General features: G+C 36.6%; 3 protein-coding genes and 1 non-coding gene across 10 annotated transcripts; 2 read left to right on the forward strand and 2 right to left on the reverse strand.

Moving 5' to 3' along the window:
- Window positions 1–4,809: 4,809 nt before the first annotated feature.
- LOC130951931 (polycomb group protein EMF2B-like) lies at window positions 4,810–17,554 on the forward strand. 2 transcript variants are annotated; one of them, XM_057880683.1, is made up of 15 exons: window positions 4,810–5,071; window positions 5,179–5,357; window positions 5,655–5,687; window positions 5,903–5,934; window positions 6,495–6,547; window positions 6,651–6,704; window positions 6,796–6,855; window positions 7,408–7,454; window positions 7,560–7,684; window positions 13,413–13,575; window positions 14,155–14,203; window positions 14,647–14,730; window positions 15,504–15,583; window positions 15,699–15,788; window positions 17,291–17,554. In XM_057880683.1, exons 2-15 carry the CDS (start codon window positions 5,260–5,262, stop codon window positions 17,406–17,408), a joined length of 1,086 nt encoding a protein of 361 aa, XP_057736666.1. In that variant the 5' UTR covers window positions 4,810–5,071; window positions 5,179–5,259; the 3' UTR covers window positions 17,409–17,554. The 2 variants fall into 2 exon arrangements, with proteins under 2 accessions (XP_057736666.1, XP_057736667.1); XM_057880684.1 differs by having other exon boundaries at window positions 13,422–13,575.
- Window positions 17,555–25,484: 7,930 nt separating this feature from the next.
- Window positions 25,485–25,592, forward strand: LOC130952803 (small nucleolar RNA R71). Its single transcript, XR_009074978.1, has one exon. It is a non-coding gene; the product is annotated as a small nucleolar RNA R71 (small nucleolar RNA).
- Window positions 25,593–39,665: 14,073 nt separating this feature from the next.
- LOC130951431 (glycerol-3-phosphate acyltransferase RAM2-like) lies at window positions 39,666–41,953 on the reverse strand. The gene is made up of 2 exons (XM_057880078.1): window positions 41,178–41,953; window positions 39,666–40,712 (listed from the first exon to the last, which is right to left on the reverse strand). Exons 1-2 carry the CDS (start codon window positions 41,805–41,807, stop codon window positions 39,804–39,806), a joined length of 1,539 nt encoding a protein of 512 aa, XP_057736061.1. The 5' UTR covers window positions 41,808–41,953; the 3' UTR covers window positions 39,666–39,803.
- Window positions 41,954–45,097: 3,144 nt separating this feature from the next.
- Window positions 45,098–59,423, reverse strand: LOC130947773 (ubiquitin C-terminal hydrolase 13-like). 6 transcript variants are annotated; one of them, XM_057876480.1, is made up of 32 exons: window positions 59,168–59,423; window positions 58,772–58,847; window positions 57,807–57,948; window positions 57,533–57,690; window positions 56,735–57,000; window positions 56,440–56,658; window positions 56,203–56,311; window positions 56,003–56,118; window positions 55,482–55,580; window positions 54,647–54,756; window positions 54,143–54,217; window positions 53,348–53,426; window positions 53,030–53,176; window positions 52,863–52,943; window positions 52,643–52,762; window positions 51,782–51,904; window positions 51,464–51,541; window positions 51,238–51,326; window positions 51,003–51,111; window positions 50,840–50,908; window positions 49,578–49,688; window positions 49,399–49,454; window positions 48,984–49,161; window positions 48,744–48,845; window positions 48,585–48,656; window positions 48,348–48,416; window positions 47,697–47,762; window positions 47,312–47,395; window positions 47,038–47,154; window positions 46,758–46,832; window positions 46,539–46,625; window positions 45,098–45,608 (listed from the first exon to the last, which is right to left on the reverse strand). In XM_057876480.1, exons 1-32 carry the CDS (start codon window positions 59,186–59,188, stop codon window positions 45,552–45,554), a joined length of 3,360 nt encoding a protein of 1,119 aa, XP_057732463.1. In that variant the 5' UTR covers window positions 59,189–59,423; the 3' UTR covers window positions 45,098–45,551. The 6 variants fall into 6 exon arrangements, with proteins under 6 accessions (XP_057732463.1, XP_057732464.1, XP_057732466.1 ...); XM_057876481.1 differs by having other exon boundaries at window positions 57,807–57,939; window positions 58,772–58,850; XM_057876483.1 differs by having other exon boundaries at window positions 45,098–45,593; window positions 48,348–48,413; window positions 58,772–58,850.
- Window positions 59,424–72,089: the final 12,666 nt, after the last annotated feature.

The raw sequence follows: 72,089 nt of genomic DNA on the forward strand, positions 1-72,089 counted from the left end.
ACTTATTTTTCTTCTCAGAACCAGCTATGTTAACATTTTATCCATTTTGGGTTTTTTTGAAACCTTTTTGGTCTTAAAATCAATCTAAGAGTGGTTTAGCAAATATTAATGTGGATAATCAATTTCTTTTGCTCCTTGTCTGGTTGGAATCTTATGGTGGCCTCTCTCTTACATTGGCATACATTTAGGAGGTAATCCTCAAGCTTTATGCTTCTGGAATCTAGTGGCTTATAATGATATTGATAAAAAAAATTAATCAAATAAAAGTAAAGGTGTGATAAACATCATTCTTAATGAATTTAATATATATGAAGTTTGAAATAACACACACAATGAATGACTTATTTGCATTTAAAAGAGAATTTTATCATATTTATCGTGTCATGTTATTCTACTTGAATGAAATTGATTTAATTGGAAACAATATAATATTTCTCTTACACGTGCGTTAGATCATAATCTTATTTTATTACATTTTTTAATAATTTAATTAGTCCTTATCTCAACCATATCGAATATGAGGTTATATATACCGAGAGTTCTCGATTTCATCGCCGCAACTCACAAACCCTAGTCCTCAAAAGTCACACGAAATCCACTTGAAATCCTTTTGAATACTACGGAGATTTTTAGTGATCGAATCATATCAGGTAATTCTACTTTCTAATCCTAGTGATGATTAAAATTGTATCATTTGCACTTAATTCCTTAGAAGATCGGGATTTCGTATGGTTTATGTGAAAAAAAATGATAATTATCGGATCCTAAATTTTTGTTCAGTAGCAATAAACCATAGAAAACATTCAATTTCAAATAGGATAGATGACTTTATGGATAATAAATTTGCAGGTTAAATATTTGTTCGATTTTCCTTAATTATAGAAAAGGAGTATGTAACCTATTACACAGTTTTGATGATATCTTGCAGCAGTTTCAGTTGCAGGTTTGTTGTTTGAGAAAGTTTTACAAATTCATAGGTTCAGATAAGTGTTATATATCTGATACTTCTCTAACGATGCCAGGCTTTCCTGCTACAACTTGTGAAACATCGTATGTTCTCTTATGACCATTTTTGATGTTCTCTTGGTTGTTTCTTGTTCTCGAGAAACAAATGCAGTTTTCTTTTCAGAAAAGTGATGTAACTTAGTCAATGTTTATATCTGTCAATCTGTGCAGATATTTCAGAAACATAAATCAAATATACTATATAAATGCTCAAGGGCATTTATCTGCTGAAGAGGAGCTTTCTGCAGAAGAGAGTTTTGCAGTTTATTGCAAGCCTGTGGAATTCTACAACATTCTTCGGCGACGTGCTTTACGAAATGTACTGCATATGATTGGTTAAAATTATCTGTTATTGATAATTATATTGTGACTATTCATATTTTTTCATGGGACATATTATATGAGCATAGGGTGTATTTTATTCTAAGTAGCATTATTGTTTATGTTCCTATTGTTTTAGAAGGATTTCTTGTATTTTATGTTTACTTGCCTTGTCACTTGCTTACCTCTACTTGGTTATTTCATTCTCTTCTTATTAAATTATTTCTTGTTTTGTGAAAAAAATTGAAAAAATATCCTGTTGGGTTCCTCATGTTATGTTGATGTGTGACAATGACATTGCGTGTTTTATTCTAACAATATACTTTTCTATTTTGTAGCCTACATTTCTTCAGAGATGTTTGGACTATAAGATAGAGGCCAGGAAAAAGAAGAGGTAAGAGTTACCAAAGATAATCTTCTTTCTCCTACTTGCACCATTTCTTTCACGATTTATGTCATTTCATGCCACATGCCTACAGGGTGGATGTGCTACATTCATTTTAAAGTTTAAATAAAAATTTTTGCGAAGCTTAGGAGCCATTTATTGGTTTTGGGTGGCTATAAATTTGATCATTTGAACTTGTTTTGATTTAATATGAACCGGCGAATATTCATGTTTGTCAGCCTATGATCACCATTTAGCTACAAGTAACATCAGAACATAACCTTGTCTAATCTATACAAAGATCTAAAATCCAGTGTTGGTTAAACGCCAAACCTCACAATTCGTGACCAAGTCTTATGTAAAATGGGATGAAGATTGTCCAACCGTATTTAACTAGTGCTTGCAAACATATGACATGCTTCCTAAGAGTAATTAATAATCTTTTCTATTATAAGATTCTGTTTAAAGATCAATGAAATATACATTATGTACACCTTGTGATACCATTTTTAACCTTTATATTCAGCTGTGGATATGTACCCGTTAATACATTTAATTGAATATGACGTAGTTTGTAAAGGTTTCATTTAAGGCATAATTTTGCTCTTTTTTCTCTCCTAATTTTTCTTTCATTTTACCTATGTAAAGTATCTTATATGTGATACTAATGAATTATATTTCAATGATTAGGATACAATTGACAGCTTTGCTGGGTGATATAGATGAAACTCAAGCTTTGTTTCCCTTGTATATTTGTCTAGCAAGGGTGGCTTCTAAAGATGAGGATGCCAAGGTAGGAATTGCGCATGTTATTATAAGCTAATTAATATTACTCATGCCGATTGGGTTCTTACTACATATATTTTATCTAATAAACGTTTCTGCTTCTTGATGTTTTAACTACAAAAACAAAGAAGTATTCTGCTTTATATCGCATTGGTCGGGTTTTCATCTTTCAAGATCCTTCTGAAGTTGATGGTGATACTCAACAAAAAGCAAACTTTTTGCTCCCTGACATTCATAGACTAGCTCTGACAGCTAAATCCGGGTCATTTGTTCTCTTATTTTTCACCGCCGGTATGCATGTATGTACACACACATGACACATGCAATATAATATAATATAATTCTTGCTAAATTCTTTTTTACTTGCAGTGGAGAACCCAAATTTCTCATCCGGGGTCAATGTAAGCCTAGTGCCTTTAGATCCGAATTCATCTGAATGTGAGATATGCTTTTATTGCTTATATATGAAATGTAAAATTTGGTTGCAAATGACCATATTATTGTTACCTTGCTGTTAGTTGAACCAAAGTTGTGTGAACCGAACCAGTCAACTAATCAGTAAAGTCATTAGTTTAATGATTTACTGGTTCGACCGAAATTCAACCGATTTAATTAAATCTTAAATAAAATTATTAAAAAACTTATATAAAATTTTAAATATATAAATTTAATAAATGGTTTTGGTGCTTCCAAATTTGGTTTTGGTGGTGCCATCAAATAATTGTGGAAGCAGCGTGTGGGGGCTGCGTGTTCTTTGTTCTTTCAATTTCAAACTTTCACTTCAGATTCAGAGAGGAAAGGAGGGAGAGGAGTGGGAGTGGGAGTGGGGGACTGGGTTGCGTTAGAGATTTAGGGTTTTTCCTTTTTTTAGAAGGTGAAAACCGCACTATTTTGGAGTGGTTTATCGAACCGAAAATCCTTCAATAAATCGACTAGTTCTATCGGTTTATCGGTTAACTGCCGATTTGACCAGTTCTGTAATTGGTTTTTTGTCAGGAGATTAATGAGGCTAATCGAATCGGTTTGGTGACTGGTTTTCGATTAGCCCAATTGAATTCGATTTTTAGAACTATTAGTTGTTGAACCACATGTACACATGAACATATGTTCACAGACACGATGACACTCTTCGAATCCCGATTGAATACTAACCTGCTCAATTAAGTGTTCAAAAATTTACTTTGAGGCTTGATGTGTGTAAGAGATCATAAGCAATTCATATATGTTGCAACTAAAAGCATAAGCTTTTATTTTGGTTCTTAACAAGAATAGTATCTTTACAAAGTTTCTCTTCTAGATATGTCGAGAGACTGTTCACCTTTGCTATATTGATCATATATTTTCCTTCTTTTTACCCTCCTAACTCTTATGTAATTAGATTTTCTGTGATTTTATTTTAGAAAAGAAGCTGATGTTTCAAGGTCTAGTAAGTAGTAACAGGTTTACACCCGCGCCCCCCCCCCCTTTCCCTTGTGTTGATTTTAATGGAATGGGTAATTTCTATGGTTCTGAGAACTGGATTGAACCGGTAGTTTGATCAGGTTAAACTAGAAACCGGTATCCGGTGTGGTTGATACATAATCTGTCTGCCACAAATCGGTAAAATACCTTTTGAATCGGTAAAAAACCGGCAAACCAATTGAACCATTTCCAGTTTGGCCGGTCTAGTAGGTTTTTTGGAAAAAGATATTGCAGAGCCATAGAGTTAGAGACTCTACCTCCAAACTAGGGTCTCCATTTCTGCTCTTCCTTTTCTCTTCTATTCGTTGATTAGTGCTTTGTGAGCGTCGTGCGGTTTCTTCAATCATCTTCCTTCTGCCGGTTAGCCAGTTCGAGCTCCTTTCCAAAGGTGCCGATGCGAGGAGAAGGAGGATGGAGATTGGAGAGAGTAAAAAGGAGAAGTATTGAGAAGACCTTTACAAGTGAGAATAATGAAAAAAAATCCTTGAGGGGTGAATAATGGAATTTGGGAGAAAGAGACAGATGCCATTTATTAGGGTAAATTTTGGTTACAATGTAAAATTGGATTGTGATCTAAAAGCCTAAAAAAATTGTCAAATTAGTTTGTTGCTAAAGGCCAAAAAAATATGATAATCAATAATCATTGTTATTTTTTTTATTTGGGAAAATGTTAGCATCTTTTGATTATAAATAGTAATGATAATTAATTATTGCTTAAAAGGAAAAAATAATAATAATATTATAACACAATGATAAATAAACAAAAATGTATATTTTATAATAACTGAATAATTTGTATTATATATTTATATATTTTTATAAATAAAATATCTTTCTTGTTTAACCCCAGTTGAACCGTTAGACAGGTTCATTTCGAGTTTTAGAACCTTGGTAGTTTCACTAATTTGTGAACTTAATCACTCTTCAGTGCTAGAATTCATCTTTTCATTTCATTTCATTCTGTGCTTGATAGCAAGAGATGCAAACTACTGCTTATGTGGGAAGGTATCTCTCGAAAAAAAATTTCAGTCCTGGGATGAATCTTCAAATTTAAGATTGGGACTTCAAGCTGAGGCTGTGTCAACTGTTGATCTTCATCCTTGTATACTAAAGGTAATTAATATTGTCTTCGCTGTTCTTTCTTTAGCGATAATTTCAAACATTTTTCTCCATTCCAAATAAGATAGATGTGCCACCTTATAAATTTCTTTATGCTGCAGTATGGTGCTCGAGATAAGGAGCAAAACATCTCAGTTCAAGCACCAAATAATTTTGAGAATGGGTTTCCAAAGAGTAAATCAATGCAATTGCAAATCAAAATGTATGCCCAACAGATTGGGGCAAAGGAAAAATCTTCCCATGATACAAACATAACTGCACATGCATCGCGTATGACCCGGTAGTTACCATTTTCTCCTAATATTTCTTTTGCAATGAATAATTTGGGTAGGAGGGGTTCATTTTGTTTTTGTCAATTTAGGGTTTAGGACTTAGGGTTTACCTGCTAAATGCAAAGTAGATATTTTAATTGGTAACTGTGAAGTAGTGTAGTTTCCAAACCAATCTTTTAAATATGAAAGCTTTTCTTCTCTAAATTTAGATGTATTTTCGTCTTATTTGGCTTGAATTATCATGTACTTCATATTAAATAAATTGTGGTCTTCAGTCTAACTTCTTCTCAACTTGTATGATTCAGGTTGAAGGAGGGAAACCTGAAATTTAATTTCAGGTATTACATTTTATTTTCTTTATGATAGTATCTCTGGTTCTTTTTTGGGATTATATTGACTGTCTATTAATGGGTGCAAATACGCAGTGGTACTGAAAACCTCATTTGTTCTTATGTTTTCTGCATCTCTTGCATATTTCATGTTACTTGCTTTTAGAAGAAATGTCGAAATTTTGCTACTTATTATTCTTCTGTTTTATCAAATTATATTACAGGTATTACTATGATAAGTTGCAGAGAACTGAAGGTAATATAGTGCTCCTTTCATGTTCTTTTGGGTTTTTTTTTTTGTGTGTTGGGGGGGGGGGGGGGGGGTGTTAATAATCAGTGTAGTTTGATCCATGTAGCTGACTAAACATTTATGGTTGTGTAGTATAGTTGTTTGTGGGTTCTATTTCATAATTAATATAGTGACTTTTGGATTTGATCTCCACAAAGTTTTTGGTTTAGTTTCAATCCACATATTTTCAAAATGTTGTGTTTTGATCTCTATTCTGTTAGTGTAGTTATCGAGTGGTAATATTTATAAGAAGCAAAAGTAAATTGTTAATATTTATATTCACCAAACAAAAAATATGAAGGACCAGAATTTAGTACAATAGTGTTTGAAACGAAACATGTTAAAATCATTGAGATCAAATCAAACTAAAAGTTTGGAAGAGATTGAAGCCGAAATTGACCATATTTTTAGCAACCAAAAACATATCTAAGCTTAGATTTCTTATTTTACATTGTTATCTCTTTCCTTGTTAATATCAATGCATCCTGGCAATCAGATTATATAGTAACAGAAAGTTTTAATTGCAGTCACCGAGGATTTCTCCTGTCCATTATGTTTGGTTAGATGTGCAAGCTACAAGGTTAGCACTGCTTTTGAGTTCTGACTGATAATTTAAACATTTAATTTTTAATGTGATAATTATAAACTTATTTTTTAATTTTTCTGACATGTTCTGTTTGTAGGGTATAAAATATCACATGCTTGCATCACATGATCTTTTCAACTATGAATTTTTGGTCAGTCTTCTTCAGATCTCTGGCAAACTTTACATTCTTTGAGGCTTGAGCTGTATTAAACTGTTAGTTTCAATTATAAATCATTTTGCAGGCATGGGAGGACTGTCCGACAATAAACATATCTGCGAAAACTGATAACTGGAAATCTGAGGTCTGAACAGTTTGATGTCAAGTTCTTTTTTTTAAATTTAAGTTTGTCTAGTTTTATTATATTTCTTCTTACAACAGAATTGAATGTAATGTGTGATGCCTCTTTAGTGTTCAGATCCGGCTTATTTTTGTCAGATTCACATTTGCAATTTTCACCCAGTATAATTTCGGGTTGGGTTTAGGATGACCCACCGCTGACGTTATATACTTCTTTAAAGTATACCTTTTATTAAAATTAGTGATAAGTTGTTAGACTTTTATACTTCAACTATTACTTTTTTTATTACATTATGCTATTTTTGTATTGAATTTTTTATTTTGGTATAAGTATTGTCTAATATCTTGTGGATTTCATCTCTATCTTTTAAGATTTCATTACTTTGCTATATATAATGTCTAAAATTATACATGTTGGTTGTTTTACCCTTTAGAGAAGATGTGGTTCCTAGAAACATGCAAGTTAAGCATGACAAAACTGTCTGAGCTTTTATAGCATGAGTTCATTTGAAATTATTTGTTCACTTTAATAACTTGTTAATTAATTTCCCTCCAGATTTTCGCAAAAATTGTTGATCCCAAGTTGCGCGGTATTAACTTTTGGTAAGCTATTCTCGTTTTTGCACTGGTCTGAGATTTACTTGGCTACAGATACGTTCATATAGATGCATTTTATTTAGTAAACTGGTCATCTAAAACCTATTTCAGTGCCAAACCATTTAAGCGCATACGGCCAGAGGATGAACCTTCTGAAAGAGCAAAGGATGCAGCTCCACTTGCCTTACGATACGAAATTCCAACTGGAGAGGGTGATCTTTTGGAGAAAGCTGATGGTATGTATTACAATTATTTCAAGTATTTTAGTAAGTGATGTTGACAGAGAGATGTCTACTACTAACGGGTTTGGGCTGTGTTACAAAAGGAGAGGTAAGTAGCGGTTAAGTGACAGTTTTAGGAGTTGTTGGCATGTTTCAGCTGGCTGATAGGTTGTTAGACTCTATTACTTACTGCCTATAAATAGCTAGGTTATAGTTAGTTTAGTTTTATGCGTATTTTCTGTTATGAATTCTGTTAGAAACTGGAGAGAATCCCTCTCCCTGAGTTGGTAGTTCCAACTCTGTAGAACCTTCTAGGGAGTGCTAATTGGCCATCCGGGTGCAACAATAAAGCTTACCCGTTCTGCTATTGCTGGTTCTATCAACTGGTATCTGAGCTTGAGGATCCCGACGCTGAATGGTGCAATCGGGATCGAGGAAAATGGAGACATGATTTGACACAATCGAGTCGTGCATGGAGGAGATGTTCCGATCAATGTAGGAGATGCTGCAGTACTTCGATTCCAGAATGGATTTTTGTTCAAAAATCGCGCGCCTAATCGGAACGAGCGTGGTTTACCGGGATCGCACCTGGCCGCAGGCTTGTCGGCCGGAAACCGCAGCGCACCGGAGCAATGTCGGAAGTTGGAACTTCCGATCTTCTGCGGTGATGATGCGGTGGTCTGGATTGAACGCATGGAGGAATGGCTCACGGTCGCCACCTTTGCAATGGAAGGGGGTGTTCACGTGGTTCAGGTGGTGGGAGGCGACGGCGCCAGTGCTTCAGTGGCGGTTCCTCAGTGCGGCGCTGCTACGGTATTTTCAACCGGAACGGCTGCAAAGGCTGTATCAAACACTACTGAAGCTGAAATAGACGAACTCGGTCCGGGACTACGTTGGTCAGTTCGTGCTTCACACGCTGCCTCTCCGCGGAATTGCGCTGGAACTGCTAATGGACCTCTTCTTGAACGGGCTGAAACTGGAAGTGGGTGAAGAATGTAAATTGTTTCCATACCAGTCAGTGGATGAGTTGATGGAACTGGTACAGAGGGTAGAAAACCGCAACGCTGCCTTGCGAGGAGTATCCGGACGTAGTAAACCACCGTCTTCCAAGTTCGTCGTTGCCAATTCAACTGCCACCAAAGCTGTGCATCCTGCTATAGCGTCCAATTTTGCAGCAAGCAAGGGCGCGGAGTCGACGACGGATCCCTTGCGACGGCGCGGATTGAGATATCTCAGCAACGAGGAGTATAGGGTGAAGCGCGCCAAGGGGGAATGCTTCCTTTGTGATGAACCGTACACCGAGGATCATGTTTGCACAAATAGGGAGTTTGAGCTTTTGATCATGGGGCCAGACTTTGAAGCGGATATGTTACAGCATGAGGCGGTTCCGGAAAGAGGGTAGCAGGGACAATTGGAACTCAAATTCATGAGCTTGAGTGGACATCACAAGTCAATCAAAGCCTGGGCAGAGATAAATGGCTGCCGTGTATGCGTTCTCATAGATTGTAGAGCTTCAGACAACTTCGCGACACCAGAGATCGTCACCGAGTTGGGCCTAAGGATTGACAACGCCCCTAAGTTCCAGGTCAGGGTAGCGGACAGCAGCAATAAAGGGGGACAAGGAAGGTGTTTGGGTGTAACTCTCCAATTCAAGGAATTGACGATCAAGGAAGGCTTCTTCATTTTCCCAACTGACGAAGTCGAGTTTGTCTTGGGGCTGGCGTGGCTAGATAAGTTGGGAGACGTCATCACAAACTTCAAAAAATCACGCCTTCGATTTTGGAATGGGGACAACATGGTTACTTTGTAGGGGGGACCCGGAGGCAGGAGCTGTGCTATGGAGGCATGCACCTTCAATCTGCAGTTTTGTCCATTCAAGAAGGAGGAGAGGGATTTATGGTCCAGCTGTGGCCCATGACTTTGCATGCTGCTGCTGCATCGCAGGTGCCACAGGTGATACAATCGGTGTTAGCTTCTAATGCTAAGGTGTTTTAGACATTACCAGGGCTGCCACCGCACTGTCGCCATGATCATGCCATTCCATTGAGAGAACGAGCTTCAGCCCCGAATATAAGAACTTATCGTTACCCGCACCATCAGAAATCAGTGATTGAACAAATGGTGAGAGAAATGCTGGCCTCATGGATAATTCGGCCAAGCTCCAGCCCTTATGCTATCCCGATATTGTTGGTGAAGAAAAAGGATGCCAGCTGTAGATTTTGTGTCGATTATAGGGCGTTAAATGGTACTACGGTGCCAGATAAATTTCCTATCCCCATCATTGATGAGCTACTCGATGAATTGGCCGAAGCTATAGTTTTCTCTAAGCTGGATTTAAAATCTGGGTACCACCAAATTTAGATGAGGGATCAAGACATCCACAAGACCGCCTTCCGCACTCATGAGGGCCATTATGAGTTTCTAGTCATTCCCTTCGGGTTGACAACGTCCCTAGCTCCTTCCAAGCCTTGATGAATGACATTCTTAAGTCTCTATTACGGAAATTTGTTTTGTTTTTCAATGATATTCTCATCTATAGTCATGATATGGCGAGACATGCCCTTCACCTCCAACAAGTTTTCCAGATTTTATTGAAGAACTAGTTGGTGTTGAATGAGAAGAAATGCACATTCGCAGTGAGTTCGGTGGAATACTTGGGTCACATTGTCTCGGCACAAGGGGTCTCGACTGATCCTAACAAAACCACAACGATGCTAGAGTGGCCCGTGCCTATTCGTGGGCCTTACCGGATATTATAGGCATTTTGTGCAAGGATATGGGGTTATCGCCAGGTCGTTGACGGAGTTGACAAAGCGAAATGCATTTGAACGGAATGACAAGGCCTAAGAAGCTTTTGAGAGATTGAAGCTGATGGCAGACCTACCGACTTTAGGGTTGCGTTTGTTTACAGAGACAGGACACTGAGACAGGGATACCAGACACAAAATCGTGTTTGACAGAAGAGACATGAACAGAGACACTGGATTAGTGTATTTTGTGTCCATTCTGATAGGAAGGACACAGAAACACTAACAAAGGACACGACTTATTTTTCATTTTTTCTTTTATTATTTTTGTTAATTTTTCATTATTATATTTTTCATTATTATATTTTTCGTTTCAAATTTTTTGAAAGAAAAAAATGAGAATAAATTGGATTTTCATAATTTGTTCTGGTTTATTACCAAATAAAATACAAAAACACAATTTTGTGTCTCTGTCTTTTATGTCTTGTTTTAAGTGTCTTGTCTTGTCCTATTCTCAGAAATAAACGTAGCCTAGCAGTTCCGGATTTCAATAAAGACTTTGTGTTGGAAACTGACGCATCGAGTGAGGGGTTGGGTGTATCCCAGCAGGGCAGACCAATAGCATTCCTAAGCCAAGCACTATCTCCAAGGGCCCGGCAGAAATCTGCATTGAGAGGGAGTTGATGGCCATTGTCTTCACTGTCCAAAAGTGGCAGCATCACTTGTTGGGTTGCCAATTTATTGTTCTCACAGATCAGTGAAGTCTGAAATTCCTCACAGACCAGCAACTCATGGACCTAGCTTACTTGAAGTGGACTACTAAATTGTTAGGCTTGGATTTTGAGATCCAATACCAGCCATGCCTTGAGAATAAGGCGGCAAATGTGTTGTCATGACAAATGATGGCAAGGGCAATCTCGGTAGTACATATGAACCTTTAGGAAACGGTGGAAGAGGAGGTGGCTCTCGACCAAGAGCTACAAAAGATCGTGGTCGCCCTGTAGCAGGGGTTGGATGACTATCCGGGGTGTTTCTTACACAAGGTAGGCTGTTTTATCAAGGGAGAGCAGTTTTGACTGCAAATTCTTCTCAGATCCCACTTTTGCTAGCTGAGTCCCATGATAGTGGGGTAGGAGGACATTCAAGCTTCTTTCGAACCTATAAGCGGTTGGCAGCAGCTGTTCATTGGCGCAGCATGAGGCAAAGGATCAGGGATTATGTTGCGGGTTGCCACACTTGCCAGCAAAACAAGTGTGCCGCGATGAAACCGGCGGGGATGTTGCAACCCCTACCAGTTCCGAAAAGAGTTTGGGAGCATGTTACAATGGATTTTGTGGCGGCATTTCCAAAATCCAAAGGCATGGACACTATCCTGGTAGTGGTCGATCGGTTAACTAAATACACTCACTTCATCCCCCTAGCTCATCCGTTTTCAGCCAAGGAGGTGGCACTAGCCTTTATTAAGGAGGTGGTTAAACTACACGGGTTTCCCAAGTCAATCATATCGGATAGGGATACCGTTCATGAGTAAGTTTTGGTCCGAATTATTCCAAGCTACAGGGACAAAATTGAAGTACAGCACGGCATTTCATCCGCAAACCAATGGCCAAACCGAAGTGGTGAATCGCTGTTTGGAGACTTATTGCGGTGCTTTGTGGGTGGCTACTCGAGGAAATGGTTGGAGTGGCTACCATGGGCTGAGTTTTGGTTTAATACCCCCTACAATGCCTCAGCCCAGACAACACCATTTCAAGAACTTTATGGTGTGCCAGCACCTGTTCTTTTCCGTGGAGAGACTTTTCCATCGTATGTTGAGGAGGTGGCAGCATTGACCGCAGCCAGGGATGCTGTTTTGGCAGAGCTGATTGGTGCAGGCTCAGCAGCGGATGAAACAAGCAGCAGATGGGCATCAAAGGGATGTGGAGTTAAAGCCTGATGAGTGGGTTTATTTGAAAGTGCAACCTTATCAGATGCGACACTAGCGCGGAAGGTCAATGAAAGATGAGCCCTCGTTACTATGGACCGTTTAGTGATTGAGAAGATAGGGGTGGTGGCATACAGGTCAGCCATGCCTCAAGGGTACAGACTTCACCCAGTCTTCCAGGTTAGCAAGTTGAAAAAGGCCGTCCCGCCGCAGCAGCAGGTGTAGACGCTTCCACCGGGGCTGAGGATGGTGAGCTGGTGATGCACCCGTCTCAGATCGTGGCATCGTGAACCACAGAGGACGGGGTTTTGGAGTATTTAGTGCACTGGGTGGGCCTCTCTCCTTGTGAGGACAGCTGGGAGCGACCGGCAACGTTGTGGGCTACCTTTCCGGAGTTCCACCTTGAGAACAAGGTGGTTGTCCAAGGGGGAGTATTGATAGAGAGACACCTACTACTATCAGGTTTGGGCTGTGTTACAAAAGGAGAGGTAAGTAGCTGTTAAGTGACAGTTTTAGGAGTTGTTGGCATGTTCCAGTTGGCTGATAGGTTGTTAGACTCTATTACTCACTGCCTATAAATAGCTAGGTTATAGTTAGTTTAGTTTATGTGTATTTTCTGTTATGAATTCTGTTAGAAACTGGAGAGAATCCCTCTCCCTGAGTTGGTAGTTCCAACTGTGTAGAACCTTCTAAAGAGTGCTAATTGGCCATCCCTGTGCAGCAATAAAGCTTACCCGTTCTACTATTGCTGGTTTTATCAGATGCACACAATGTTAATTAGCCAAGAAAATCTGACAGTTAATTCAAAAATTTTTATAATTCATAGATGGTTGTTACATAAGTCAAAGTGATCAGAACAACTAGTCATAATTTATTTGATTACAACTTAAAGTTGAAAACTCCCGTCTTTGTTTTTCCCCTTTAGAAATGCTTGTTAACTTATTTCATATGGTCTTTGATAACTTTTTTCCAAATAATCTTGCTGATAAAAAGGGAAAAGGGTAACTTATCTTATGGGATATTTATGGTAGCATCAGTGTTGTAGTGTGATGAATGTGTCATGAAATTCTAGACATTGCAGGGATTTCAACCGCAATTGTACCATTTCAACCTGATCAAGACTGTGTCCCACCTGAACCAGCAACAGATGAGAATGCTCTTTCGAATCCTGCTGTGTTACTGGATGCCATAACATGGAAGTCTACAATTCAGCGTTATAACATTGACCCACAAATGTATGTTCTTTGGCATATGAAAATACATATATGAGCTCTTACATTTTGGGATATTGTTAGATGCATAATTATATTGCGAAACTGTTTGGTTTTATAAATCAAATAATAAATTAAGCTAGTGCTCAAGTTGAGCTAGATATCTTCATTTGCAATTAAAGGCATTGCTAATTGGTAGGAGCTAATTGTATGTGGATTTTGATTATTTATTTGGGTTTTGTTTACTTTTGATTTGTTCATGTTATTTGCAATGCTTTTATGCCTGAACTTCATTTTCCACTTTATTTCCAAGTTCAAAATTACTGTCTTAATATTTTCTGTTACAATCAGGAACCAAAATGTGTGTTTTTTATTTGAAGGACAAATATAATACTATCAGAAGTTTTCAGGTATTGAGATGTAGTTTTTCTCAATATTTACTAAGAGGGAATAAAACTGATCTGCCTAAATGATATTTGGACTGGTATATAGGAAGCGTTGAAATAAGGTGTCATGTCATTCTCTACATGTGATCATAAATCTTTTTTCCTGTAAATTACTTGATGTACACAGCTCTGACATAGTTCTTCGAAAACATTTCAGCCTTTCCCAGTTGAGCAAGCGAAAATTCTATCACTCTCGCATATACCAGGTAATAAGTGATTGCCATTTATTTGTTTACTGTTCTGCACTTCAGTTTCCTTGACAAACCACATATAAATCGTCCTGAAAAAACAAGAGCCGAGTACAATGAGAGGCCTATACAGAGTGCTTCCTGTATCTTCCTGTGGAAATTGTTCTATTTCTTGCAATTGGTTGGATAATAAATGTGATTTTAGATCATCAGTTCGATAATGTTGGGGATGCGAATAGAAATTTTCTCCAAAAATATGTTTTTGTCCATCAAATGGAAAGTTCTTAATAGAGTATGCTAGCAATTCTATATTTTAGAAAAATCTCTCTCTCTCTCTCTCTCTCTCTCTCTCTCTCTAAGGACATCAAAATATGTAATTACATGCCCTTTAATGGTTTTTTATGTCGGACAAATATTTTCCTCATTTCCATTTTCATTTATTCATTTATTTGTCCTTCAAGCCAATGGAACTTGAAGAAGTTCTATCAGAAGGAGATAGTGAGGATGAAGTTGATGATGAAGTTGCTGATTTTGAAGAGCTAAGGGTATGCATGATTATATATATGATCCTTGTTTTAAAATTTATAATCTCTTTTACCTTTTTAAATGTAACTCCTGTGATACAAGAATGGTCTGGTAAAGCTTTTGGGTAATGTTGGATGGCCCTGTGGCTATGAGGCTCAGTAGTTCTTTGTCTCTCAAAGGGAGAAAGAAAGAACATAGAAAAGCTGTAGGGAAATATTTTGCCGTTTACCCAAAAACCTACTTAATAGTGTTTACATGTTAGCGATGTCACTAATTACTTAACCCATAAGAGTCTCCTAATTACTTTATATGCCGTTTCTTAACAAATTGTTGTTTGGTTTTACATCAACTGCACTTAAAGGATAAAATATACTCTTTTGTCCCTGAAGTTTTCGAGAAATTTTAAAATTACCCTTAACATTTCAATTTTGTTCCTCTAATTTCAAATATGTTTCAATTATACCCTTCGGGGTTAAGAGACATATTTGAAACAATAGGGACACAATTGAAACAAATTAAACGTCGATATTTTTGAAACTTTTCGAAAACTTCAGGAACAAAAAAAAATACACTTTACCAACACTTAAATTGGATGGCTTAATCGAATTTTAGACCTTGTTAGGAGAGCTTAATTACCATTTGTGATTCTAATATGACAATTAAATTTCTGCTTGATCATTGTATAGGTTTAGTTTGAGGCTTTGGGATGGGAATATGAAATCTATTGCACCTTTTAGTATTTCTTCATACTTTACGTTTTGAAGATTCATTGAAACATTTTGATACCTTGCAGAGGCTTGGTAATTTTGACAATGTGACCAATGCTGAGAAGAAATTCATGCATATGTGGAACTCGTTTATTCGAAAGCAACGGTAAGTTCTTTTCATTTTGACTCCATTCGCTCTCTGTTCGTTGCATCTTCCTTGTTTTGATAGACTTGTTCATTCGATTTTAAACTTTCTAGCATCAATTATTTTCATGTGGCAGGGTGCGGACTAATGGTCATGTTCCATGGGCATGTGAAGCTTTTGTAAAAGTCCATGGCTATGAGCTTCTAGAGTGCTCCAAATTGACTTGGTAACTAGCCTTTCCTTTTTTTTCTTGTATCAGAGTGCTCTCATTTTATATTATGCTAGTGTTGCGTGTCGGGCCACTTTTTAGCTTAGAAAAATCCGCAAGGAGCTATGAAGCACGGACACTTCATTGAGTTGTCGTGTTGGACACATTTCAAACACGACATGCCTTTGAATCTTTTGTCTGATTGTATCTTAATAAAAAATAAAAATACTTCTGCAGAAACGCTTGGACATATCCAAAAATCATCATGTGTCGGTGTGTCTCATATTATTCTTTGTCTATTCTTAAATTAGCTTAGAAAAAATATATAATATTATGAGAAAGTATAAGGATTCAACTTTTAGTTATCAACTTTAATGTTGAGGTTTATAATTTAGTATTTAGAGTTAAATGTTTATGATTTAGTGTCTAAGATTTAAGATAAATAAAATAGTTTTAAATATATTGGCTAATGTTGGTTGAAAAAAAGGTTGGTTACCTAATATTACTCTTATTATTCATTAATACAAACAATTCTTACATGATTTATATAATTAAAAAAGACATTAAAAACATTAGTTTGTGCTTTAATTTTAATAAAATATCAAGATATTGTTACAATTTATTTAAAACATAGTTTATATTTTAATATATATGGCATGTTTTTGTGTCTCTAAAAAAATTGAAATTAGTGTGCCTGCGTGTTCTGTGTCCCATGTCCTTGTCGCTGTTTGTGCTTCATATGTATGGAGTATTACTTGAAGAGACTGGGTTTGACTCTAGTATGCACAATAACCATTTTAAATTTCGGAAAAAGTATATAGTTTGTCTTTAAAGTTTGAAAAAAATTTCAAAAATACTCCTAAATTTTATTTTGTTTCAATTTTTTCTTTGAGGTTTTCATTTTACATCAAATATACCCTTGTCAAATTTTGAGAAGGTTTAGGACCAATCTAGTAATAATGCATGATACTTATCTCTGAGTTGCTTGTGTTGAAAGTTGTTCTTGTGAAATTGTTGCTAAATTCATTCTAATTTTTTTGAAAAAAATTAGCCATCAAGAGTATATTTGATACAAATTGAAAATTTGTTGGACAAAGTTAAAACAAAATAAAATTTAGGAATATTTTCTAAACTTTTAACAAATTTCAAGGACAAAAAATATACTTTACCTTTAAATTTATTTTTTACAAATCGTGAGACAAATGTGAGAGAAACCAAAATTCGAGTAAAATTACGTTGTCTTAGTATATAGATGCATATTGAGAGGAGCTGTTTTATATTAGAGTGAGAGACACAAATCTGGATTTCAAGGAAGAATAATTTGACACTTTGCAATGCATTTATTGGTTTCTCTTTTTTTTTTTTTTTGACAATGACACGCAGCACGCTCTGTATTATATGTTCTTTTATCCTCTTTATGACTTGGTCTTCAATCAAAATGTCATGCTTCATTATCATCATATATATATTTTGGATGTTTCAGGATTTGCAAATAATAACAAGTTTGGTCCTGTTGGCAGGTGTTGGAGATTGCTTTCCATCAAATTATGGAATCATGGTCTTCTAGATGCACGGACCATTAATTCATGCAGCCTTATTCTTCAACAATATGAGGCAGAAATCAGCGCCAATAAATAGTTAAAGATAATTCATTCTCGTTCTATGACGGATCCATAAAATTTTCATAGTGGGGACGAAAATATATTAGAATAAATTTTGTTGAATATTAATGTTTATACTTTATGTAATAGAGAATTAGAGATATAGAAATTAAAAAAGAATTAATGCGCAACTTTTTTTCTAAAAAATACTTTTTATTATATACAATTTCAAAAAATTATTTTTTTTCTTATTTCTAAAATCTGAACTCAAAATCTTAGTTAAATTATAAGCAATTTGTTATCTTATATTCTCAATTAATTGTATTTTTATTATTTTTACATATTTAATAAATAAAAGAACTAATCAATAGGTAAGATATGTCTATTAATATACTAATATTTATAATTTGAAGTTAGAATTATATTAAGTATCAGAAAAACTTAACTGTTGATACCTTCCACTAAATTAGAGAATTCATTTGCTATAATATTTATGGCAAAAAATAACTTTCTTAACAAAAAAAAACAGTTACAAATATGACTATTTAAGAGTTAAAATAAATAATATTAATTAATAGATAGATAAACAGATATGTTTTTTTATATCAAATAATTTTTTAAAACAAAAAAAGACATTGATAATTTTATGTGTTTAGAAGATCAAGTTTTTAGTTTGATAATTAACTAATTGGTTAGTTTTAAAAATATATTATCATTACTTGTTAATTTTTTGATTGAGTTGGTCTATTTATTTTGAGTTTTAATATTAAATCAGATTTAACAAGGTAAATATTGCTACATGTTTTGTTCAATTAAATAAATTACTTTTTAAAGATAAATTTTAAAAAAATTATCTATAATTTATTATGGGAACAAAAAACATTATAATAAGAATAAATATATATAATATATAACTTTTATTTTTATTTTTTTTTTAAATTTCAGTGGGACAAGTATCCTCTCTCTTCGTAAGTTAGGTCTATGTTTCTGCCGACTGAAAAAACCCTTTTAATAAATACAAAAGATAATATGACATATATATGGAAAAAGGACCATTGTTTTCTTCACAAAATATAAAGGTAAAGATTTATATGTAGTGTTTTTTGATGTGAAATTGATAATTGATAACTATAAAATAATTTAATATATTTAATTAAATTATTATATAATATTTTTTAGTTATTAACTTTTTATGAATAAATTTTAACATTATATATAAATTGTGTCACCGAATGTGGGGCATTTTTTTCATTTCAAATTTATACCCTTTTGTATGGTATTTTCAATTCACTACCTAGATTTGTACCATAAATTTTTTTAATACTTTTCATACTCTGACCCAACATTAAGGCACAGGTTCAAATAAGATAAAAAGACCAGTCTATTGTTTGGCCTTCCCGCATAACCGACCTCTTCTAGAGAGGTCGGATTCAACATAGACTTCATTCCCAGGAAGTCGGGATTGAAGGTTAGTTGGCAGATAATACTTATTCAAATAAGTAATTGTCCCTAAAATCTCTCAACCCACTTTCAGGAGCCATATCTCAACTCCCCTAAGATAAAGGGACGGTTATCCCTCTTAAAATGTGGAACTACTCCAACGGTGGTTATTGGTTCACCACTATAAATACACTAACACCCCTTAGGTATCTCTAAGTTCCAATACTCTCTAAACCTGCTTAGGCACTTGCTGATTTAAGCATCGGAGTGTCTTTGCAGGTACCACCCCCCATTTCTTCACGCACGCTAGTCAGACGGACGAAGACTTCCTCCTTCAGACGATTGGGCCAACCTTATCAGTCCAGCCCATTGGTGTGCGAAATTGTGATCACTACTTTTCATAACTCAAATAATCCCTAGTAATGGCCCCAAGAACTTGGTGCTCAATACCATGGCATAAACACAACTTTGCACAACTAACCAGCAAGTGCACTGGGTCGTCCAAGTAATAAACCTTACGCGAGTAAGGGTCGATCCCACGGAGATTGTTGGTATGAAGCAAGCTATGGTCACCTTGTAAATCTTAGTCAGGCAGACTCAAATGGGTATAGATTATGAATAAAACATAAAGATAAAGATAGAGATACTTATGTATATCATTGGTGAGAGCTTCAGATAAGCGTATGAAGATGCTTGTCCCTTCCGTCTCTCTGCTTTCCTACTGTCTTCATCCAATCCTTCTTACTCCTTTCCATGGCAAGCTTATACAAGGGTTTCACCGTTGTCAGTGGCTACCTCCCATCCTCTCAGTGGAAATGTTCAACGCACCCTGTCACGGCACGGCTATCCATCTGTCGGTTCTCGATCAGGCCGGAATAGAATCCAGTGATTCTTTTGCGTTTGTCACTAACGCCCCGCCCTCAGGAGTTTGAAGCACGTCACAGTCATTCAATCATTGAATCCTACTCAGAATACCACAGACAAGGTTAGACCTTCCGGATTCTCTTGAATGCCGCCATCAGTTCTTGCCTATACCACGAAGACTCTGATCTCACGGAATGGCTGGCTCGTTTGTCAGGCGAGCGCTCGGTTGTCAGGCGATCAACCATGCATCGTGTATCAGGAATCCAAGAGATATTCACCCAATCTAAGGTAGAACGGAGGTGGTTGTCAGTCACACGTTCATAGGTGAGAATGATTATGAGTGTCACGGATCATCACATTCATCAAGTTGAAGAACAAGTGATATCTTGGACAAAGAACAAGCGGAATTGAATAGAAGAACAATAGTAATTGCATTAATACTCGAGGTACAGCAGAGCTCCACACCTTAATCTATGGTGTGTAGAAACTCCACCGTTGAAAATACATAAGAACAAGGTCTAGGCATGGCCGAATGGCCAGCCTCCCAAAGTGATCAAAAGATTCAAAGATCTCAAGATGTCAAATACAATAGTAAAAAGTCCTATATATAGAGAACTAGTAGCCTAAGGATTACAAAGATGAGTAAATGACATAAAAATCCACTTCCGGGCCCACTTGGTGTGTGCTTGGGCTGAGCAATGAAGCATTTTTCGTGTAGAGACTCTTCTTGGAGTTAAACGCCAGCTTTTGTGCCAGTTTGGGCGTTTAACTCCCATTTTGGTGCCAGTTCCGGCGTTTAACGCTGGGAAATCTGAAGGTGACTTTGAACGCCGGTTTGGGCCATAAAATCTTGGGCAAAGTATGGACTATCATATATTGCTGGAAAGCCCAGGATGTCTACTTTCCAACGCCGTTGAGAGCGCGCCAATTGGGCTTCTGTAGCTCCAGAAAATCCACTTCGAGTGCAGGGAGGTCAGAATCCAACAGCATCTGCAGTCCTTTTCAGTCTCTGAATCAGATTTTTGCTCAGGTCCCTCAATTTCAGCCAGAAAATACCTGAAATCACAGAAAAACACACAAACTCATAGTAAAGTCCAGAAAAGTGAATTTTAACTAAAAACTAATAAAAATATACTAAAAACTCAACTCAAACTACTAAAATCATACTAAAAACAATGCCAAAAAGCATACAAATTATCCGCTCATCACAACACCAAACTTAAATTGTTGCTTGTCCTCAAGCAACTGAAAATCAAATAAGATAAAAAGAAGAGAATATGCAATGAACTCCAAAAACATCTATGAAGATCAGTATTAATCAGATGAGCGGGGCTTTTAGCATTTTGCCTCTGAACAGTTTTGGCATCTCACTTTATCCTTTGAAATTCAGAATGATTGGCTTCTTTAGGAACTCAGAATCCAGATAGTGTCATTGATTCTCCTAGTTAAGTATGATGATTCTTGAACACAGCTACTTCATGAGTCTTGGCCGTGGCCTAAAGCACTCTGTCTTCCAGTATTACCACCGGATACATACATGCCACAGACACATAATTGGGTAAACCTTTTCAGATTGTGACTCAGCTTTGCTAGAGTCCCCAACTAGAGGTGTCCAGGGTTCTTAAGCACACTCTTTTTGCCTTGGATCACAACTTTATTTCTTTCTTTTTCTTTCTTTTTCTCTTTCTTTTTCGTTTTTTTTTTCGCTTGCTTCTTTTTTTTTTTGTATTCACTGCTTTTTCTTGCTTCAAGAATCATTTTTATGATTTTTCAGATCCTCAGTAACATGTCTCCTTTTTCATCATTCTTTCAAGAGCCAACATTCATGAACCACAAATTCAAAAGACATATGCACTGTTTAAGCATACATTCAGAAAACAAAAGTGTTGCCACCACATCAAAATAATTAAACTGTTATAAAATTCAAAATTCATGCAATTCTTATCTTTTTCAATTAAGAACATTGTTTATTTAAGAAAGGTGATGGATTCATAGGATATTCATAACTTTAAGGCATAGATACTAATGATCACAAGACACAAACATGGATAAACATAAAGCATAATTTTTGAAAAACAGGAAAATAAAGAACAAGGAGATTAAAGAACGGGTCCACCTTAGTGATGGCGGCTTGTTCTTCCTCTTGAAGGTTTTATGGAGTGCTTGAGCTCCTCAATGTCTCTTCCTTGTCTTTGTTGCTCCTCTCTCATGATTCTTTGATCTTCTCTAATTTCATGGAGGAGAATGGAGTGTTCTTGGTGCTCCACCCTTAGTTGTCCCATGTTGGAACTCAATTCTCCTAGGGAGGTGTTCAGTTGCTCCCAATAGTCTTGTGGAGGAAAGTGCATCCCTTGAGGAATCTCAGGGATCTCATGATGAGTGGGGTCTCTTGTTTGCTCCATCCTTTTCTTAGTGATGGGCTTGTCCTCATCAATGGGGGTGTCTCCCTCTATGTCAACTCCAACTGAATAACAGAGGTGACAAATGAGATGAAGAAAGGCTAACCTTGCCAAGGTAGAGGACTTGTCCGCCACCTTATAAAGTTCTTGAGCTATCACCTCATGAACTTCTATTTCTTCTCCAATCATGATGCTATGAATCATGATAGCCCGGTCTATAGTAACTTCGGACCAGTTGCTAGTGGGAATGATTGAGCGTTGGATAAACTCCAACCATCCTCTAGCCACGGGCTTGAGGTCATGCCTTCTCAATTGAACCGGCTTCCCTCTTGAATCTCTCTTCCATTGGGCGCCCTCTTCACAAATGTCAGTGATGACTTGGTCCAACCTTTGATCAAAGTTGACCCTTCTTGTGTAAGGATGTTCATCTCCTTGCAACATAGGCAAGTTGAATGCCAACCTTACATTTTCCGGACTAAAATCCAAGTATTTCCCCCGAACCATAGTAAGCCAATTCTTTGGATCCGGGTTCACACTTTGATCATGGTTCTTGGTGATCCATGCATTGGCATAGAACTCTTGAACCATTAAGATTCCGACTTGTTGAATGAGGTTGGTGAGAACTTCCCAACCTCTTCTTCGGATCTCATGTCGGATCTCCGGATATTCACTCTTTTTGAGTGAAAAAGGGACCTCGGGGATCACCTTCTTCAAGGCCACAACTTCATAGAAGTGGTCTTGATGCACCCTTGAGATGAATCTCTCCATCTCCCATGACTCGGAGGTGGAAGCTTTTGCCTTCCCTTTCCTCTTTCTAGAGGTTCCTTCCGGCCTTAGATGCCATAAATGGTTATGGAAAAACAAAAAGCAATGCTTTTACCACACCAAACTTAAAAGGTTTGCTCGTCCTCGAGCAAAAGAAGAAAGAAGAGAGTAGAAGAAGAAGAAATGAGGGAGAAGGGAATGGCTTTGTGTTCGGCCAAAGAGGGGGAGAAGTGGTGTTTAGGTTGTGTGAAAATGAAGGGGTGAAGAAGGGTTTATATAGGAGAGGGGGGCTCATGGTTCGGTCATGTATGGGTGGGTTTGGGAGGGAAAGTGGTTTGAATTTGAAGGGTGAGGTAGGTGGGGTTTTATGAAGGATGGATGTGAGTGGTGAAGAGAAAGACGGGATTTGATAGGTGAAGGGTTTTTGGGGAAGAGGTGTTGAGGTGATTGGTGAATGGGTGAAGAAGAGAGAGAGTGGTAGGGTTGGTGGGGATCCTGTGGGGTCCACAGATCCTGAGGTGTCAAGGAAAAGTCATCCCTGCACCAAATGGCATGCAAAAACACGTTTTGAGCCAATTCTGGCGTTAAATGCCGGGCTGGTGCCCATTTCTGGCGTTTAACGCCAGGTTCTTGCCCTTTCCTGGCGTTTAACGCCAGTCTGGTGCCCCTTTCTGGCGTTAAACGCCCAGAATGGTGCCAGACTGGGCGTTAAACGCCCATCTGCTAGCCTTACTGGCGTTTAAACGCCAGTAGGTTCTTCCTCCAGGGTGTGCTATTTTTCTTCCTGTTTTTCATTCTATTTTTGCTTTTTCAATTGATTTTGTGACTTCTTATGATCATCAACCTACAAAAAAACATAAAATAACAAAAGAAAATAGATAAAATATAACATTGGGTTGCCTCCCAACAAGCGCTTCTTTAATGTCAGTAGCTTGACAGATGGCTCTCATGGAGCCTCACATTTTCTCAGAGCAATGTTGGAACCTCTCAACACCAAACTTAGAGTTTGAATGTGGGGGTTCAACACCAAACTTAGAGTTTGGTTGTGGCCTTCCAACACCAAACTTAGAGTTTGACTGTGGGGGCTCTGTTTGACTCTGATTTGAGAGAAGCTCTTCATGCTTCCTCTCCATGGTGACAGAGGGACATCCTTGAGCCTTAAACACAAAGGATTCTTCATTCACTTGAATGATTAGTTCACCTCCATCAACATCAATCACAGCCTTTGCTGTGGCTAGGAAGGGTCTGCCAAGGATGATGGTCTCATCCATGCACTTCCCAGTCTCTAGGACTATGAAATCAGCAGGGATGTAATGGTCTTCAATCTTCACCAAAACATCCTCTACAAGTCCATGAGCTTGTTTTCTTGAATTGTCTGCCATCTCTAGTGAGATTCTTGCAGCTTGCACCTCAAAGATCCCTAGCTTCTCCATTACAGAGAGAGGCATGAGATTTACACTTGACCGTAAGTCACACAGAGCCTTCTTGAAGGTCATGGTGCCTATGGTACAAGGTATTGAAAACTTCCCAGGATCTTGTCTCTTTTGAGGTAATTTCTGCCTAGACAAGTCATCCAGTTCTTTGGTGAGCAAAGGGGGTTCATCCTCCCAAGTCTCATTTCTAAATAACTTGTCATTTAGCTTCATGATTGCTCCAAGGTATTTAGCAACTTGCTCTTCAGTGACATACTCATCCTCTTCAGAGGAAGAATACTCATCAGAGCTCATGAAAGGCAGAAGTAAGTCCAATGGAATCTCTATGGTCTCATTTTGAGCCTCAGATTCCCATGGTTCCTCATTGGGGAACTCAGTGGAGGTCAGTGCACGCCCATTGAGGTCTTCCTCAGTGGCGTTCACTTCCTCTCCTTCCTCTCCAAATTCGGCCATGTTGATGGCCTTGCACTCTCCTTTTGGATTTTCTTCTGTGTTGCTTGGAAGAGTACTTGGAGGGAGTTCAGTAACTTTCTTGCTCAGCTGTCCCACTTGTGCCTCCAAATTCCTAATGGAGGACCTTGTTTCAGTCATGAAACTTTGAGTGGTTTTGATTAGATCAGAGACCATGGTTGCTAAGTCAGAGGGGTTCTGCTTAGAATTCTCTGTCTGTTGCTGAGAAGATGATGGAAAAGGCTTGCCATTGCTAAACCTGTTTCTTCCACCATTATTGTTGTTGAAACCTTGTTGAGGTCTCTCTTGATTCTTTCATGAGAAATTTGGGTGATTTCTCCATGAAGAATTATAGGTGTTTCCATAGGGTTCTCCTAGGTAATTCACCTCTTCCATTGAAGGGTTCTCAGGATCATAGGCTTCTTCTTCAGATGAAGCATCCTTAGTACTGCTTGGTGCATTTTGCATTCCAGACAGACTCTGAGAAATCAAATTGACCTGTTGAGTCAATATCTTGTTCTGAGTCAGAATGGCATTCAGAGTATCAATCTCAAGAACTCCTTTCTTCTGACTTGTCCCATTGTTCACAGGATTCCTTTCAGAAGTGTACATGAATTGGTTATTTGCAACCATTTCAATTAGCTCTTGAGCTTCTGTAGGCGTCTTCTTCAGATGAAGAGATCCTCCAGCAGAGCTATCCAAAGACATCTTGGATAGTTCAGAGAGACCATCATAGAAAATACCTATGATGCTCCATTCAGAAAGCATGTCAGAAGGACATTTTCTGATCAATTGTTTGTATCTTTTCCAAGCTTCATAGAGGGATTCTCCATCCTTCTGTCTGAAGGTTTGGACTTCCACTCTAAGCTTACTCAATTTTTGAGGTGGAAAGAACTTTGCCAAGAAGGCATTGACTAGCTTTTCCCATGAGTCCAGGCTTTCTTTAGGTTGTGAGTCCAACCATATCCTAGCTCTGTCTCTTACAGCAAAAGGGAATAGCATAAGTCTGTAGACCTCAGGGTCAACCCCATTAGTCTTGACAGTGTCACAGATTTGCAAGAATTCAGCTAAGAACTGATGAGGATCTTCCAATGGAAGTCCATGGAACTTGCAATTCTGTTGCATTAGAGAAACTAATTGAGGCTTAAGCTCAAAGTTGTTTGCTCCAATGGCAGGGATAGAGATGCTTCTCCCATAGAAATCGGGAGTAGGTGCAGTAAAGTCACCCAGCACCTTCCTTGCATTGTTGGCATTGTTGTTGTTTTCGGCTGCCATGGGTTCTTCTTCTTTGAAGATTTCTGTTAGGTCCTCTACGGAGAGTTGTGCCCTAGCTTCTCTTAGCTTTCGCTTCAAGGTCCTTTCAGGTTCAGGGTCAGCTTCAACAAGAATGCCTTTGTCTTTGTTCCTGCTCATATGAAAGAGAAGAGAACAAGAAAATGTGGAATCCTCTATGTCACAGTATAGAGATTCCTTGAGGTGTCAGAGGAAAAGAAAAATAGAAGGAAGAAGGAGAAGAATTCGAACTTAGTTAGATAGAGTTCGAATTGTGCATTGAGAAAGAGTGGTACTCCATAAATAGAAGGATGTGAAAAGAAAGGAAGAATTTTCGAAAATTAAGTGAAAGATTTTGAAAACATTTTGAAAAACTTTAATTGATTTTCGAAAACCAGGAGCGGGAAAGAAATCAAGTAATTTTTGAAAAAGATTTTGAAATTAGAAATCAAAAAGATATGATTAAAAACTGTTTTGAAAAGGATGTGATTAAAAAGATATGATAAAAAAAATTATGCTTTTAAAAAGATATGATTTGAAAATAATTTAAAAAGATTTGATTTTTTTTTTTAAAATTAATGACTTGCCTAACAAGAAAAGATATGATTCAAACATTAAACCTTTCTCAACAGAAAAGGCAACATACTTGAATTGTTGAATCAAATCATTAATTGTTAACAAGTATCTTTGAAAAAGGAAAGAAATTGATTTTGAAAACATTTGATTGAAAAGATATGATTTGAAAAAGATTTGATTTTGAAAAACTTTGAAAACTTGAAAAAAATTGATTTTGAAAACAAAATCTTCCCTCTTGTGCCATCCTGGCGTTAAACGCCCAGAATGGTGCACATTCTGGCGTTTAACGCCCAATGCACTACCTTTTTGGGCGTTAAACGCCCAACCAGGTACCCTGGCTGGCGTTTAAACGCCAGTCTATCCTTCTTCACTGGGCATTTTGAACGCCCAGCTTTTTCTGTGTTATTCCTCTGCTGCATGTTCTGAATCTTCAGTTCCCTGTACTATTGACTCTAAAATAGAACCAAGATCAAATAAACAATGCATGCAAGACACCAAACTTAAAATTGGACACTAGACTCAAACAAGAAACATAAAATATTTTTGGTTTTTTATGATTTTGAAAATTTTTTTTTTGTACTTTTTCGAAAATTATATGAAAATAGAAAATGAAGGTTTCAGAATTCTCAATTTGAATTCCAGGAATCATTGAATGCTAGTCTAAGACTCCGGTCCAGGAATTAGACATGGCTTCACAGCCAGCCAAGCTTTCAAAGAAAGCTTCGGTCCAAAACACTAGACAAGGCCAATGGCCAGCCAAGCCTTAGCAGATCATTGCTCAATAGCAAGATTGATAAAAATCAACAAGCTCTTGTGATGATAAGTTGAAAACTCGGTCCAATAAGATTAGACATGGCTTCACAGTCAGCCAGATTTCAACAGATCATCATGAAACTCTAGAATTCATTCTTAAGAACTCTGAAGAAAAATACCTAATCTAAGCAACAAGATGAACCGTCAGTTGTCCATACACAAAATAATCCCCGGCAACGGCGCCAAAAACTTGGTGTGCGAAATTGTGATCACTACTTTTCATAACTCAAATAATCCCTAGTAATGGCCCCAAGAACTTGGTGCTCAATACCATGGCATAAACACAACTTTGCACAACTAACCAGCAAGTGCACTGGGTCGTCCAAGTAATAAACCTTACGCGAGTAAGGGTCGATCCCACGGAGATTGTTGGTATGAAGCAAGCTATGGTCACCTTGTAAATCTTAGTCAGGCAGACTCAAATGGGTATAGATGATGAATAAAACATAAAGATAAAGATAGAGATACTTATGTATATCATTGGTGAGAGCTTCAGATAAGCGTATGAAGATGCTTGTCCCTTCCGTCTCTCTGCTTTCCTACTGTCTTCATCCAATCCTTCTTACTCCTTTCCATGGCAAGCTTATGCAAGGGTTTCACCGTTGTCAGTGGCTACCTCCCATCCTCTCAGTGGAAATGTTCAACAAACCCTGTCACGGCACGGCTATCCATCTGTCGGTTCTCGATCAGGCCGGAATAGAATCCAGTGATTCTTTTGCGTCTGTCACTAGCGCCCCGCCCTCAGGAGTTTGAAGCACGTCACAGTCATTCAATCATTGAATCCTACTCAGAATACCACAGACAAGGTTAGACCTTCCGGATTCTCTTGAATGCCGCCATCAGTTCTTGCCTATACCACGAAGACTCTGATCTCACGGAATGGCTGGCTCGTTTGTCAGGCGAGCGCTCGGTTGTCAGGCGATCAACCATGCATCGTGTATCAGGAATCCAAGAGATATTCACCCAATCTAAGGTAGAACGGAGGTGGTTGTCAGTCACACGTTCATAGGTGAGAATGATTATGAGTGTTACGGATCATCACATTCATCAAGTTGAAGAACAAGTGATATCTTGGACAAAGAACAAGCGGAATTGAATAGAAGAACAATAGTAATTGCATTAATACTCGAGGTACAGCAGAGCTCCACACCTTAATCTATGGTGTGTAGAAACTCCACCGTTGAAAATACATAAGAACAAGGTCTAGGCATGGCCGAATGGCCAGCCTCCCAAAGTGATCAAAAGATTCAAAGATCTCAATATGTCAAATACAATAGTAAAAAGTCCTATATATAGAGAACTAGTAGCCTAAGGATTACAAAGATGAGTAAATGACATAAAAATCCACTTCCGGGCCCACTTGGTGTGTGCTTGGGCTGAGCAATGAAGCATTTTTCGTGTAGAGACTCTTCTTGGAGTTAAACGCCAGCTTTTGTGCCAGTTTGGGCGTTTAACTCCCATTTTGGTGCCAGTTCCGGCGTTTAACGCTGGGAAATCTGAAGGTGACTTTGAACGCCGGTTTGGGCCATAAAATCTTGGGCAAAGTATGGACTATCATATATTGCTGGAAATCCCAGGATGTCTACTTTCCAACGCCGTTGAGAGCGCGCCAATTGGGCTTCTGTAGCTCCAGAAAATCCACTTCGAGTGCAGGGAGGTCAGAATCCAACAGCATCTGCAGTCCTTTTCAGTCTCTGAATCAGATTTTTGCTCAGGTCCCTCAATTTCAGCCAGAAAATACCTGAAATCACAGAAAAACACACAAAATCATAGTAAAGTCCAGAAAAGTGAATTTTAACTAAAAACTAATAAAAATATACTAAAAACTCAACTCAAACTACTAAAATCATACTAAAAACAATGCCAAAAAGCGTACAAATTATCCGCTCATCACCCATCAATCTCCGGTTACCCATCGTAACATTGGCGCCGTTGCCGGGGACCCGCGAGATCAACCAGTAATGGCAGACGATTCGCACGAAGATGGCCACACAGCGTCTGATTCTGAGCAAGAGAATCAGGACGCTGGAAACAACGATGCGGACATAGTCACCCACCAAGGGGTAACCAACCAGCATAGAGAAGGCACCTCTAGGTTGAAAGACCCAAAGGCAAACTCTTCTGAAGAGCTCGAATCGGGAAAGGAGGGACAACCCCATGCAGCTGATTTCATGGGATTGTTCCACCGCCATCAAGGGCGCCTGGAGCAGTTAGAACAAGAACTGGAACGACAACGACATGCAGAGAAAAACTTGAGGAACAAGATCGAGTGACGAAAGAAGCTTGAGGAAAAGCTCCTGAAGTTAGAGCCTGCTCTCAAAGGTCGAAGCTCTCGCAGTGACCGAGAAGATTCTTCCCTTGGGGGAACTGATCCGTTCAGTAAGGATATAATGAAGGCAAAAGTTTCAAGAAACTTTAAAAGCCCTGATATGGACCTCTACGATGGAACCACTGATCCAAAGCATCATTTAAGCAACTTCAAAAGTCGGATGTATCTGGCCGACGCTTCTGATGCTACTCGCTGCAAGGCTTTCCCGACCACCTTGACGAAAGCAGCGATGAAGTGGTTCGATAGTCTTCCCCCAAGGTCAGTCACTAGCTTTGACGACCTCTCGTGAAAGTTCCTGATGCGATTCTCCATCCAGAAAGACAAAGTAAAGTACGCATCGAGCCTCCTGGGAGTAAAACAGGAGGTCGGGGAACCTTTGAGGGACTACATGGAAAAGTTCAACAAAGCGTGTTTGGAGATTCAAGACCTGCCCACAGAGGCGGTAATTATGGGCCTAGTAAATGGACTCCGAGAAGGCTCCTTCTCCCATTCCATCTCGAAAAGGCACCCGACCTCTCTCAGCGATGTACAAGAAAGAGAAAGAGAGAGAGCCCAAGAAAAAGGAGGAAGTCGGCTCGGAAAGGCTAAGGAGATATCACTTCTATACTCCTCTGCGAGTTTTCCTAGTAGATGTCTACAGGAAAATTTGTCATACTGAAAGGATAACTCCCCCCAAACCCATCAAAAACAAAAAGAGGGGAATTCATAGCGATTACTGCGAGTACCATAATCAATGGTCACTCAACGAATGAGTGTTACGACCTGAAAAATGTGATAGAAAAGCTGGCCAGAAAAGGTTGGCTGGATAGGTATCTCGTAGAAAGGTTGGATCATCATGTCAAGAGAAAGCGAGACAATGAGGACCGAAGAGATCCACCACCGCAGACCCCGAAAAGACATATACATATGATCTCGGGGGGATTCGATGGAGGCGGCCTCACAAAGTCATCCCGCAAGAGAAATTTGAAGGAAGTCTACCAAGTCGAGGCCGAAGCTCCCGACCTCCCTACCATCTCTTTTACTAAAGAAGATGGGCAAGGAATCATTCCTGGACATGATGATCCAGTTGTGATAACCATGATCCTTGCCAACGCCTATCTTCACAGAACCCTGGTGGATCAGGGGAGTTCAGCCGACATCCTATTCAAACCAGTATTTGATAAGCTGGGACTGGATGAAAAAGAGTTAAGAGCTTATCCCGATACTTTATACGGATTGGGGGATACACCAATAAGGTCACTAGGATTCATACCCCTTCACACAACTTTTGGAAAAGGGGCAAAATCCAAAACTATAAGCATTGACTTCATAGTCGTCGATGTGGGTTCGGTCTATAATGCCCTAATAGGCAGAACTACCCTAAATCAACTTGGAGTAGTGGTGTCTACTCCCCACTTTTGCATGAAATTTTCAATGCCAGAGGGAATAGCAACCATAAGGGGAGATCAGAAAATGGCAAGGAAATGCTACAATAAAAGCCTAAATCTGAGAGGAAAGGGCAAGGAGGTCCACACCATAGAGCTCGGAGGAGTCAGAGCTAAAGAAGAGTTGCAACCACAACCTGGGGGAAAAACTGAGGAGGTGCTGATCGAAAAAGAGGAAGGAAAAAATACCAACATAGGAGCCAGCCTGAAAGAAGATCTGAAACAGGAACTTATAAGGCTCCTACAAGAAAATTATGACCTCTTTGCTTGGAAAGCCTCCGACATGCCAGGAATAGATCCCGAACTCATGTCACATAAGTTTTCAGTATACCCTGGATCGCGGCCTGTTCAGCAAAGAAAACGAAAGCTCGGACCTGAACGGGCTCAAGTGGTGGAAGAGCAAGTACAAGCCCTTCTAGAAGCCGGCTTCATCAAAGAGGTCAAGTATCTGGCGTGGCTCGCAAATGTGGTGCTGGTCAAAAGGCAAAACGGCAAGTGGAAGATGTGTGTCGATTACATCGACCTGAACAAGGCGTGCCCCAAAGACCCATATCCTCTTTCTAATATTGATACCCTAGTAGACTTTAGCTCAGGGTATCAATACTTGTCATTCATGGATGCATACTCGGGATACAACCAAATCCCGATGTATAAACTGGATCAAGAAAAAACATTATTCCTCATGCCTATAGCAAACTATTGCTATATGGTCATGCCCTTTGAGCTAAAAAATGCTGTAGTCACATATCAAAGGCTGATGAATAAGGTGTTCGCACCTCACCTTGGGGGATTAATGGAAGTCTACGTAAACGACATGCTAGTAAAAACCAAGGATGAGGCCGACTTCTTGAACGACCTCTGGCAAGTTTTCAGCACTATAAGGATGCATGGGATGAGGTTAAATCCTGCTAAATGCACCTTCGCGGTGGAGACTAGAAAATTTCTGGGATTCATTCTAACACAAAGGGGAATTGAAGCCAATCCTGACGAGTGCAAAGCAATCCTAGAAATGAAAAGTCTGACTTGTTTGAGAGAAGTCTAACAGTTAAATGGCCGACTCGTAGCTCTCTCCAGGTTCTTGGCTGGATCGGCATTAAGATCTCTACCACTCTTCTCTCTACTAAGAAAAGGATGTCAGTTTGAATGGACTTCTGAATGTGAAGAAGCATTCCAGGAGTTTAAAAATTTTTAAGCCATCATCCCATTCTGACCCGACCTAAAGTTGTGGAAAAACTTGTCCTATATTTGTCCGTGGCTGACAAAGCCGTAGCATCAACTCTAATACGGGAAGATGAGGTCGGACAGCATCCTGTATACTTCACCTACAAGGCCCTGAATTGAGGTACCAAAAACTTGAGAAGTTTGCATATGCCTTAATTGTAGCCTCTCGAAGGTTACGGTCTTATTTTTAAACTCACACAATAAGGGTTCGAACGAACCAACCCATGAAGCAAATTCTTTAGAAGATGGATATTGCGAGTAGAATGGTTCAAGGGGTAATAGAGCTATCCAAGTTCAACTTTAAGTACAAAACTCGGACGACAATCAAAGCCCAAAGCCTCACCGACTTTGTGGCAGAATATGCAGGAGATCAAGAGGAAGCCTCCACTATATGGGAACTATATGTAGATGGATCCTCAAACAAAATCGAAAGCGGTGCAGGCATAATATTAGTCAATCAAGAGGGAACACAAATAGAATTCTCCCTCAAATTCAAATTTCCAGCTTCTAACAATCAGGAAGAATACGAAGCCTTGATTGCAGGGTTAAAACTGGCAGAGGAAGTCGATGCAACCATAGTAGTTGTGTTCAACGACTCCCAGGTGGTGACCTCCCAAATAAATTGAGAATATCAAGCTAAAGACCCCAACATGAAGAGGTACTTAGACAAAACCTTGGAATATCTCAGGTGTTTTGCGAAAACTGAGATCAGACACGTAACTCGGGATCTCAATAGCAGAGCAGACACCCTCTCCAAGCTAGCAAGTACCAAGCCAGCAGGGAATAATAGAGCCTGATTCAAGAAACTCTCCAAAAACCCTCTGTCGCAAAAGCAGAGGTCAAGCAAGATGTCCTTGAAATTTTCGAATTGAACCTCGGATAGATGAACCTACTAATCGAATATATGAAATTTGACATCCTACCCAAAGAGGAGAAAGAGGCCAAGAAAATTCGGAGGGAAGCACAAAACTACACTCTGGTGAAAAATATCCTCTATAAAAGGGGATATCAACACCATTATTGAAGTGCGTCCCGACTTCGAAGACAACGAAAGTACTTGAGGAGGTCCACAATGGTGTTTGTGAGAATCATCTCGGAGCAAGGTCCCTGGCTAGGAAAGCCATCCGAGCCGGGTTCTACTGGCTGACTTTGCAAAAAGATGCCACTGACTTCGTGAGGAAGTGTCAGCCATGCCAAATGCATGCGAACTTCCACGTCGCTCCCCTTGAGGAGCTCATCAGCATAACTTCTCCATGGCCTTTTGCGAAATGGGGATTGGAGCTATTCGGGCCCTTCCCCCAAGCGTCTGGACAAGTAAAATATCTAATAGTGGGAGTAGACTACTTCACGAAGTGGATAGAAGCAGAACCATTAGCCACCATCACAGCCCAAAGAAGTCAGAAATTTCTCTACAAGAATATTATCATAATGTATGGAGTATCCCACTCCATCACCACTGATAATGGCATCCAGTTCACTGACTCTACCTTTAGAAACCTGGTAGCAAGCATGAAGATCAAGCATTAATTCACCTCGGTAGAGCACCCACAAGCGAATGGGCATGCCGAGGCACTAACAAGGTCATACTGGCTGGGTTGAAGACAAGGTTACAAGACGCAAAGGGAGCCTGGGCTGAAGAACTCCCTCAAGTACTATGGGCTTATCAGACCACACCTTAGTCTGCCACAGGGAAAACACCCTTCCAACTTGCTTATGGCATAGAATCCATGATACCAGTAGAGATTAATGAGCAAAGTCCAAGGGTGAGCTTCTACGACGAGGTTAGAAACATACAGGGGCACAAAGAAGAACTCGAGCTACTCCCTGAAGTCTGAGAACAAGCCCAGATTAGAGAAGCAGCGTTGAAACAAAGGATGACAAATATATATAACAAGAAAGTCATTCGAAGAAGCTTCACTCCAGACGACTTGGTCTTTATCAGAAACAACATTAGAGTTAACAAGTCTGGGGAAGGAAAGCTCGCTGCTAATTGAAAAGGGTCATACAAAATTAGTGAGGTCTTAGGAAAGGGCTTCTACAAGGTGACCGACTTGAACGGCATCGAGCTACCTAGGTCGTGGCATGCTTGTAATATGAAAAGGTATTATAGTTAAAAGCGAACTCCACTCACTGATGTACTCTTTTCCCGACTTTTATGGTTTTTTCCCAAAGAAAGGATTTTCCTGAAAGGGGTTTTTAACGAGGCATCAAAGTGGAGGCTAAAAGGCAACAATTTCTAACCCCTTAGTAGCAAAAAGTACCTTTGCAAAATAAATAAAGATCTTTTTTCACATCTCTGTAAATTCTATTAAGATGTTACTATTCTTTCTACAAAACGCACTGAACTTAAGCTAAAAAAAACGTGAAAATCCCATGAACCGACCTAAAAGATCGTCAGGATAAAACGACGAGGCACAAGTTGGTGTAAAGAGGTTATAAAAGCAGATCATGGTAAACTCGGAAATTTATCGACCTACAAGTCGATAAAACCGATAAGAATGAAAATGTATCGCGAAAATAACCTAAGTTACAAGCAATCCAAATTTGAATGAATAAGGAATGTCAAAAAGAGATCAAGGAAAACCATCAAAGGCGAAAAACAGAAGCTGTGTCGAGCCTTTGAAAATCCAAAAAATAGCTTAGGCAAAACACAGCCTGCCCAGATAAGAGGTTTTTCTAAAGAAACAAAGATCAAAGGGTTCTTTTTCATAAACTGTCTAGTGAAGAAAGAATCAGAAAAGCATGCACACACCAAATTAATCTAAAATCCCTTATCCAAAAAAGGGACGACAATTAAAGGATTTTTTTAACGGCCATAAAAGGTCAAGAAAATGTTAGGAACAACCACCACAAAGACAATAAAAAGATAAAAGTGTTCAAAAGGGGCCCACAAGCCGGGTCCCAAATAGCTCAAATCACTTAAAAAATTAAGAGTCACCAGAAGTCGAATCGGCAACAGGGGATGATGGAGCAGGCCCTTCAGGAGTGGAGGTCAGAACACTCGAGGACATCAGCTGAGATCCCTCTTGCGGGCCCTCACAAGGAGGGGATTCTTCAATTCTCTGGCCCCAGGTCTTCAGCTCTGAAGCCATCTCAGGACGAGAAGGAGAAACGATGGCCCCATCTACCACGATCTTGTTAGGGTCAAGGCGAGAAAGGTCTAAGTCGGGAGCAATAACTCCAATCTGCTCCTTAAAGACCCTCTAAGCCTCCTCTGAATCTTCGGCCACCGAATCCTCCAAGTCCTAGAAAGCCTCCTGACATCCTGCCAACTCCTTTTCCAAATCAAGGTTCTCCTCAAAGAGCCTGACGTAATTCTGCTCCGCCTTCTCTTTGAGGCCCTCCGCCATGGCACACTGGCCCATCAATTTCTTCTCCCTCTCCTTAAGCTAAGTCCTCTCCTCCATCAACTCAGCGACATCCCCCTTCAGCCTTTTCTCCTCCTATTGATAAAGGAAGATCCTCCCCTCTAGCTTCTCAACCTTTTGGGTAGAACCCAAAGAGCTAAGGAGAGTCTTCTCCAAAATATCAAGGAGCTTCGTACATACCCCCGCCGCACGAACACTCCCTTAAACTAAGTAATTAAGATGGTTTCGAACGGAAGCATCATCCATATTAATTCGAGTATAAGGATAGATATGATTCCGAACAAACTTAGGGCCATCAAAATTAGCTTTCCCAGAAAAAGAACCAGACTCTGAAGTCTTGCGCTTCTTCTTCTCAGGTTTAGGAGAAGATCGGGACGGAGGAGAAGGAAAATAAGAAGCAGAAGAGGAAGATACCATAATGGGACGAGATGAGGTCCCCAAGTTGCGAGGAGGAGGAAGGGGAGGAGGCAAAAGAGTGTCAACAGCCCTGGCGGCGTCAACTCAGGCCCGAGACCTCTTCTTGGCATCTTGGACCTTCTGGTAGGAGGAACCGGAACTTTTCTTCACCATCTCTGAAAAAGAAAGTAGAAAGTTAAATTACAAAGTCAGAAGATAGCAACTCAGAATGCTATAGGTCGGAAATAATCAAAATCAATAATAAAGCTACCTAATTGGGTCCGCACATAACTCGGGGATCCCTGAAGAAACCTTTTAGTATCCAAATAGGGGGCCCTTCCCCAAACTTCTCGGAAGAACTCCACAACAGCCTCCTTAACTTCATCGAGGTCATCCAGACCATACTTATCGACAGAAGAGGCCTCTAACCAACAAAAGGGACAGCGGAGAGAAGAATTTGAGTCCAGAAAAAAGGGATGATGACCCTCTATAGCTTGAATTTTGAAGAAAAAATTTTTAAAGTCATTAAAAGATTCATCAAAAAGGTTGAGAACTTTCCGACCTTGAATGGTCCGGAAAGAAATCCACTGTTGCTTATTATTTTGCCCACTAAAGGATTTGGTCATGTGAAAAAGAAGAAAGAAAATCCTCAAAGAAGTCGGAAAGTCTAATTCTCGACTGACAAACTGATAAATTTTCATAAAACCCCAAGAATTGGGGTGGAGCTGAGTTGGAGCAACTCGGCAATGGTTCAAAACCTCTATCTCAAAATCAGTAAAAGGCAGAAAAATTCCCAGCCGAGTAAAGAGACTCTCATACATAAAAAAGAAATGAGGGTCAGCATCAGAAGCCCTCCCAAAGCAAACCCGGTCTTCAAGACCCGGAGCAATCAATTTGTATTTGGGCTCATCTGCCTCTAAAAAACAAACCCTATGATGAGCACGAAGCTCAAAGAGGTAGTTGGTATCCACTTAAGGTTCCTCCCCGAAAACAGTGTCATCCACCCATAGCGAAAGGGACTCAATGGAAGACATCTTCTACAGTAGGTAAAAAGACAATGAAACCTACAAAAAAAAATGGAAAGGATCAATAACAGGGTGCCTAAAAGGCCAGAACAGTCTACCCAATAACACAATGTCACTAGACCTACAGACGGACTCACAGGAACTCTTCCAGAATACGAGACAAGGCATATATTCTCTAAAATACAGTATGAATATAATAAGGAAAGAGGATAGGAAAGAACTAACCTTCATCTACAAGAAGTGGAAGAAAATCAAGCGCAGCAACAACCAAAACACTCGAAGGAAGAAGGCCAAAAGGTCTCTCTTTCAACGTGAGCAAGAAATTTTCTCTTTCAGAAAAAAAATAAGGCAAGAAAAGGGAAAAGTATTTATAAACACGCTAGGGGCATAGTGGTAAATCGACGCGATCATTAAAGAAACGCATCATTACCAATGTAACTGCCACCCCACGTGTAAATGCAAAAAACTCTAACAGACGCGACGTTTGATTAGACGCGACTGTTGAAAATTCTTAAAAATCACGTCGGTTCCCACCTCATGTCGTCTACAAGCCCAAGTTCACATACTCAAATCCAACTCATGATTAAAAGATATCGGACTCGAGTACGGGCACTGTTCATACCCTGACCCAACACTAAGGCACAAGTCCAAATAAGATAAAAAGGCCTAGTCCATAGCTTGGCCTCCCCGCATAACCGACCTTCTCCAGAGAGGTCAGATTCAACACAGACTTCACTCCCAGGAAGTCGGGATCGAAGGTTAGCTGGCAGATAATACTTATTCAAATAAGTAACTGTCCCTAAAATCTCTCAACCTACTTCCAGGAGCCATATCTCAACTCCTCTAAGATAAAAGGACGGTTATCCCCCTTAAAAGGTGGAACTACTCCAACGGTGGTTATTGGTTCACCACTATAAATACATTGACACTCCTCAGGTATCTCTAAGTTCCAATACTCTCTAAACCTGCTTAGACCCTTGCTGACTTAAATATCGGAGTGTCTTTGCAGGTACCACTCCCCATTCCTTCACGCACGCTAGTCGACGGAGGCTTCCTGACGCGAACCTAGTCAGAGACTTCTTCCTTCAGACGATTGGGCCAATCTTATCAGTCCAGCCCATCAATTTCCGATTACCCATCGTAACAAGTACATTTTTCTGCGGGATGTAGGCGAAGAAGTTATTTGGCAAGATGGAATATTATATTCCTGATTTGTTTTGGAGTTTGTTTCATGTGAAAGTTCCATACAATCTTTCCATGTTTTGTTTTTCATTATTAATTTGATATCTTTGCAGTTTCATACTTGGTCACTATCGTGTGTGTTTGTGTTCCCCCCCCCCCCCCCTTTTTTTTCCAAACCGTGATAACCATGTTCATGGGAGCCAATGCTACCTAAGTTTTGGACTTAGATAATCTAATGTCCTATGGTGTTATACATTTTTTAGTTTTTTTTTTTTAAATATAAATATGGTTAAATATAGTTTAGAAGTAACGGGATTTTCGTACAAACTATCCGAAAAAAATTGAGAGTTTCGTACATATCATTTGTTCGGATATTATGAATAACTTATCATTATATTTTCTAGTGTTGCAGAAACAAAATTTGATCACCTAATGGACTTTGAACATGTAAGAATTTCATATAAATAAATAAAATCTAATCTCTATTGAATGGTTAAATTTTATAAGTGATTCTAGCTAAAAGTACTAGTATACATATTATATTTTCTTATCACGCCTACTTATGTGTTAACGTGTGTATGTGTGCGTGTGTTTTTTTTTAAATTAAAATTTGACCAAAATGAAAAGGGTAATGCATCATAGAGTATAAGGTGCATATATAAGCATATCCTACTTTATTTATCATTAGATTATTGTTATTATTTGGACTATCGTAAACCCTGCCCATAATAACAATGGCCTTGGAACAAGAAGAATCTAAATTGAAATGTGTGGATGATTAGCAATAAAACCAACTTTACTTTTTTATTAAGAAAAAAGATATAGAATCTAAATTGAATAGGTCAATTTATATTTGATTTGAATATTTTAAAAGCATGTTTATGAGGTTATTTTGCAAATTGATACTCTTAGGTATACTCGTTAATGTATCGTATTCCAAAGGCAGAAGTCAAGTATTTTCTGTCCTTTTTAGTGATGAATTCGAGATACAAATACGATAATGTTGGTCACTTTGTTTTACGTATTTAAGAATGTTTCTGAAAATTGATGTTCTAGCATGTATGCAAGACATTGTCAACTTAGTTATCCAACAATGGACAAAACAATATATTATATTATATTATTCTCATTAAGGACATCTTTTAGAATATATGTAAAATAGAAACAATTTTTAAAATTTCATTTTATTTCAATTAAAAACAAAAAATATATATCTAGCTCATCTAACATAAAAGAAAAAGATGTTATAACACTAGGAGATTACTGAAATAATAAAATAAAAAATTATTAATCACTATTAAATTTTGTATTTTTTATTAATTATATATAAATTCCAACACTTGATTCAAGACCGACTAAACTTTTTTACTTTAATTTTCGCTCTATCAATGTTGTCATTTTAGAGTAACATGATCTAACATAAAAGATAGAGGATGTATGTTTTGAATTAGAGACAAGTTTAACATTGAAATTGATTAGCATCCCATGAGTTTGTTGGCCTTAAGAATAGGGTTTTTGTGAAGAGGGACAGTTCCATCATTACCAGCAAGAGCCTTGTACTTGTCTTTCCTAGTGAAGTTTGTGCATTCATATGACAATGTTGCAGCAATGAGCCTCTGAATGTAATTGGCCACATCAATGCTCATCTTGCCACCAGACCCACAAGTCAAGTCCTTAGGCAACTTGTTCAAGAATGTTACCTCATAAGCTGGGCTAGGGTTCATGAAGAAGTAGAATGGATCCATCCCTTTCCACCCTCTAGCAGTTGTTCCATGGAACATGCTCATCCTATTCACCATTGCCACCGGCACCAATTCGTCCGTCAACTCCGCGAACAAGGCCGAAAACCTTAGAAGGAAAGGTTCCCTGCAAGTTGTCCCTTCAGGGCAAATTGCAAGGTCGCCTTCTTGTAGAAGCTTCTTAATCATTGAAGCGTCCGTGGCGCGATCACGGCTTAATCTAACCGTCTTGATTGGTGAGATTATCTCTGAGAGACGTGAGACTGAATAGGTTACAGCCGGTATAGGGCGGCCGAGGGCTGTGGAGAGAAAAATAGGGTCAAGTAGGGTTCTGTGGGAGCAAATGAAGAGGACACCACTTTGGCCGCTGGATTTATTTGCCGGCGGAGGTGGTGTTCCTTTGATGGTGACACGGACGCCGAGGGCCCAAAAGGCATAGTAGACAAGTGGCATAGGGAGGAGAGATCCGGCGGCGATGCGGAGGCAGGCTAAGGGAAAGCCTAGAGGGATCCAAAGGAGTGTTAGCAATGCATTCAGAGGTGTTGGCTTCTGGACGAGCCTTCCATCATGAAATATTATGGGTTTTGGAAGCTTCTCGCTTGTAACTGCCTTCACTTGTGGTTTTGGAGGGACAATATATGCTTCCTGCATGCATGCAAACAACCATATATATACTATTAGAATTTCATTTTACTTAACCTAGCTAGCTAGCTAGAACAAAATTTACTCTGTCTTTTTCCTTCTTGAGAAATGAGTACATTTTCTTTTTATGTTATGAAAAATATATATTTAAATCACAATCAGTTATTAATATAAAATATATGTTAAAATATAAATATACATTAAAAATAAATTAAACCATACATGTATTTATATATAAATCTAAAATCATAATATATTCTAAATCTTTTGAATATAAAACTCTGAAATCATATTATAATATATATTACTTCTTTCAAAAATTTAAGTCGAATATTTAATAATAATAATTTAGATAAAAGAAATTACATGAACAATTATTACTTGATATAATAACTAATAAGATATACCAGTTCTTTGAATGTGTTTTTTTTTTTTAATTGAATGAAAAATGGTATTTGTTATTATTACCTTGCACAAAGACATGAAAGGAGCATCAGTGAATCTATCTCCAAGTCCAATATCAGGTTTCTCATCACCAAAAGTTTTCTTGAGCACATCTGCTTTATTTTTTCCAACAAGAACTCCGGGCTTGCAAACAAATCCGGTTGCTCTTCCCTTATAACTTTCTAATTCTGTCCCCAAAACTATGTCGGCACCCAACATCTCCTTCAAAAATGGCTCCACCATCACCCGTGGATTCGCCGTGAGGACGTACCGCCTCCCACATGATGAAAACACGCGCCATGTCTCCGGATGGAGATCCCCAGAATAAAACTTGGGGAGCACGGCACGTGCTACAGACTCTATACTGGAGAGCCTCATCCCCGCCATTGAGGCGAAGATGAGGACTTGAATTCCCGCGGATTCAGAGACAAAGTAGTATAAAATGGCAGCCAATGGGGATGCCAAGAGAAAGAAGAGGAGTCTTAGAAACCCACCGACCTCAAAGGCAATTAGGGCAAAGTATGGGAAGGAACTTCGCCCTACGAGCAAAGTTCCATCCATGTCTGCCACAACAGTGTGGTTTTCTCTCCCTATGGAGTTACATTTTTCCACTGGCGGAAAAGTAGCAATAGTGTTGGTTGAAATATTTGCCATGTATCTATATATGATAAAGTTGAAACTTAACTTCTTCAAAGTGAGAAAATATTGAAGAAATTTGGTTATGAGTGTACCAATTCCTTGTGTGCATATATATAGAAAGTAGTTGGTGTAGAGAGAGATATAGGGTGTGACAATTATTGGATTTTATTATATTGTTGTTATGAGTTTTGTATGAATTAATTTCTTGTATATATAGGAATTGATGTAGAGAATGAGGGGTAGGTGTGAAACAAATATTGGTTTTGATGTTAATATGATTATGTGAACTATGATTTGATTAATGGTGGCTGAATGGCTCAATGTAATTGACATATACTTTAACGGTATAACCAAGGAAGGACTAAATAAATCTTTGTTTTTTTCTTTAGAAATTGCTATTCATGATATCAAAGAAATAAATTGTAAATTTAGTGATAATTACTTGCAAGATCTAATACATTTAATATGTACTTTTAAAAATATATTTAACTATATAATATCTGAAAATTATATATGAAAAGAGAATAAAGTACACTACTGAATATGCTCAAAGTGCATAAAAATATTATTCCAATTTAGTTGGTAGTTATAACTAGTTACTTTGTATTCTCCGTCTAGTTTTGTCATTAATTCCAAATGGTTATTCCTTAGCATTTTAATATTTCGTTTTCAAGCATTGCAAATTGCGATGATGTTGCCTTTAACGTATATATATTTTTTTTCTTGGAACTTCGAAGCTAATGAAAATCTCGTGTTTGTTAGCTTTGTTCGAATTTTCGTCATTATTATTAGTATTTTTTTTTATGATATATAGCACTTTTGAACTTTAGTTGTCCTAATTGGGATGATGATGATGAACTTAATTACTTTTCACAACGATGATTTAGTATATAAATAATCAGTGATCAACTTGTAATTGAAAATGACAATCCATTGTTGTAAGTAAGATTTTCGGTTATTTAGATATTAATGAATCAAATGATAATTTTTAATAAATTTTAAAAAATGATTAATTATTTCATTTTAAATTTATAAATTTGTAAAAATACATATTTTTTAAAATATGAACTAAAATACAAAATTTAATTTTTTATTTTTGTTATTATATTTTTTGATATTTATGTTTTAAGTTAAAAGAAATGTCAATACCTTGTTGAAAATAATTGAAGTTGTGTAGAGTAGCATCTGTCCGCAAATTTGCTGACAGTGCTAACGAAATTACATTGAGATTTTTTCATTCTTAATTTTGCAGGCAATGACTGTTAAACTAATATAAAAAATAAAGGTTTTTTAATTTTACTTACACCAACTGCGAAAATAAAAAATAATACGTAAAATGATAAATAGTTGTATTCTTGTATAAAACACTGAATATGTAATTTTTTATTTCTTCTAAAAAACTCGTTGTTATTATGGTTTATAAAGTTTTAAATCGTTCTACGTGGTTCCACCACTTACTATAATGTTGGACCAGTGGAGATTTTTTAGTTTGATTTTATGTTATGTTTTTAATGTACTTTTAAGTTTTAACTCACTCCCTCTGCTCCATGGTTGTGCATCAGCATCAAGTCCACAACCTCCCTTCACTTTCTCATCTGTTTACTTGAGTGCACATGTGCATGTTAGGATGACACTAAAATAGGTTTATTAATTACTTTTTATTAATTACTTTTCATTAAGGTGCGTCAATATTAGGTTTTTTTTTTTTTCCTTGGTTTTAAAGTTGGACCACCTCTTCTGATTTATTTAATTAAAGACGCTACATTAATTTTCCTTAAACATTATCAGACTATGAGCTTATTATCAATGACATCTGATTTTAATCCTTGGCCTTTTTTTAATAAATAGAAGAGTTACATATTTAACATTTTATACAAAAATACAACTATTTAATATTTTACATATTATTTTTAATTTTCGCAGCCAGTGTAAGCGAAATTAAAAACGCATATTTTCAACCTTATTTTTACAGTCAACTGCTAGCGAAATTGAAAAAGAAAATTTTCAATACAATTTCAATACAATTTGTAACATATAAAGTTATAAACACAACGGCTACTTTACACAGTTTTTACTATTTTCAACAATTCATTGACATTTAAATTTAATAGAGGGTAAATAAATAATTAATTTTAAAACATAAATGTGAATAAAAAATATTCTATTTGGATATAAATAAAATATAAAAAAATAGAAGTAATAAGAATAGTTCAAATTTTGAAAAATATTTTATTTTACAAACTTATAAATTTATAACGGCATGATTAACAATTTCTTAAAATTTATCAAAAATTATATTTTGATTTATTAGCATCCAAAAAATTATTAGCGAGACTTTTAATAACAAAATTTATATAAAATATAATTTTCCAAGATGGTGGCCTAGGAACTCAAAATTGGATTTTCAGAACTTGAGATAATAAATACCATCATCAAAATATTTATTATGCACTTTATTTCACAAATTAAATAACATTTTAATTGATATAATATTTTAATTATTTTTCGAATTACATAATTGCATAAATTTAGCTGGTGTCTTTATATTTTAATCATTCTGTTTTAAATTTATAAGTTTGTAGAAATTTGATTTTTCAAAACTTAAACTAAAACAATAATTTTATGAATGTTAATTTTAAGTTAATTATTTATTTACTCTCTGACTCCATTAACTTTAAAACATAAATACTAGTAACCTGTTAAAAATAATAGAAACTGTGTATAATAGCTAATGTGTTTACTCTGCCTCAAATTCACTGGATGAAACAGTGACTGCGAAGTTTTTTTTTCGGTAAAAATTGGGGCCACCGGCCCAGTGACTGCGAAGTTAAGATAGAAAATATGCTTTCAAATTCATTTACCGGCTACAAATATGAGTGAGAAATAATACGTAAAATAATAGTTAAATATATATTTTTTTATTTATTTAAAAAAAATCCTAATACAACCTTTTGATTGACCATGACTTTGAAAACCAAACCCTTGTAGGCTCAACAGGAACTGCTCTTCTATAACGATGAACCACGCACCATTGCTAATGAGGTGCACAGTATTAAAACCCGTCTGAATGAAGCAAACTCGTTAAAATCACATCAAAGATCTAAGATCCTTAAAATCTTCGAGAGCAGCCCATATTATAGCTTTTAGCAATATACCCAGCGTCGTACCGTTTCTTAGCTATCAAAAGGTAAACACGCTGTGAATCGGTTTAAACATATGTCCTCTGATCTTGGCGATTGAACAGAAAAATATTAGAACAGCAATTTAAATATGAGAACCCAACTGGGAGCATACTAATGTTCCAATTAAAGTGAAATCAATAATATGCTTCTATTTAAAATTAAAACCAGCCATGAAATAAAATTACATGGTAGACCCTGCAAAAGCATATACAAAATCCTGATCTTCTAGCTCTCCAACGAAAGCAAACAAAAGAGAGCCAGAATAGAAGCAGACATGGAAGACATTTGAGTAATCCCTATAACTTCTATACAAAACCAAACCCAAAATCTTATGTACTAAAATACAAAGGAATCACCAACAGATGAGAGCCTAAGGGAATGAGTTTCAATAACCAGTAAGCAACTGTTTAAGGCTATACACCTATCTCCTAAGCTATAATAATGTAATGATTTCCAACATAAGATTCATAGACAGCATCTCTATCCTCTACACACTTCTTTTGCCACCCCCTGAAAGCTGCAGAATGCCATTGGCTGAATGTATTATTATATTGACTGGCTCAGATGATACATATCCTCAGTTGTAGATTTTTACCGGCTTCTCGAATGCGTGCCGATTCTGCAAAATTGAGAACTAATCATTGGAAATGTCAAGAGACCTTCAAATAGAATTATATCCAGTGATGCATACTCTATGCATGATCTCAGATCATTAATTCAAAGAATTTGATTTCAGTAAATACGTTCTCTAATCTAATATACTGGAACAATCAAGTTTCCAGGACAATGGTCAGGGGCATCCCGACTGATGAAAGGAAAAGGTAGGGCAGATAAAGACACTGAAAACGGTTGTGAATGAAGATGCTTGCATTGAGAAAACCATACAAAAGGGCGAAGGGCGAAAAAAAATTGCGCAATTTGAATATCTGAAAATCTTATAACATGTTAGTAAAAATTATTATAACCGAGTTCTAATGTGTTTAGGAACGTAGCAGAGAAAATTATAGGACAGGTCACAAAGGATGGTAACATTCAAATACCATTTTGAGATTATGGCATTAAAGTAAGAGGAAAGAGAGAACAAACTATATGTAACGTGAAATATATTCTTATGATTTAATGTAGTGTGATAAAATAAGCAAAACATCATCCCTGTTTATAATAATACTAAAACCCTAATCCTAATCAAATGAGGTAAAAATAATGAAATAAAAGAAAATTAAATAAGAAAATCAATCCTAAGAGACCATCTAGGTAGAAAGATTTTAACAGGAGTAATTGACAAAAATAGCTTCAAACAAGGGAGGTGATTTATCACATTTCAAAATTCTGATTAGCTTTTTTTCTCGTTGCAAGGAAATCTATCGTCATATCTATGTTGTCTTAGTTTCTGTTTAGTACCTGATATAAAAGCACAAAAGTGACGCTATACTTTAATCCATCGTTAACTCTCGATCATCAATACCATCCATATCAGGCTTAAGACAGGTTACATATGCCACTTACAATGCCAGAGAGCATCACCAAAGAAAAGAATGAGTTGTTAGCTGAAAATACCATTTACCTGGTTGACAGCATAGGACTTTTTTGGAGCATTGTCCGTGTGTTCCAGTCCAAGATATTGCTCCCAAGCGCCATAGATATCCCTTCTCTAAACATTCAAACAGTGTGCGGTAACTTGGAGTTAGAAATTGAACAATATGCCACAGTGGAATCCAGAACAAACTGAGACTTTACACAACCCAAAAGTAAAAGTAACATGAGAAAGAGAACACCAACAGACCTGAAACCGAGAGGAAACAACATCTGAATCTTGTAGGTATTCAGGACGACCGAGTGACAGAAATGCAAACTTCCACTGGAAAATAACACAATTTACATTATAACTGTACTCTCATCCAAACAGTAGCTGAAGCAGGAGTGGAATTCAAAGAACAACTAATTTTCCAGACACCCAAATAACAAGTAATGACTAATACAGCTCAATGCCACATAGCAAATTTACTAGCCAAGCTTGAAAATGCCAAGAAACAGTATAAACTGAATTAATTGGGCTTATTAACCTTGGAAAACTCTTCATCTGGAACTTGCAACTTTTTCTGTATCCGCAATTTGACATCAGCTAAAGTCTCACCCTCATGTACAACCAAGAAAAAAGGGTCTCCAAAATTCTGAACTTGCTGTTAAATTCCCAAGCCGCCAGAAAAAATAGAAACACAAATCAGAAGGAAAGTAAAGTTTTAGATAGTAATATGACTTGATTTCTTTGAAAGGTGAAATATACTTGGATCAAAGCACTAAAATACAAAAAGTATACAATAGACTTCATCTCACTACCTGATTTTGTGTCGTATCTTTCATGAAATGATAAACATGGATCAACCGATCATTAGGGCCAAGATTTTTCTCTTCTTCAGGAATCTTCAAAAGTATACAACAAAATTACTTTTGGGACAATAAACTAAAACAAAGAGGAAAAAGGTAGTGAGAAAATTATAAAATCATATCACCATAAATTTAGTTCTTTAGTCTTTGTAGGATGAACAGTCAACTAGTATTATTCAAAATATCAAATGAAAGTTGCATTTCAGATCATTAAAAACTGGTTTAACAGGTCACTGGACCTCATCAGTAGTATAAAAAATAAAGCAGTCTCTCTATCAAGTGAAGATCTTATATTTGATTGGTAATTATAAACTCATCACAATGCAGTAATCTTTACCTCCTCTGCTCTTAGTGTCCAATATTGGTCATTAATATTCTCAATCTTTTCACTGGGAGAGAAAATCTGTGAAAGGTGAAGTTAAAACATCTTTAGCAAGATAGCAATGGGAATAAAAATCCAAAAATAAATAAGACGAGCAGCAGCGACGCATTAGAAACATAAATGCCTATACTATATACATCACAAGAGACATAACTGCCACAAGGACATTGTTATATATGTATAATGAAGCATCATTATCATTGAAAAAAGGAGAGATCAGCAAATGACATCTTACTTTCAGATCATCATAGATGGAGAGAACAAGTCAGTTTTAGGTGGCTACCTCACAAAGACTTTCTTGAACATTGTCATAACTTGACAATTGGGTTGTAAAGCTATCATCTCTCTTTCTATCAGTATAACTTTAATACTTTATCATGTAAATTGCTTAAAAGAACTAATTTCAGTTAATAATGTAGCTATATAATTATTTGGGTGGTTGGGGGACTCTAGTGGCGTGACTTCAATAAAGGCAACATCGCCTCAATGCATTAGATTGAGTCTAATCAATCTGCTTTTTGCCATGTGACAAAAATACCAACTGAAGGAAATTTGTAACAATGCTAGGATTTGAATAAGGAAAACACAAACTACGCTCTTCAGCACCTTATATATCTTGTGATAGAAAACTTCAAGCAGTCTAAGTTCTGCATTAGGATGAGATAAATCCACCTGCTTCAAAATACACAATTATTATAGAAGAAATATATATATATATATTAAAAAAAAAGCATTAAAACAGATTGTTGAATTATGCACGCAATAAGGCATGCCAATGATTTCTTGTAGCCTGGAAAATCAGTATGACTTGGATTATGCATCACTTATAAATTCATACTTTACCTTTGATTTAAGATCATTAATTACATCTTCCACGTCACATTGCTTTGGTAATCTAATAGTATGAATTAACACCTGAGGAAGGATAACTCTCTTAGAAGAAGAATATTCAGCTTAACAAATTTACATAGTGAAACAGTTAATGAAATGACTAGCACTCACTTCATCCTTGGTAGCATGATGGAAAGCAATTTTGAGTGTTTTTAGACCTTGCAATTCTGGCAGAGGGATATCCAACACTTCATAATATAAAATATCGGAAGTCTAGAAATATAAATGTAACAAATTAATTTATGATATCAGAAAACAAAACAGATAGCAACTTTTGAAACCCTTAAAAGTTGCAAAAATTATATAGTCCTACATAATCTACTGAGGAAGATGTAAAATTGTGACTAATACCTGATTGTAGTGAACCAGCATGTCAGACAAATTTTCTACTCCCCGATACTTGATTGGCTGTGGTTTAGGTTGCTGAGAGTAGCAGTTATGAGACGTCAGTCTGATTTTAGAAGGATCATCCAAACCAAGATGTTGAGCAACTCTTGTAACAACATCGTCATATGTATGCAGCTTTGACCTAAATGACCATCAAGCACATATCACTTGCCACATAAAGATACTTGCGGGTGGAGATATCAAAATCTTTACTTGGAAATAGTTATAATGGAACTAAGGTGGTTATCTAATGCTTTCACAATGACGGGATCTTTAGGTAGATGCATTTATCTACAATTTAGTTATGATAACAAGAAGAAAAAAACAAAAAAGAAGGAACAGAAAAGATTCCATGATTGTAGGAATAGCAGAAACTTACAATTCAAGACTGAACTCATCCTCTTTTGGTCTCTCCAAAGACCGGAAGCGTACAACCTGTAAAACGAAGGAATAAAATAAATACAAAAGGACTTGTTAGCAAACTATGCCTATGATGTCCTTAACGAGATCATTACACACAGCTAGTCACAAAGATACAAAACTATAGGAATGTCATACCTGACGGTTATGCACATATTCCAAGAATGAAGGAACATCTGGATAACGAAATTGCTCAGCACTTCCAACTTTGGGGGTCTTCTGGTAGCAAATAATATCACCATCCTCAAGCTGGCCAAGGACAAAAAGGTAGAAGTCACAATTGTGTGTCAATAAAATAGAATATTGTTGACTAGATCAAATCAAAATCAGATTCCTAATTCCTTTCATGAATCTGTTATGTGAATAGAATTAATTATAAATCTTTTCCTTTTTTGGTTTATTGCAGTGGTCACACCAAAGATTGGAGGGGTGCTTCTGATTTGATGAACTTTTAAGTGCAGCAGGTGCCACTAAGAGTGCATTAGACTCCAAAGTAGTCTGTTCAGTCTTGCCTTTCCCCATCATCACAACTCTGAGTTTCCTCTCTTCTAACCTCAGCAAATACTTCTCCAATTGAGGGTAGGATTGCTCTTCCAATAATTCTGCTACAAACTTCATCTAGCTCCACATTGAGGCCTGCAAGAAACTGGAATATCCTCCCTTCTTCCACTGTTTGTTGGTGGTGTTTGGCATCAGTGGCTGAATTCCACTTATAGTTATTGAAGTGGTCAAGATCCTGCCACACCCGCTTCAATGTGTGGAAATATTTGGTGACATTGTCACTCCCTTTTTGAATTTCTCTAGCTTTTAGAGTAAGTTCATAAATTTGGGATTTACTCCCAATATCAGAGTACATCTCCTTGACACTATCACCACTAACTAGTACCCATTGCTCAGATTTTAAATCTGATGGAGTAGGAGTGGTGTTCTCCTTTTGTTTAGGATTAATGACTGAGCAACTGTCAGCCATAGCTATAAATCAAAGGCACAGTGCAGAGATCCTGCTCTGATACCAAGTTAAAGTGTTTGAATATATTATTCTATCAAATGTACAGGGAATCATCCTCTTTATAGAGGAATTATAGAAATAGAAATAACTAGGAAATAGGAAAGAAGGGAAAATACTAGCCAAAAATAAAGAAAAGATTTCTAATCATAAAATCCCTAAAATTAAGCTAAACCAAAAAAGGAAAAGATTTATAATTAATTCTATTTACATAAAAGATTCATAAAAAGAACTAGGAATCTGATTTTGATTTGATCTAGTCAACAAATATAGTGTGGATATTACTGAAAACCCAACCAATAACAATAAATAAATAACAAATGATCATAGAAAGCATTGGGGGGAAGAGAAAAAGACAAAAAAAAAAAGGAGTTAAATCATTTATAAATGATACCTGATTAGCACGAAATGTAGATTTCTTGTCAACAAGCTCACACATGACTTGAGGTTCAAATTTTATTTCCTGAATGTGCATGTGAAGGGTAAGTACTCTTTTCCTCTCCGCTTCATGTTACAATCATGGTAAATGATGATATGTCAAATGCATATTGACTAACCTCAAAAAGTTCAATTTCCTCATCACGAGAAAATCCTGCCATTTCATTTAGTCTAGTCAATATATCCATAGGCCTTCCACTAGCCGACACATAAAACCTCCCTATATACCTGAGAAAACAAAAGATCTGCCATTTGTGAATTAAATGTATTTTCACCTAAAAAATAATAGGAAGATCAAGTGCCATTTATATATTTAGATGTATTTGCACTCTAAATAATAAGACAGTCAAGTACCGAAATTCCTCATTTGATGGGTCATAAAGTTTGAAGAATAGCAGCAAATCTTCTGTTGACTTCTCAGGAAGAGCGATAGGTCGGAAATCCTAATTGAATATGCAAATCATGAACAAAAAATCCATGTCCTTTAGAAGCTAGTAGGAAAAAGAACATAATCACGTGCAATTTTTTTATGGAACTGTATTACCAGGAACAAGGTTGAAAATATAAAGGAAAATAGTACCTGTCCTGTTTCCACTTCCAAAAATAACTTCAGCTCTGCACTATTTGCCTTATTGGACACTTCCCTTAACTGTCCAACCTGGAAGTGATAAGTAAAACAAAACAATTTGCAAATAGCACAATCAGCAATATCATCATAACATATATTAAAAAATTTAAACATCTTGTTTTTTCTCTTTTGGATAGAAAAGAAACTTTAATTTCCACTCTAAATCTCACAATAACAGATAGTTATCATACTTAATATACAGATCATGGCTACCAGCATGCAATTTATGGCCAGTGGCACAAAGCAATTAAAAATGGGTGAAGTACTCACTGATTGGGCTTCTTCTTGAGGTGTCACAGGTCTATTTGGCCTATATGTGTGGTTTTGGCGTTTTGCCCACAACCAAAACCGTTGGTACTGGACAGGTACACCCAACTCTTTGGCAACTTCCTCCTGAGAAAAGCTTCATTGTCAGAAAGACACGGAGAAAATATAAATAACTTTTATTTTCTCAGATATCATACAAATTAAATGACAGTCCAACTTGTCAAGGATCACCTAAGTGGACGATGACAATCACTATGAATTGAAAAAGCATGCATTTTATTAGCAAAGACGGTACAACATTTAAAATGAGAATTTCTAATCAGCTTAAGCAGCTTTTATTATCTTAAAATTCTAATTAACTGACTCACTAAACCACTCCACCCAAAAAAAAAACAACAAAACCCCTAATTTAGAGGATATTCATTCAGAAAACCTGATAAGAGAAAGATCTTTCGAGACAAATTCATTCAACCAGTTTTGTCTGGTAAATCCACATATGGGAGTAGATCCCAGTACAATCCTCGAAAACCCAGATCCGGGTATCAGACACCTAAAGTGAAATATATGAGGAAAGGAAAAAATCCATGACAAATAAACTTCTTCCTGCCGCAATCCCAACAGAAAAAAGAAGCAAATGTCATTCAGGCATTACAAATCTAAGTCCAATATCCATAACTTACAACAGCACCATGTGTTGTTGCAAGATTGATCCACATGACTGAAAGATGATATCAAATACCAAGTGAAAATAATCCATAATGGATGGTAAATTTTGCTAGATTCTCAAATGAAATATATAGAAGTATAAATTGCCAAACATATTAGAGCACTATGCAGATCAAATGATAAAACAGTAATCCATACCTTAAAAACGCTGAAGGGAATTTGTTTTTGAATACGGAAACTTCTCACTTTATCATGATCCACAAGATCAAAGAATATATCTTCTCCAATCTGTTCAAACAGATCAGCATCACGTGCAACCTGTGGCCAGCATCAATAACTTATCACTAAACAATCTCTTTATGACTCACCCAACCTAGAAAGCATCTTATAAAAGAATATTGGAGTAGGAAGTGGCAACCTTTACAATGGTATACAAATGAGCCTCTGCCTTCTCCTTCCTCTTCAGCTCTTTTTCTTCTTGTTCTTTCTTTAACCTCACCTAAAGTGTAAAGTTGAAAATAAGGCATTGCTACATCAAAATACAAACAGCAAAATCAAATTACACCAGCGAAACAAACATCTTACTCTAAGGTGTTCAGCAATGTCCTTCTCATCCACATTGCATATGATCTTATCTTTGTCACTCTCGCGTATGTAAACAAGCATATATGCATTTGAATACTTCGTAAATTTAAAGGGGGAGTTGTTGAAGCCAGGGTTGGTATGAGGTAACTGCAAACAACAAAAATTAAGAAATAGAAAGATATTGTAACTGAGAAATAAAACATTGCGGGGGGAAAAAAGTCTACTCAAACTAAAAAGAAAAAGAACATTCATTTCAGACAAAAGTTGATATCAAACTATGGATGAAAGAAGTGCCAAAACAAGATAATGGAATATTACTTCTTCTTCCCCACCATATTGTTCTTCCAATGCCCTTTTAGCCTCCTCTTTCGTAACACGCTCATCATCAAATTTAAACCTGAAAGAAGAGTCATGCTAGTTTAAAATAGAGCACAAAAAGATGACATGAACAATACAGATACAGTTGAAAACAATTAAAAGTAATGAAACATCAATCATGTAGGCATCACTCCTCAATCAAAGTTAGAGATAAGACCAAAATTACATATCAAAAAAGTAAATAAATTGCAACAAATAAGCCTTATTCTCCTTGATGAGTCAGCTATATGAGGCAAACAACGCCATAGATGCGGTTTTTCTTGGACCCTACATAATGTGGGATGCTTTGCACTAGGCTGCGCATTATATATGCTTAACTACATTTTTAAGAGTGGAGGAAAAAAGAAAGGCAAATCCATCAAACTACCAATCCCTCTTTCACAAAGGACTCGGTTGTTAACTTTTGCTTTCTTAGCGAAGTGCCTCTGCTGTAAATCTGTAATCATTTCTTCCACTGCATTAAATGTTTTTCCTATAACAGAAGTTTAAGGGGAATGTTGGGAAAAAAATTATTGTGCCTGGATCAATGCATTGACTAGCTATGTCAACTGTTCAGAATCCACTAGCACTGTGGAACATCTATACAGAACCCAATATATTTTCTCGTTTGACGGGGAAAATTGGTTGGCAATCAGAAACCAAACCAGTTTTCATGGAAAATATAGTACAAAACAAAGAAACAGACTTAAGCATGTAACAGTTGATATAAAAATACTGAAAGAATTAAGTGCATACCACTGATCTGATAGAGTTGGCCTAATGTAAGCATAGTAGTGTCCGCCATGAACCCCACCACTGTGAACCAAAACACTGAAAACAAATAATGGCACACACAATATCATAAGCAACCGGTTAATTAGATACCAAACCATATCAAATTAAAAGTAGTTTAAGATGAAGAGGAAAATAAAACACACAGATTTTGGTCAATAAGGTGGTGTACATAAATACATTATAAAATGAAACAATGAAGCAAAACATAAAACATTAAAGGAGTTCAAGCAGTCAACCCCGTTACTGCTGTCCAGCCAAATCGGACCTTTTTTTTTTTTAAGAAATATTGCACCACACTATAACATAAAAAAATCAATAACAGTCCACAAGAAATAGATTTATCTTTCACAAACTCGTTTCAACTTGGAAGATTTCATTGAATAGAATTTCCTATAATTAAGATCAATGGTCACAAAGTATCGAATACCTTTATTTTATCAACAAAAGAAAAAACATTTCAAATACCTGTGAAGTGTATAAAGGTTGCGAACTCTTCTATCAGCTTCAGGAGACAAATACTTTCCATCCTCCCTATCAAGATCTAGTTGCAAGGGGAACTCATAACGGTCGTTGATCTGTTAATGGCCCATAAAGATGTCAAAAAGATGAAAAATGGAGAACTTCACACACGCACAGACACAGACACACGCACAGAGAGAGAGAGAGAGAGAGAGAGAGAGAGAGAGAGAGAGCAAAATCCACAACTTATCATCTCAAGAACCAAAAGGAAAAACTAAGATATAGCAGCGACCAACAAGATGTCTGCATAGATCGAGTCAGCTACACAGATAAAACTAGACCTAGTGTTCTATACTCTCTATAAACCATTTCAACCATCTGCTAGAGTAGGGTTACACAAGGTAGGATGTAAAAATTACACCGTAAGTGACAGCTGTCTTGCATAACATTTTACAAACATGTAACAAATCACCCAACTAGTTTTACATTGGATCTGCTGATCCTATAAACTCAGATGTACTCTATTCTTGATCATAATAATCAAGCCAAAATTTTCTGTCTCCCTCACTCTCAGTTTCTTCCAATGACAATCAAACAATTAAAATATAGACATTCTTTTACGGTTTCATCAATAGATCTTGAGGGCATAATTAACCAAATTTGGATCAAGAATTCAAGATAAGAGAGACAGAAAACTAATAGGAACTAAGACACAAAAAAGTTAACAAGTAAATGCTAATTTTGCTTACCTTGGTTTAATATGACACTGACAACTAAACTGAAACATACAACTATATTACAAAGGAAGGAATATATCCTTGATTTTAGAGTTAATACTAACCTTTACCATAGTGTCTCGCATAAAATCGTATTCAAATCGTTTTAATTGAAGTTGAAGAACAGGTGGAAAATCAATGAACAACACACCCTTCCTTGCCTCCTGAAAGAATAATATTGAGAAATGCCAAAAAGTGACATATATGGAATACATTTAATATAATATTGAAAACAAGAGGGGAAAGTAAAAGAAACACATCTAGGGAATAAGACTAGAAATATTGTGTCATTTATAGAGGGTCATATGTACACAGCTTTACCATCATAAAAAGCAAGGCTGTCTCGCACAACAAGAACCCACAAGAATGCATGGATACACCTTCATGCCTGAGGATTTCTTATCATCTATAGTATATTGTTTTCTCCTTTATAAAATTCCTCCCTATTACCAGAACAAAGGGAAAGAGAAAAAGAAAAATAAATGCATGGATATAGCTACAGCTGATTGCACCAGCACTAAGTGCATAACCAGTGTAGCCATATACGGCTAACAAAAAGATACAACTTGGTATCAAATCGTTTTACCTGTAAGCCATACTTCTCCGCATGATACTTGTTATCACCCTCAAGCCGTTCCACTTCGACATACTTGTCAAAGGAGTCATACACATCCCGACACCCTTTGACATCAAGCTGAAGATCTACAATCAAATAGCCAAAATTCTATATAAAGTCATAGAATAGATGGAATGATGTAATATACAACAGCATTCTAAAGCACGTACCATAAAATGATTCTTTTCTTGTGGATTTGTAGTCCACATTGATGCATTCAATATAATTCATATGGTGGCCTTCAAACAACTGCTGTATAGTGCCTTCCACAACAGTTCCCTAAAACAAGAGGAAACTTCAATATAATAATTTCCTAGGCATATAAAAAGCTACATGACGAGTGTAGCTAAAACATTGTCAAAACAACATAACTAAAAGCAGTTACCATTAAAAAAGAAAAATTGTACCTTCATTTTGTCTTCTAGCTTTTCACAAAGAACCCTATTAAGTTCTTGGACATCATGCTGCATGAATGCATCATACGTATCCCATCCAAATGACTTAGTTAACTCTTTTGTTGCTACACTACTATCACTGTACTGCAGTTTGTAGAATAAACTCTGTAATGCTAGGGGAATGCTCCCTGATGGCATATCATTCTCAGTTGTAGGCATATGGTACACAGCCTGTAACAAAATATTATGCACATGAGCTGCTTCCTTTGAGAAGGAAAAATAGTTTTCTATGTGTATACCAGCTAACCTTTCTAAAATATGGAATGTGATACAATGTCTGAAGGAGAGAATTCATGTAACAAGTAGCTCCTTGGTTTTTCAATCCAACATAACCAGTTTCCTTTTTTGAGTCGTGAGACCAGTAATCAACAACCTTACGTACAGCAACATCAGCCTCAACTACACATGTGTCGTTCACAACATAGCCTCTACTAGGATCGAGCAATTCAGAAAGCGGCATGAAATTGGTGAACCCCCAATCACTCTCACGTGCATTGAACTGGTGTGATGTTTCTGCAATTGGAAAGCAATCAAAGAAATATTTTATTCCCCAAATGCAAATAAATAAACCCAGATAAAAAAATAGGAGAGGAAAATAATCAAGTAAGAGCAAGCATAATTATCATCGACAGGTAAACTCCTAAAGAATCTAGCTGAGTACAAATGCATAAACTGCACTAATTAGTCACAGGCACTGTGGAATATCAGTCATATCCAATATTTATTCAAACTTATATAATTTCATGTGTTGAATCAAAACAAAAATCAATAGATGTCTGATCAAAATCCAGACCACTGCTATAATTTGAACAAGAATGTTATAGAAAGCCAACCAAAAGCAAAATTGTACAGCTATTTTGATCAAAAGCTTACAGAAATCACTGTTTCAAAAGAAATAAGATAATTAAAATTAAGTCCACCACAGTGCAAGAAGGAAACATGCTCACTAGGACTTGTGACATCAAACAGAAACATAACTCATCCTATACTTATTACATATGGTAATATAATATCTTCATTGTGAACACCTATTGAGAGAAACTACCTTTTCTAATTGAGAATTTATTATGAAGTTGATTAACAACAGTCAAGCTGAACTGCGCATATCTACTCCATCCATAAGGCAACAACACTGAATCTACAACATCCAGATACATAGACAAATGATCAACATTGTTCCCCTTCGGAAAGACAAGTATCCGCCTGCTCATTGTAAATAAGGTGAATTAGGAGTTAGGACCGCCATCTCAAACAACAAAATTTAGCACCTATATATGTCAGTGTTAGCAATTAAAGTATATGAGAAAAAATCCACATACCATCTGTAGCCTCCAACTTGGAAAGAGTCAGAATATACTTTCCTCATAAGCCTCGAAAAATTATCAATTGTCCATGTGAACCTCCCAGATTGTGGATCATCCACTATAGGTGCATCAACCGTACTAACGTTTTCTGCTTGTACTAGAACCAAATAGGAAAAGGATAAAGGAAGAAAACCAACAAATGTAAGTAGAACAGTCACTCTTTTACTCAAATCACTGAAAAATATAAAATAATTGATTTATGTTTAACAAGCACTTGAGGGTCAGCAGCTCCACACAGCACACACAAGGTGGAGGAAATAATATTAGCTTTGATATTACAATAATCCACTTCCATAATGCAGGCCCATGCAGAATGAAATGCTTATCCAGTCAAACAAGTCCACGCACAATGTGGAGGAAAGAATCGTTAACCAAACTAGCACTTTGCAAATCAAAACAGCTTGACATACATTGCAGGGGAAACTCAAAAAGCTATAATGCCCACTTCCCGCAGTTCCTTAATCAAAGCAACGTTTGCACTTCACGACAATATGCATGATTCCCCCCCCCCCCCCCCCTTTTCTCCCCAAAAAACCACCACAAAATAAAAACAACACACACACAAACCTAATACTAAGACAGAGACAACATTGAAGTGACCTTTCTTACAATTCAAAAACCGAAAATACAAGCAAAACTAAAAGAGCTACCCACAGTAAACGAAAATACATGCAAAACTAAAAGAGCTACCCACAGCAAACTAAACCATATCGTACTGACACGAACCTCTCACCGGGGTACAATAAGGAAGCAACAAGCACACATTAGATATTATATGCAAATATAGATACCGTACGGTATTAAGAATTAGATAAACGAATAATTCTACAAACAGACTCATCCACCGTGATCATTAGCAACATCACCATCATTCACCAAAAACCAAATGCATGTCAATTTAAGCTTTATTTATTTTGTACCTTCCATGGGAAGAGGGCCTTCAGGATTATCAGAGTTAGGAACCTCCATCTCTTCGTCCTCCTGCTGCTGCTCCTGCTGCTGCAACAAGAAGAAGAAGAAGAATCATAATTCAGAACACAAACAAACAACCACAAACCGATCTACTCTCCCTCACTACCAAAAACCCTAGCAGCAATCACGAACACAAATAAACCAAGCAAAGCAGCAAGCACGCAGAAATAAAACCAATAAAAAGAAAAAATTAGGTCAATTCAGAATCAGAGAAGCGAAGTCGTGTCGGTTGTGAATTGCCCCGAATTGAAGCTAATCGAAAAACAAAAGTATAAGAATTTTAAAAATAAACAAATAAAAGAAAAGAAAAGCAGAAAAAAGAGAGCGCGAGAGTGAAAACGTACCTCTAAAGGTGGAGGAGGCATTGGTGGTGGTGGCGGCTGCAATTGCAGAAAGAAAGTGATGGATGAAGCAGTGAGCGAAGAAGGCGCGAACGACGGAGAAGAAGTTACGAAGAAGAAGAAGAAGAAGAAGAAGAAGAAGAAGGAGAGTTAGTGAAAGTGAAAGTGAAAGTAAAAGAGGCGAGTGATTGCGCAGCGCAGTGCTTAAAAGAGTGAAGGGATGCCTTCTTTCTTTCTTTCCGTCTGTATGCTGGGCTTTGTGCTGATGTATGTGCGTGTCTGGTCTAGTAAGTAAGTACCAGGAAGGATATTATTGGAAATTAATAAAACAAATAAATATTACCTTTTAAAAAGAATAAATAAATAATGAAGATAAGAACAGATTTATTATTTTAGAAAAACATAACAACATTATTGATACATCAAATATCACTGAATTTCGTATTAATATTTTACTTTTGAATTACGTATTTTTATTATAGGGTTTTTTTTAAGAGAGAAAATAACAAGGGAAAAAAAAAGGCACAATAAATAAGTCTATTGAAATAAATTGGACTGCATTAGGTTGAGATTTTGGATCATGCTTGATTAAGAGATCAAAGTTTTTCATCTCTAAACCAGAGAAAACTTGACTAACTAATTTCTCTACTTGAGTTCAAAAATCTTCTCAACTATTAATATGACTTTTTAATTAAAGAAATAGGAATGTGTATATATTTTTTATTTTTAATATGACTTTTTAATTTTAATTTCACCAACTCTTACTTAATTGACAAAAAAAAAATAACTAAACTCGTATTTTGTAATAATGTTTGATACGTATCTATAACTTCATAGGTTTTAGTTTAGGGCTGATTTTTTGGTTTATTGTGCCGTAATTTTAAGTTGGTATTTGATGGGAGAGTTTTGTAAAATTTTTTGGGTTTTATTTTTGAGTTAGTATTTGATTAGAGGATTTTGTTGGCTTTGATCATAAATTATACGTTTGATAGTAGTTTTGAGGTGTTTGATTTGTGAGTTTGAGTTCAATAAAAAGTTTAGTTTGAGTTTTGAATTTTAACGTTTAAATTTGGTTTTAATTGATTTGATATGCATATATCAACTTTTAACACATTTTTTTAGTAGGATTATCAATTTTTTTTTTAATCAAAGGTAGGCATCTTTTATTGATTTAATAAGTAAAAGAATTAGTCTAAATATGGATAACAACAGGAATAAACAAAAAAAAAAGTTCCACCCAAAATTAAAGATTAACTAATTAGATACATTTGCTGAGAAACAAAGTTAGAGAGAAAAATTCCTTGCACGGACACAACGAGAGGCTTCTTCTACCACCATGGCCGAGGAGAGCTTTCGACCTTCAAAGACCAATGAGTTTCGCGAATTCCACAAGTTCCAAGTTAGGTAAACCGTTAATTTCAGATTCTCTTTCTCATTACTACCTCTACTAATTTGATTTCAAAATTCACTCCACCGTTTTCACAGTTCATTGATGTGGTTCAGTACCGAAAAGTCCATCATCTTCTACGCTGTTTCTGCTTTAGGGCACTCCCAAAGGCAATGGGCCATTGATTCCGCAATCAATCCACACCGAGGACAAATCGGATCCATTGATGAAATTCTAGCATGAAGCTTCTACCTACTTGGTCCCCATGAAAAACCTTCCATAGAAAATTTTTCACTTTTAATTAACATTTAAGTCTCCAAATATTTGACCAGTTATTTTTATTTTGGCATTTGTGCAGGCAAGAAATCTGACGATGGATGAAAGAAATGAAAGGCTATTTTGTATCTGGATGCCACTGAATAACTACCTGATTTTTCCTTTAGCTAGGTAATTGCATCTTCTTTCCCATGGATTTTTGTATTTAGAATTGCTATAGCTACTTCTAGGCTATAAATTTTCTAATCAAAACTTGATTTCATTGCTTATCTTAGTGAATTAAATCAAATACCCATTTTAGATAGTAATTAGTGTAGAAATTTGGAATTGCTGTAATTGTTGTGAACTCATGTACCTAAGAATCTTTCTTAATACGAGCAATGTCACTTCTACCAATTTTTCATATACACCCTTTTTCTATCACTGTGTCCTTTAATTATACTTCTCTACCCCGATGACGGATTGTTTCCTGACTCGACTCTCATGAAATTGGAATATCTATAGTATTTACTCTTATAAACCTTGCTAATCAGTGAGTTAGGTCGAGTTAAAAGTATCCAACCTTGCTTGGCTAGCATTGCGAGGTTGAAGACTCTTAAGTCTTTAAAAATGAGACTTTCCTGATTTTTCGGTCTGCTAAAATCTGCTGCCCTATCTAATGCACCCTTCTTTCCGTACCATTTTGTCCCCACCAGAAATTAAGCATTGTATTTTGTATTTCATCCATCAGCAATTTTAATAACTTGAAGCAACTTAGAGTATACAAAGGTATTGCTGTGGCTACAACCTTAATTAGGACTTCTCTTCTACTCACAAATAATGATGATCTCTTCCAATATTGAAGTTTTTGAAAACCTTTGCCTTTGATGTAGTTGAATGTGTCCCTCTTTGGTCTTGAACAACCGTCGATAGCCTAAGATATTTATTTTGATTTCCAACATGAGAAACTATTAGAATTTCAGTAAGGTGATCACGAGTAGTGTTAGGAGTGTTATGGCTAAAAAAGACTCATGACTTGTCTAGATTAACTACTTGGTCACTAATTTTCTCATAGTCGTTTCTCAAAATTCGAATCAGATTTAGACAATCATATTCTGTGGCTTTGCTAAATAGAATTTAATCATCCACAAAAAATAGATGGTTGAGCATAGGACATCCATGATTAAGTCTCAGTCCTAAAATTTTCAGCCTCTATTCTCTTTTGTAGAGCAGATGAGGAAAGACTTTCTGACGCACGCAAAAAAAAATAGGTAAGGGAATAACCAGATGGAGGGTCACCTTGACACAACCCTCTACATGGTTTAAAGAAACTATGAGGTTGTCCATCCACAATAACAAAGTAAGAAACTGTAGTCACACACTTTTAATACATATCATCTAATTTTCGCAAAATTCCAATTTCTTCATCATAGCTCAAACAAAAGACCATTCCACCCGATCATAAGCCTTACTCATGTCAAGTTTTAGTGCCATGTCATGACTGTCGAACTTCTTATTCTTCAAAAAATATATAAATTCATGTGCAATTAAAACATTATCATTAATAAGTGTTCCTTTGATAAACGCACTCTGAGAATCACTGATAAATCTATTCATGACAAACTGTAATATGTGCACCAAACTCTTGGATATTATTTTGTAAAAAAATACTACTAAAGCTTTATAGGTATGATGTGCTTCATAGTATTGGTATTAGGAACTTTAGGGACCAAACAAATATGTGTATGATTGAATGCCTTGAGAATTTTACCTCTAGAAAAAAAGCTCTTTACTATTGCTATGACTTTCTTTATTACGGTGTCCCATAAAAACTAAAAGAATTTTGCTGTAAACCCATCATCTTCAAGAGCAGAGAATGGGTTAATTAAAAAAAATAGCATCTTTAATCTCCTTTTTCAACATCACTCTGACCAACATTATTTTAATTGCTTTGTCAATTTTTTCGGTATTATGTCTAGTAGTTCTTCGTCCAGGTCTTTTGGGTTACTAGTAGGGGTGGCAAACGGGGAAGCTCACCCCGCCCCGCCAGAAGCCCGCCAAATATCCTCTTTTCTTTTTTTTATTTTTAACTATTATAATTTCTAAAGGCATAAAAAAATATAATTTTTATATTCACAAACATTAAAGTCTTTGTAATTATAAATATCTAATAAACATAATTATAAACCAAGTTTTCATCCAAAACATAATTATAAATATTGTCTCCAAAGAAAAATAAAAATAATCCAAACATAATTATAAATATTGTCTCCAAAACAAAATAAACATAATCCAAAACACTCAATTTTCATCTTCATTCTCCTATAAATTGGGTTGGGGGAAGTTGGATTTTGGCCAAAAAATTACAAAAATACCCCTTGCCAAAAAAAATACTAAACCCGACGAGGAAGCCCGTCCCACCCTGCCAAAGCCCGCGGTTTAAGCGGTACGGGTTAGGTGGGCTTTTACTATTTGGCGGTCCCAATTTTTCAGTCCGGCCCGCCTTTTTTGGCGAGTTATGTGGTCCGGCCCGGCGTGTTTAGACCCGTTTGCCACCCCTAGTTACTAGTCTTGAAGATGTTTTCAAAGTAGCCTTGAGTAATCTTAGCATTTCCTTCCGAGTCTGAGACTGAATTACCTTGTTCATCTTCCAATGTATGAATTTTATTTTTTCTATTCTTTGCTTGACACTTGAAATGAAAAAACTTTGTGTTTCTATCCCCCATTGAAGCCATTGAATTGTAGATTTTTCCTTCCAAATCTCTCCTCTTGAATTAACATTTCCTATAACACTTCCTCAAGAACCCGAACCTCCACTCCATTAGCATTGTCACCTTTATCCAACTCGATTTCTAATTTGTCTTTAGCATTAACAATTTGGACTTGGGAGTTAGACGTATAGTTTTTCTGCCATTTCACTATCTTATACCTACACTTCTTCAACTTACTAGCAAGTTGAAATATCAGGGATTCTATTTTCTCTTGGTTCAATGCATGTTTAATTATCTCCACCACTTCTTCAATCTCACACCATCTTTTTTAAAAGCGAAATCTCCTTTTGACCTTACGCTACTCCCTATACGCACTAAGTAATAGAGGTTTATGGCTGGACCCCATATCAGTTAAGTGCATCACATAGAAATTAGGAAACTCCTATCTGTAAGCATTCATCGTGAGAACTTTGTTCATCAGCCTTTTCCGAATGTAATTTTTTCAAATTGTCTATTATTCCAGATAAAAATCTCTCATTCAAACCCCAGATCCACCAGCCTTCCAGAATCCATGAAGTCATTAAAGCTGGCTGATAAATCTCAATTTTGTGGTTTATCTTGAGCTTAATTAGGGAGATTTTATCAACTTTTCTCACATTTATTCAATGAAATAGCATGGTTTTGTGAATCTCTCCTAATTTGTGCTTAAGTGTGAAAACATGTTTTTTAGGTCTTTAATTTGCTAATTTTAATTTACTTTAATTCTGTTCGATGCCTTGATGTGTTTGTTGAGTGATTTCAGGTTCATAAGGCAAGTATTGAATGGAAGAAGTGAAGAGAAAAGCATGCAAAATGGAGAATTCATGCAAAAACAAGGATTTGGAGTGTATACATCGACACGCACGCGTGACAGACGCGCACGCGTGAAGATGAGGTCGTCCAAGCGACACGTACGCGTGAGAAGAAAAAGGCCAGACGATGCGTACGCATGACCCATGCGTACGCGTCACAACAGGCATGTGACCTCATTAAAGTGAATTCGCTAGGGGCAATTTCTGAGCTTCCCATGCCCAAATACAACTCATTCCTGAGGCTATTTGATGCAGAATTCAAGATTGGACAAAGGGAGAGCAATTAATTTTAGGTTAGCACCATGTAGGTTAGTTTTCTAGAGAGAGAAGCTCCCTCTTCTCTCCAGAATTAGGGTTCTTAGGTTAATTTCCATCTTATATCTAGGATTAATTTCTTGTTCTCTTCTTGTTTTCTTTACAATTTCTTGTTCCTATATCTTTGTTCTCTTAAGTTTTCTTGTTAATTTCTCCTTTGAGCCTCTTGAGCACTCTTGTTAATTTCCCTTTTCATTTAATGCAATTTTATGTCTAATATTCTTTTATTGTTGATTTGAGTTGTTATTGTTATTCTCTTGCAATTGGTAGTTGTAGAATTTATCTTTCCTTGCAATTTATGATGCTTTCTTTTTATGCCTTCCAAGTGTTTGACAAAATGCTTGGTTGGATGTTAGAGTAGCTTTTTGAGCATTCTTAGTTTAGAAAGAGGAATTAGGCAATCCTGAGTCATGAATACCCAACTTATGTTGGTGATCTAGAGTTGTTAGTTAATATTGTTTCCATTGACGCTAATCTTTTGCTAATTCAATTAGTAAGTTGATTAGGACTTTTGGATTAAGATTAACTAGTTTTATTTGACTTTCTCTCGTGTGAAGATAATATTGTACCTTCTTCCATTGTTGGAGATGACTAAATAGGATAAGCTCTTGTTAATTATTGTTATGATTAGTGACTAGGATAGAAAGCTTATATTCTCAATCATTGCCATGAATGTCTCTCTTTATCACTTGCTTTCTTTAGTTGCTTGCTTTATTTTTTTGCCATTTATTTTCTTGCCCTTTTACCAAATCAAACCCCTCTTGTTCCTCCATAGCCAATAATTGATCACTTCATTGCAATTCCTTGTGAGACGACCCGAGGTTTGAATACTTCAGTTAATTTTTATTGGGGTTTGTACTTGTGACAACCAATTATTAAAACTTTGATTGAGCATTGCTTGTCGGTTGGGAACTATACTTGCAACGAAGTTATTTCCTCTAACCGAGAAGAAATTCTTTGCTGACGGTTTTGCTCTTTCAAGTTTTTGGCGCCGTTGCTAGGGAGGTTTAAGTGTGGGGAGGTTTGATAAACCCCAATTTTTTGGTTTATCTTGAGCTTAATTTGGAAGATTTTATCAACTTTTCTCACATTTATTCAATAAAATAGCATGATTTTGTGAATCTCTCCTAATTTGTGCTTAAGTGTAAAAACATGCTTTTTAAACCTTTAATTTGATAATTTTAATTTACTTTAATTCCATTTGATGCCTTGGTGTGTTTGTTGAGTTATTTCAGGTTCATAAGGCAAGTATTGGATGGAAAAAGTGAAGAAAAAAGCATGCAAAGTGGAGTATTCATGGAAAAATAAGGATTTGGAGTGTATACATCGACGCGCACACATGACAGACGCACACGCGTGAAGATGATGTCGTCCAGGTGACGCGTACGCGTGACATGACATGTACGCGTGAGAAGAAAAAGGCCAGAAGACGCGTACGCGTCACAGCAGGCACGCGACCTCATTAAATTGAATTCGCTGGGGGCAATTTCTGAGCTTCCCATGCCCAAATCTAATTCATTCTTGAGGCTATTTGATGCAAAATTCAAGATTGGACAAAGGAGGAGCAATTAGTTTTAGGTTAGCATCATGTAGGTTAGTTTTCTAAAAAGAGAAGCTCCCTCTTCTCTCTAGAATTAGGGTTCTTAGGTTAATTTTCATCTTAGATCTAGGTTTAATTTCTTGTTTTCATCTTGTTTTCTTTACAATTTCTATTTCTAGCACTTTAATTCTCTTAGTCTCTCTTGCTATTTCCTTTATTTTGCCTCTTTTAGTTTATGAACACCCTTTGTTGGATTTGGATTTTCTTTAATGCAATTTGATGTTTGATGTTCTTTTATTGTTGATTTGAGTTGTTATTGTTAATTTCTTGCATTGGGTAGTTGTAGAATTTATATTTCTTGCAATTTTATTATGCTTTTCTTTTATGCCTTCCAAGTATTTGACAAAATGCTTGGTTGGATGTTAGAATAATTTTTTTAGCATTCTTGGCTTAGAAAGAGGAATTAAGCAATCTTGAGTCATTAATACCCAACTCATGTTGGTGATCTAGAGTTATTAGTTAATATTGTTTTCATTGACGCTAATCTTTTGTTGATTTAATTAGTGAGTTGATTAGGACTTTTGGATTGAGATTAACTAGTCTTATTTAACTTTCTCTCGTGTGAAGATAATATTGTACCTTCTTCCACTGTTGGAGATGACTAAATAGAATAAGCTCTTGATAATTATTTTTATGATTAATGACTAAGATAGAAGGCATATATTCTCAATCCTTGCCATGAATGTCTCTCTTTATTAATTACTTTCTTTAATTGTTTGCTTTATTTTCTTGCCCCTTTTATCAAATCAAACCCCCTATTGTTCCTTCATAGCCAATAATTGATAACTTCATTGTAATTCCTTGTGAGACGACCTGAGGTTTGAATACTTCAGTTAATTTTTATTGGGATTCGTACCTGTGACAACCACTATTAAAACTTTTATTGAGCATTACTTATTGGTTTGGAACTATACTTGCAACGAAGTTATTTCCTCTAACCGAGAAGAAATTCTTAGCCAACGAAAATACTCTATCACTGGCTATTGATGAAGCCGACTTTTCCCTCCCTCTTTCCTTCTCATAGTGAGCTTTAATTACATTGAAATCTTCCATCACTATCATCTTCTCGTCCTTTCCTTTCATTAGGTGTAGTATTCTCGAGAACTGTTCCTCCTTTTGTGCCTCTTCTAAGTGCAAATAAATCCCATTATCTCACATTTTTTACTTTGTTGCCCATGACTTGCGGTGAAATGAATTAAATAGTATTCATAGTTGAGTATATGCACATCTAAGAACTCCCTCCAAGCTACTATTAAACCTCTCGATTGACCTATAGAATCAACAGTAAATACTGACTGAAAGCCGATTCTCCAAAGCACCTACTTTACCTTTGAGTTGTTATTTTTTGTCTTACAAAGAAACAACATCTCGGGGAATGGGATTCAATAATCCCTTCCATATTGTGAACTATCAGGGGTTTTCCAAATTCCAACAATTTCACGCGAGCATCTTCATGCCTCTTGGGGTGCCAATGTAAAGGTGGCACCCTCTCCCTTTTCAGCAACTTCTAATCTCTCTTGGCACTATTGTTTAGTTACAGTACTATCTCCATTTCTTTCTAAATGTCTTTTCACTTCCATCATTGCTTTACCCGAGAGTCTCTTCCTTGCTATTTACTTCATGTTATGTTTTCTCATCCCCTTTTTTCTCTTCGGTTCCTCCATAATGACTAATGAGAAGGTATCAACGGAGCTGGATAAATGAAATGGTTCTCCTATTCCTTTATGATTCTGACCAGCTTCCTCTATCTCCTTCATCACTGCTCCCTCACGTTTGCTTTTCTCTGCCTAAACCTCTCTGTCTTGGCCATTCTGAATTTTCTCCACAGTTTTCTTTATTAGTGAATTGTCATCTTATATTGAAAGGTTAGCAAAATCGCGTATTAGGCAACCGGGTTGGTAGGCTCGTTGACCTCTGGACATCTTTGTCAGCCTAACTTTTCTAGTTGCGGACTGATTTCTTTTTTGCTCATTCATTCTCCTCCTAAATTGTTCCGCTTTCAACCATGACCCCCAAAGTTCCTCCCTTGTGTTCCCAACCTCCGTGTCCTCCAAATACCCCCGCACATCCTTAATTCATGCCCAATAATTCCACAATAATGACAGAAATTTCGTATCGTCTCATATTTGAGCTGTATTTTGATCACCTTGTTATTACTTTCTAAAATTTTTAGAAATCGACAGTGTCTTGGTCATGTCCATCATGACTTGAATCCTAATGATGTGATTCTCCTGGTTTCTTATAGTAAATAAGTCTACATCCAAAACTTCTTCAGTTGCTCCACCTACTCTCCTTCCTAAAGCCTTTGTTTTATAATACTCTAGTAGTTCCTATAATTGGATCCATATAAGGACATGTGCAAAGTCCTTTTCATCAATGAAGTTATCCTTACACCATCTTTTAAGATTCAGGTTATCCACTTGAATCAAATTTAGTTTTTTTTGGAAGAAGAAATAAAAGATACTACCTTACAAGTCTACAAATTTCAGACCCTCTAATTATTTTCAAATAGTGTAGAACACTGCCTCCCAAGTCTACAATTTTATTTTAGACCCTTTAATTGTCTCCAAATAATGTAGAACATTGGCTCTATTGTATCGGTGCCGACTTTTCTATCCACCATTAGTCTTTCCACTAAATTATTAGCGCACTTTTCGATTCTTTCATTCACATTCTCATCTTTAAATTGTACCATCCGATTTTTTTCATCCTCCAAAATTATTCTGTCTTATTTTTTATTAATAGTAGAATTATCAATTATTAAAATAGTTAAATATTTTATGATAAAATAATTGCATGTTTTATGGCAAAGCAATATCAAATTTTTCCGGATGTTTATAGAATAATATCAATTTTTTATGGTAGAATAATTAAGCATGTTTATAGCATAATATTAAACTTTGCACCATACAAAATATCAATATCAATCTTCGCTATATTTTATATTTTCTTTAACATTTTTTATTATAAAAGTGAATTGATTATATTATTTTCAAACGTTGATTATAATTATAATTTGTCACAAACTCTTATGTTGTGTTTGTTTTCGAAAACAGGATAGGACAAGACATTGAGAACAGAATAGGACAAGACATTGATGGACAGAGACACAAAATTTTGTGTTCTTGTATTCCGTTTGGTGATAAATTAGAACAAATTATGAAAATCTAATTTATTCTCATTTTTTTTCATTCAAAAAATTTGAGATGAAAAATATAATAATAAAAAATATAATTATGAAAAATTAATAAGAATAATGAGAGAAAAAATAAAAAATAAGTTGTGTCTCTTGTTAGTGTCTCTATGTCCTTCTTATCAGGATAGACACAAAATACACTAATTCAGTGTCTCTAGACATATTGTCTTTGTCCATGTCTCTTTTGCCAAACACGATTTTGTATCTCTGTATCTCTGTCTCAGTGTTTTATCTCTATAAGCAAATACAGCCTTAAAGTTTTATGATTATAATTAAAAAAAATAAAAACACAATAGCAGAATTTAGATAGTGTACATATTTCATTTAATTAAGTAGATTTGTTAGATTTATTGACATATGTAGAGAATAGATGTTAATTTAAATAAAATAATTTTAATTCTATACACTATAAAATTAAATGGTTGTCATAAGAATTAAAAATTATTAATGATAATGAATTACAATTACTTTTTGATTAATTATTTAATTAAGGTGTTTTATTTTAAAGATAAAATGAGTAAAACTGAACATATCAATTCATCAATTCATTCTAATAACATTTAGTACATTGAAGAAATAAAATTATATTAATCACAAAAATATTCTATAATTTTATTAAAATGGAGAGTCAATAACTAAATCAGCAAATAAACTTTTTATACATTTTATATGTGATTTTACATAATTCTTTTTTATTAATTACTATAATAATAAAATATTTAATAATACAATAATTAAATTTAATATAATAGAATAATCACATTTCTTTTTATAATAATAAAATTAAAATTTTCCATGACATTAATATTTATTCCGATAAAGTATTTGATTCTTTTAATCAATATAATAATATAGGTTATTTAACCATGAGATGTGAGGTGGTGACGGGGCTAACTCACCATGTGGTCAAAGGCTCAACTTTCATCCATACAAATACAAATAAAACACGTCTCAATATCATGGAAATAGATTCTCTTATTTATTTTCTTTCCTTGATTGATACGGTAAAGTGCAATTTTTCATTATATATATTTTAAATAGAACAAAAAATTATGTGAAAAAATATTAAATTATAAAAAGTTATACTTAATAATATTAATTAATAAAAATTAAAAGAATTCATACTCCCAAATTTTTTATCGCAAGTACTCTGAGAAGGGTAAAGAATTTGGCAACGGGTGCACATGGTTGATTCAAATCAGTCTCTGCCAGCGCAAAGGTATTTGGGAGGTAAAATGATATAATGGACCTCATACTTGTCTGACCACGTCGATATCGAGTGATCACATGATGTTTGATTACCATGTGATGACGGCCTTCATACTTCCTATGATTAGAGTTGATGCTATCGTGTCGGTCAAGGTACTGCTGAATGCGACAGAAGACTAGGTGTGCAGATGACGATGTCGAGTAGTGTTGCTATGTTGAGGACGAGTCCTGTTCGAGGAAGTGGGCAAGTCGATGAGTCGCATGCTTATTTCCACTGTCTATTTGGACAGTCCCATCATGTATCGAGACTTTCCAACATTGTAAGTCGTTGGTTAGTGTCGACAGGACTCACTCAGTCTGCAATGCACGACTCCAGATCCCTCTCGCTTGATGTTGGCTGATAACATTACCACCTGCGACCCAATACATGTATCCACAACAGGCATAAATTGTAAAAATAATGACACACAGAATAAGTATTAATGTTGAGTATCTCAAAGCCAATGAGAGGCATCAAACCCCTCAGGCCTAAAATCCGGAAACCGCTAAAAGATCCATGACTAGAGGAGCTGCAATGAATCGGCCAACTTAACAACGTGCCTGTGGCACAAGCACCGGTATAACCACGATAGAGCAGCGGACTCCCAGCTGTAACTGCTCATGTCCTCTAATCTTGCTACATAAGACAGCCACCTAATATGCATGTGTGTATTGGATTTGTCACCAAAGAGTTGCGTCGATAATAGCATCATAATATACGCTCTCGTGTACCTCCTAACTGTCTCCTTGTCTGCGCCTTCGGGAATTTCACAGTGAACTTGTCGATGCAGCCCGCTGGCGTCAACACACCCAATGACTCCTCGAACCATGACCATGTTGCACAGCCGCCGTCGATGTACAGCTCGAAGTCTGTCAGACATCTGCTGACGTACTATCCGTCGATGGAAAATCCCCAGCTGGTATGCTACATCCTATAGCGTAATCATACACTCCCCGAATGGTAGGTGAAATATATGCGTCTCCGGATGCCATCTCTCAACAAATACACTCACTAATGGCTCATCCAACCTAAATCATTAACCGTTGAGCCTCGCGAGATGGGGCAAGTCAGCCATCTACAGGTACAACATGATCTTATCGTCTAATGGTATATCATGCTACCTCCTCATGCTTGGGATACATCGATGGGGCTGCATGACAATGAAATAATTCTCTTAGAACCATAACACTTTAGAAATAAAAAATCACCTAGAACAGATAATTTTAATAAAAAAATACTTTGACAAAAATTAAATTAAATTCTATCAGAACATAGTTAACCTAGTATATCCGACGAAAGACTAAACTCTTTAGTTTATAACTAAAGTTGTAGTGCCTCGTTAATCTAACATTTAATAATTC

Source organism: Arachis stenosperma, chromosome 9 (assembly GCF_014773155.1).
Source record: "Arachis stenosperma cultivar V10309 chromosome 9, arast.V10309.gnm1.PFL2, whole genome shotgun sequence".
NCBI lineage: Eukaryota > Viridiplantae > Streptophyta > Magnoliopsida > Fabales > Fabaceae > Arachis > Arachis stenosperma.

Coding starts and splice junctions, on each gene's coding strand:
- LOC130951431 (XM_057880078.1), bottom strand. CDS start 41,807: ATGGCAAATATTTCAACCAACACTATTGCTACTTTTCCGCCAGTGGAA. Junction 40,713..41,177: donor CTTTCATGTCTTTGTGCAAG/GTAATAATAACA, acceptor GCATGCATGCAG/GAAGCATATATTGTCCCTCC.
- LOC130951931 (XM_057880683.1), top strand. CDS start 5,260: ATGCAATTGCAAATCAAAATGTATGCCCAACAGATTGGGGCAAAGGAA. Junction 5,935..6,494: donor TAAGTTGCAGAGAACTGAAG/GTAATATAGTGC, acceptor TTTTAATTGCAG/TCACCGAGGATTTCTCCTGT. Junction 6,548..6,650: donor TTAGATGTGCAAGCTACAAG/GTTAGCACTGCT, acceptor TTCTGTTTGTAG/GGTATAAAATATCACATGCT.
- LOC130947773 (XM_057876478.1), bottom strand. CDS start 59,188: ATGCCTCCTCCACCTTTAGAG. Junction 52,944..53,029: donor ACATTGCTGAACACCTTAGA/GTAAGATGTTTG, acceptor TTTACACTTTAG/GTGAGGTTAAAGAAAGAACA. Junction 51,905..52,642: donor TTCCCTTCAGCGTTTTTAAG/GTATGGATTACT, acceptor AGCTTTTCTCAG/GAGGAAGTTGCCAAAGAGTT.